At 57.1% G+C, this 60,978-nt stretch overlaps 2 protein-coding genes and 1 non-coding gene across 3 annotated transcripts; 2 read left to right on the top strand and 1 right to left on the bottom strand.

Moving 5' to 3' along the window:
• The first annotated feature begins 10,570 nt into the window (after positions 1 to 10,570).
• Positions 10,571 to 36,343, top strand: RCC2 (regulator of chromosome condensation 2). Its single transcript, NM_001101911.3, has 13 exons — positions 10,571 to 10,704; positions 11,736 to 12,021; positions 16,831 to 16,924; positions 21,082 to 21,225; positions 24,081 to 24,212; positions 24,579 to 24,667; positions 25,989 to 26,103; positions 27,790 to 27,956; positions 30,254 to 30,434; positions 31,086 to 31,191; positions 32,076 to 32,148; positions 33,529 to 33,606; positions 34,222 to 36,343. Exons 2-13 carry the CDS (start codon positions 11,743 to 11,745, stop codon positions 34,324 to 34,326), a joined length of 1,563 nt encoding a protein of 520 aa, NP_001095381.2. The 5' UTR covers positions 10,571 to 10,704; positions 11,736 to 11,742; the 3' UTR covers positions 34,327 to 36,343.
• Positions 35,204 to 35,267, top strand: MIR2358 (microRNA mir-2358). Its single transcript, NR_030952.1, has one exon. It is a non-coding gene; the product is annotated as a microRNA mir-2358 (primary transcript).
• An 868-nt stretch (positions 36,344 to 37,211) lies between the features above and the next one.
• Positions 37,212 to 57,455, bottom strand: PADI6 (peptidyl arginine deiminase 6). Its single transcript, XM_002685797.6, has 16 exons — positions 57,286 to 57,455; positions 56,352 to 56,535; positions 54,495 to 54,567; positions 51,781 to 51,845; positions 50,237 to 50,345; positions 49,334 to 49,459; positions 46,374 to 46,564; positions 46,066 to 46,169; positions 43,708 to 43,819; positions 42,286 to 42,393; positions 41,932 to 42,086; positions 41,085 to 41,241; positions 40,881 to 41,004; positions 39,802 to 39,872; positions 38,627 to 38,788; positions 37,212 to 37,685 (listed from the first exon to the last, which is right to left on the bottom strand). The coding sequence occupies exons 1-16, from the start codon at positions 57,375 to 57,377 to the stop codon at positions 37,452 to 37,454; spliced, it is 2,067 nt and encodes a 688-aa protein (XP_002685843.1). The 5' UTR covers positions 57,378 to 57,455; the 3' UTR covers positions 37,212 to 37,451.
• Between the last annotated feature and the right edge of the window lie 3,523 nt (positions 57,456 to 60,978).

Genomic DNA, 60,978 nt, shown 5'->3' on the forward strand with positions numbered 1-60,978 from the left:
GGACTAAGTTGCTAGTTAAACACACATGTACAGATTTCTAATATGCACTGAAATAAACGGGCAACAACTGGAATTTTAAAAATGTCCATCAGTGTCCCAGCCAGAACCCCTCTGGGTGCAGAGCCACGGTGCCTTCGTGAGCTGTGCGTTCACAGACCACGTCCGCGGTGTGTGTCTGTGGAGTATGTCCACAGGCTCGTCCACGGAGCCCAGACCCATCCCTCTGTTTTGCAGTGGGGATACCTGGGGTCCAGGAGGGTTGCCCGCAGCCCAGGCCCGACACCACTGAGGCAGTTTCTGAGAAGAGGCCCAGGTCTCAGGGTTGAAGGGCGGTGAGGGGTGGCATCAAGGATGTGGCTTTCAGAATCGCAGAGTCCCAGCCTCCACATCAGGAGTTGTGCGCTGAGCAGCCTGAGCCTGAGCTGCAGTTCGCCTCGTGCCTGTTACAGAGATACCGGCTGCAGCTCCAGGGCGCATCCCACAGGCACCTTGAGAGCACCTGGTCTGCAGTCACCCTCTGCTCCTCCACTTTGCCCAGAGGAGCAGACTGCCCTCCTGCCCCAGGGCCTCTGCACAAGCAGCTCCTACTGCCTGAGCCGCAGAGTGAAGAGAGGAAGCTCAGGCTTGTGGCCCCCGCCTTGGTCCTGGCAGCTGGGGGTCCAGGGAGAGACCTGCTCTAAGGCCATGATAGGGAGGTGACACCGAACTGACCAGGCTGGTGACAGTCCTGGTCTGAGGCGGGAGCAGCACACAGCAGGCCCTCGGCCCACACTGAAGGCGAGCCGCCCGTGCAGTCCACTCCCCAGGAGCAGCACAGCCCGGGGTAGAGGCTGGGCTCCGGCAGCACCCAGCCCGGAGTCACCGCTGGCTGCGTGTAAGAGATTATCTTCCAAGATGCAGCCTCTGCTTGAGATCTGTGTGCTACTGCTGCCCATTCCAAAGACGGCCCTCCTGGTTCCAGCCTCTGAGCGTAAGTGCGGTGTTCCCGGTGGTCCAGTTGTTAGGCCTTGGCGCTTTCACTGCTGAGGCTTCTATCCCTGGTGGGAGCCCAAGTGAGAGCCCTGTAGAGATAGCAAGATAAGAAATTAAGAAGGGGTCATAATTAATAGAAGGGGTCTAAAATTAATAGGAAGAAGATTGGGATCCCCAATGGCTAGTGAGTAAACAATCCGCCTGAAACGCAGGAGACAAAGGAGACATGGGTTCGATTCCCTGGGTTGGGAAGATCCCCTGGAGAAGGAAATGGCAACCCACTCCAGCGTTCTTACCTGGAGAATCCCATGGACAGAGGAGCCTGGGGGGCTACAGTCCATGGGGTCACAAAGAGCCCAACATGACTGAGCGCACAACCTCATTATGCATTAGGAAGAGGAGGTACTTAAGGAAACGAAGGAGGGGGCTTCCCTGGGGGTCTAGTGGTTAAGAATCCACTTGCTAACGCAGGGGACACGGGTTCGATCCCTCGTCTGGGAAGATCCCACCTGCTGCGGAACAGCTAAGCCTGCGACCCACACCACTGAAGCCTGTGCTCCCCAAGAGAAGCCACTGCAGTGAGAGGCCTGGGCCCCAGCTAGAGAGAGCCCAGCACAGCTGAAAATCAAAGAAATAGACAAAGACGGTGCTCGGCTTAAACAAACAAGGTCCTACTGTGCAGTACGGAGACTGTAGTAAATATCCCATCAGTTCAGTTCAGTCGCTCAGTCGTGTCCGACTCTTTGCGACCCCATGAATCGCAGCACGCCAGGCCTCCCTGTCCATCACCAACTCCCGGAGTTCACTCAGACTCACATCCATCGAGTCAGTGACGCCATCCAGCCATCTCATCCTCTGTCGTCCCCGTCTCCTCCTGCCCCCAATCCCTCCCAGCATCAGAGTCTTTTCCAATGAGTCAACTCTTCACATGAGGTGGCCAAAGTACTGGAGTTTCAGCTTTAGCATCATTCCTTCCAAAGAAATCCCAGGGCTGATCTCCTTCAAATGGACTGGTTGGATCTCCTTGCAGTCCAAGGGACTCTCAAGAGTCTTCTCCAACACCACAGTTCAAAAGCATCAATTCTTCGGCACTCAGCCTTCTTCACAGTCCAACTCTCACAGCCATACATGACCACAGGAAAAACCATAGCCTTGACTAGACGGACCTTTGTTGGCAAAGTAATGTCTCTGCTTTTGAATATGCTATCTAGGTTGGTCATAACTTTCCATCCAAGGAGTAAACGTCTTTTAATTTCATGGCTTTAATCACCATCTGCAGTGATCTTGGAGCCCAAAAAAATAAATTCTGACACTGTTTCCACTGTTCCCCCATCTATTTCCCATGAAGTGGTGGGACCGGATGCCATGATATTCGTTTTCTGAATGTTAAGCTTTAAGCCAGCTTTTTCACTCTCCTCTTTCACTTTCATCAAGAGGCTTTTGAGTTCCTCTTCACTTTCTGCCATAAGGGTGGTGTCATCTGCATATCTGAGGTTATTGATATTTCTCCTGGCAATCTTGATTCCAGCTTGTGTTTCTTCCAGTCCAGCGTTTCTCATGATGTACTCTGCATAGAAGTTAAATAAGCAGGGTGACAATATACAGCCTTGACATACTCCTTTTCCTATTTGGAACCAGTCTGTTGTTCCATGTCCAGTTCTAACTGTTGCTTCCTGACCTGCATACAAATTTCTCAAGAGGCAGATCAGGTGGTCTGGTATTCCCATCTCTTTCAGAATTTTCCACAGTTTATTGTGATCCACACAGTCAAAGGCTTTGGCGTAGTCAACAAAGCAGAAATAGATGTTTTTCCGGAACTCTCTTGCTTTTTCCGTGATCCAGCGGATGTTGGCAATTTGATCTCTGGTTCCTCTGCCTTTTCTAAAACCAGCTTGAACATCAGGAAGTTCACGGTTGCAGCAGCCCTCACAAACTCATACAAGGACCTGCAATAGGAGCCAGGCTGCACTAATGTTACAAAGATTAAACAAGCTTTTTTCTGCTTAGAACCATCTCTGGCACATAGGTGTTCAACAAATGCCCGGGCTTGGTTCAGTTTGAGACCTGTTCGCCCTAGAGGCTCAGCGGTAAAGAATCTGCCTGCAATGCGGGAGACATGGGTTCAACCCCAGGGCTGGGGAAATGGCAACCCACTCCAGTGTTCTTGCCTGGGATACCCCACGGACAGAGAAGCCTGACAGGCTGCGGTCCGTGGGGTCACAGAGAGTCGGACACAACTTAGTGACTGAACGGCAGCACCTACACGCTGCCCTCTGGCCGACGGCGTCCACCCAGCGAGGGCGAAAATCGGGCAGTCAGGCAGCTGGCTCATGGGGTCCCCGTCGGCTTGCTTCGGTCATTTTCCAAAGGGTTTTTACAGTTCGGGATGACATGACGTGACCTGAAATGCAGTGGTTCCAGCCGGCAGGGCCACCTGACATTCATCAGGCTGAACACCTTCTGCTGTATCACGAACCTTCCAGGCACATGACCCAGTTCTGCAGCTGATCCCCTGATTTATCTTGGCCATTCAAACTGTCTTTTGAGCTCACCAGAAAGTCACCTGGCTTCTTGGCTCCGTTACTGCAGACGCAGGTGAACATCTGTGAGGCCTGCAAATGTTCATTCTTTTGCCTCTTCCTCTAATCTCAAAGCCGTATATCCATCCTGCCCATGGCCAGGGCAAAATGGAATCTCTGCAGTAGACGCCTTTTATTTGCAAGCTTGGATAAGGGATAGTCTTAAACAATGACTGGAGAGCTATTGATTAGAGACCAGTTCTGCCAACTGGGGTTCTGTCACAGGCTGGGAATGCGCCATGAATTGTAAGCATCGTTGCAGAGGCAGAGAAGAGAGCGACTGGAAGATATAAACAACATACAGACATTGATGCAACTGATTTTGGTCTTGTTTTTCCTGGATCTGAAAAATCAGACTGGACTCCCAAGGTGTACCTGGTTCCATTCAAATTTCTCCTGGAGTCTCTGACATGAAAGCAGGGACAGTGCTCAGGTGAAGGCTAACTTCTTCCTTGAGGTGCTGTAAGATCGTGACCCCCTCAAACCCTCAGGAAGAAAAGCGGGTGTACTGGCTGCAGGTGCTGGACAGAGCAGAGGCCCAGCCAGTACTACCTGAGTGCCCTTCAGTCTTAGTGTTCCTTAGCCAGCATGGAGTCTCGATGACTAGCATTCTATACTCTACTAATAGACTAGAGCATAGGGCATAGCTGGAGAAGGGAATAGCAACCCACTCCAGTGTTCTTGCCTAAAGAATCCCATGGACAGAGGGGCCCGGCGGGCTACAATCCATGGGGTCGCAAAGAGTTGGACACGACTCTGTGACTAAGACCCACGCGCTATGAAAGTGAAAGTGAAGTCGCTCAGTCGTGTGCAACTCTTTGCAACCCTATGGACTGTAGCCTATCAGGCTCCTCCATCCATGGGATTTTCCAGGCAAGAGTGCTGGAGTGGATTGCCATTTCCTTCTCCAGGGGATCTTCCCGACCCAGGAACCGAACCCCGGTCTCCCTCATTGCAGGCAGATGCTTACCGTCTGAGCCACCAGGGAAGCCCCAAGACCCACGCGCTACAGAGCACAGGGATGGCAGCTGGGCTCTCAGCGGACTGCTCTGTTTATTTACGTGTTTGTTTGGCTGCGCCGGGTCTATGCTGTGGCGAGCAGGATCGTCAGCCTTCGTTGTGACAAGCAGGATCTTTGGTTGCTGCATGTGGGATCTGTTTCCCTGACAGGGGATCAAACCCAGGCCCCCTACGTGGGGAGCATGGAGTCTTAGCCTCTGCACCACTAGGGAAGTCCCTGGAAATAGACTGAATAGCTTCTGCAGGGCACAGACAGGGAGGCTTTCCTTGAGGAAGGTGACATGACTTCAGGTAGCACTTTTCATACTTTAAGATGCATACAAATCGCCTGGGGGATCTTAATAGGAATGCAGGTTCAGAGTCGGTAGGGCTGAGGCCTGAGATTCTGTTTCTAACAAACGTCCAAGTGATGCAGCTGCTGCTGGGCCAGGGACCACACCGAGCGTCTACCAAACTGATTCAGGAGGACTGAGTTCTTCCTGACTCTCCTCCCAGCCTGCTGTGTGGTCTCAGGTACTCTCAGTGCCTCTCTCGGCTTTGGTTCTTCATCTGGATATGACATAGGTCAACAAACATACATGGGTGGCTGACTACATGCCAGGCTGCCCTGGGTGGTTGCTGGAGAAACAAAGACGAATGAATCATAAGACTAGTCCAGGAGAGGCTTACAGACTGGGGAGCTTAAAGATTCAACGATAACATTTAAACCCCTTTGGATTCTAAAATTTCATGACTTAATGGTAGAAAAGGCTTAAAAGATCTTCCCTTCCTAAAAAACATCTTTACAAACAGTATGACAGGGACCCACCACCAACCATTGTCCTCAGAATTAGGGAACATTTAATCTAGAAGTAACACCCCATCAGTTTAGCCCAGACCCTTTCTTGCCATTTTACTGATGGGGAAAACTAGAGAATAGAGGCAGAAAGCGCTGGGTCCAGGGCAAATTGCTGGGTTCCAGGCTGTTTCATTTGTCTGTTTTTCCACCACATCGCACGTGGTTGGGGAGCTCAACTCCGGGTCCGGGGTTGGTCCCACTCCCGTGGCAGAAGTCTCCACCGTTGGACTGCCGGGAAAGTCCTCCAGTCACACTTTCAAAGGTAGTGTTCTCTAATCAAAATAAAATAGGAAGAACCACAAAATTTTATAAAGGTCATTTAAACCTTTATAAAGGCCACACTGAAAAGATGAAAAAGAAATACTACATTTACCTAAAGGTCAAAAATGTTATCATTCCGACATGGGATCGATACAATAAAATCAGTGATGATCGATTCCGTACTCCTTTATGCTGCCCTGAGACTTGGAAACCCAGGGTGAGCACACCAACGGTAAACCTCATTTGCACTGGTCACATTTCCAGCATGCTCCCCATGTTGGATGGTGAAGATGCAAGGTGTATTTCCTTCTCCAGAGCATCTTCCCAACCCAGGGATGGAACCCAGGTCTCCCGCATTGCAGGCAGACGCTTTACCATCTGAGCCACCAGGGAAGCCCTATATTATCTTAGCCTAACCCAGAGAAGGCAATGGCACCCCACTCCAGTACTCTTGCCTGGAAAATCCCATGGACGGAGGAGCCTGTTAGGCTGCAGTCCATGGGGTCGCTAGGAGTCGGACACGACTGAGCGACTTCACTTTCACTTTTCACTTTCATGCATTGGAGAAGGAAATGGCAACCCACTCCAGTGTTCTTGCCTGGAGAATCCCAGGGAATGGGGAGCCTAGTGGGCTGCCGTCTCTGGGGTCGCACAGAGTTGGACACGACTGAAGCGACTTAGCAGCAGCAGCAGCAACCCAACTGCACAGAGACCAATTTTTCAGTGGGCAGTAGCATCATTACCTAACCCATATCAGTGATCATTTTTTTTTATAGATACTGGACCAGAAAGTTAATCTTCCAACAGGAGGTGTAGCCTCCTGTGGCCGAGTTGAATAGCATTCCGTCTTTGGGAGGGGCCTTAATCGGAGACTACTCTCACTTGAGTATGACTGTATGAACACTCGGGGAGGCAGCCTTGGGTCCTGGTGATGGCGGGCTGGAAGGCAGAACCCACACATCTGAGGTTCTGTGCTTGCAGTGCCTACAATGCAGTGCCAGCCACCCAGCAAGTGCCTGAGAAACCTTAGCCACCTTCTCTCCTTTCTCCTCTTCCAGTTTTGCACCAAGCTGGTCTGTTCCCGGAGAAGTGGCTCCATTCAAGTGAGATCCAATCAGAGCCCATCTCGGAGGTGGAAGTGTCATTTCCAGCCTGTCTGGTAGGTGCGTCTCCCTGGGTGACATTTGTTACATAAGCCGCAGCACGGCACACCTAAGTGATGAATGTCGGCCGCACACCCATTTGGAAAGCCACACCGGCTTCCCCTGGGAGAACACTGGTGTGGAACTGAGGCATGTAGTTGCAAACATTAATTCTGCCATCTGACAAGTAGGGCCAGTCTCGGGTGTTCTACCCGAAGCGCTTTTCTATGGCAGCACAACCTCAAGAAAAACCAGTTTCAGGGGCACCACACCTAGGATCGTATGATGCAATCTGATATGAGCGTCTCATTGCATCAGTGTTTCTGACGCCGTGTCTTTCAAGCCGGCAAAAAGCTTTATAATGGAGAAATAGAAAAAAGAAAAAGACTCGCTGGCTGACATCTAAAGGTCCTGTCTGTACGGCTCCTAACTGGCCACACAGGGTGTTGGGCGGATAACCACCCACCCACCCACCGCAGCCTGACAAGCATTGGCATGCCATTTCCTGGAGGGGTCTTGATGGCATATTCAGGCAAAATTCTTGTCTGGTTGGCTCTGCTTATGTTTTGTATCAAAATATCAAGGTTTAGTCTCCTAAATCTTTTTAAAGGCACAACTATTAAGAAGAGGCTTTCAAAGGGTGTTTCTACAGCCTGTCTTGACCTTTCTGAAAATCTCTGAAATGCACCAGCTGATTTCTTATTTCCCAAGTTCTTTTACATAAACGGCCTTGGCCCCCTGGACACACAGACTTTCGAGTCTGATCAAATGCTTTAGGTTTAGGCCTCTTGCTTTTTCTGTCTTCCTTTAAGCATTTGTTGCCGCCTGAGTCCTGCTTCTTGTAATAATGGTTAAGAAATGAATCAACTGCAAAGAATCCTGGTAGTCTAGCCATCTTCAGCAAGTTGCCTAAAAGAGAAATTTCCTTGTGCAGAACGCTTAAGGAAAAAGAAATCAGGTAAAAATCGTTGTAGGAGGCTGAGTGATGTTGGAATAAAGATGTGGAAAGGCGGACCAGGAGGAAAGTCAACCTTTCTCCTCCGGTTCCCAGACTGAGGTAACAAGATCTTCCAGCAAAAGGCAACCCTTAACGTGGCAACCAGGCTCTACACGAGCTAGCACTTGTCTGTCTCTTCAGCTCAAACCACACTGTTCTTCTCTACCAACCCTGTAAGTGCTCCTGGTGGCTCAGATGGTAAGGAATCCCCCTGCAATGCAGGAGAGCTGAGTTTGATCCCTGGGTTGGAAAGATCCCCTGGAGAAGGGAATGGCAACCCAGTCCTTGAGGATTTTATGGACAGAGGAGCCTGGCAGGCTACAGTCCATGTGGTCGCAAAGAGCTGGACTCGACAGAGTGAGTGACACACACACCAATCCCATGGGATACCTAGAAAGCAGGTCTCTCAAGGTCCCTAGACTTTTAAAAAACATTTATTTATTGTGGCATGGGGGATCTAGTTCCCTGACCAGGGATCGAACCTGGGCCCTCTGCATTGGGAACGATGAGTCTCAGCTACTATCCCAGGGAAGCCCCAAGGTCCCTAGGCTTTTGTGTGAATTGTTCCCTCCATTAAAGCTCAACATTCAGAAAACGAAGATCATGGCATCCGGTCCCACCACTTCATGGGAAATAGATGGGGAAACAGTGGAAACAGTGTCAGACTTTATTTTTCTGGGCTCCAAAATCACTGCAGATGGTGACTGCAGCCATGAAATTAAAAGACACTTACTCCTTGGAAGGAACGTTATGACCAACCTAGATAGCATATTCAAAAGCAGAGACATTACTTTGCCAACAAAGGTCCGTCTAGTCAAGGCTATGGTTTTTCCTGTGGTCATGTATGGCTGTGAGAGTTGGACTGTGAAGAAGGCTGAGTGCCGAAGAATTGATGCTTTTGAACTGTGGTGTTGGAGAAGACTCTTGAGAGTCCCTTGGACTGCAAGGAGATCCAACCAGTCCATTTGAAGGAGATCAGCCCTGGGATTTCTTTGGAAGGAATGATGCTAAAGCTGAAACTCCAGTACTTTGGCCACCTCATGTGAAGAGTTGACTCATTGGAAAAGACTCTGATGCTGGGAGGGATTGGGGGCAGGAGGAGAAGGGGACGACAGAGGATGAGATGGCTGGATGGCATCGCTGACTCCATGGATGTGAGTCTGAGTGAACTCCGGGAGTTGGTGATGGACAGGGAGGCCTGGCGTGCTGCGATTCATGGGGTCGCAAAGAGTCGGATACGACTGAGCGACTGATCTGATCTGATCTGTTCCCTCCATCCGCCCTGGAAGTCTTCCTACCCCAGTTCATCTGGTGAGTCTTACCCACCTGTCAGTAACTCGGCTCAGATGATCTTTCTACAGGGATGCCCGTCCCTGACCCAGAATAGGATGGATTCCCTTGCCAGGGCAGTCCTACATAAGTATCACTTTGCAATGCTTATAGAAAGAAAGTGAAAGTGAAGTCGCTCAGTCGAGTCCGACTCTTTGCGACCCCATGGACGGTAGCCTGCCAGGCTCCTCTGTCCCTGGGATTGCAATGCTTATGGAGGGAGAAAAAAGCTGTCCTCCACCTGGTCCCTGGCTGGGTTTGAAAATTTTGCTGACAAAGACAGATCAACAGGAAGAAAAGCATTACAGACTTATGTTAACCTAAGTTTTAGGTGACACAGGAGACTTCATAAGGAAGTGAAGTCCCAGAGAAACAGCTGTGTACTTTACTGCGAGGTGTGATGACGAGCGGACAGTCTAGAGGACCGGGAGAGGGGGGACCAGCGTGAGGTTAGGTGTAGCACACTGGAGGCAATTTAGCAAGTCTTGTTTATCAAGATTCTTCCGAGTTTCCCTTCGTCTTCAGAGATAAGGATGTTCCTGTCGTCCTGGAATGTGAAGGGCATCTCTCACCTGAGGGATTTATGATTGGTTTTTGGGAAGAAGGTCAGCATGACCTTCTGATTCCTTCTGTTTTCTCAAAATCTTTTCTTCAGTTTATTGGTGGCATAATTTGGGATAGCGCGTCCTGAACCACATCACACACTTGGAAGAACTCGTTTAATCTTTCCCGTTACACTGTGCATTCCACTAGGGCAGAAGCCTAGTTCTCAACCTTTGCACCTAGCACTGCGCGTCTTGCATGTACGGGGGCCTCAGTAAGTACTGGTCTCTAAGTGAAAATTTTCCATCAGGAATTCCAGTGCCTCCCTGGCCTCCAAATTTATTACTCTTTAATTCGCTAATACAGGAAACATGTATGTATGTAACTCGACCATGTTAACAGCATCTTGCTATAGTGGGGCACGTTCACAGGCAAGTAAAACACACAACTTCTCTCGGCGCTGGAGACAATTATTCAAATCGTATTCATCTTTCATTCCAATCACTCAATTAGGGCACGTCCCTTGTTGGCAGATTCGTAAGAAAAGTAACTGTTTTCCAGCGAGTGTCCTCAGGTGACCTGTCTAGACGTGCCCGGGAAAAACAGTCCAACACTCGCCTAACCCCCAAAGTAATGTCTGATGCGCGGAGCACGTGGCACCGCCCACGAAACGCGCAGAGGGGAGCGGTGCCTGCCGGCGGGGCGCCGGGCGCAGGCTCCGGTGGGCCGCGCTGCCCCGGGACCGCAGCGAGGGCCAGGCCGCTGGGTCCGCCGGCCGGCAGGGGGCGCGCGCGCCCCGGGCCCCGCGCCGCCCGCCCTGCCGCGCTCGCTTGCCGCCCGGCCGCACATGTGTTTCTGTTTTGTGTTGTAGCATTTGTTCTGGAAGCTCGTATTTACATTTTAAGTGTATCTGGTGAGTGGGCTGGAGCCCTCGTCTGGGCCGGGGAGAAAAAAAAGCCCTTCGGTTCGTCTTTTAGCCTCGCCTCTTCCTTTTTCTGTCCGGTTTCTCATTACTCTGAGCAGGTAGGGGCTGAAAATGAAATCGACAGCGATCAGTTTGTGGGGTCTGGGAAAGTTTGTTGGGTTTTTTTTTTTTTTCCTCTTTTTTTTTTTTAAAGAGGAGAAATGGTAAAAAAAAATGGGGAAGGGGGATGGGGGAATTGAATGAATAAAAAGGGGAAGGAAGGCGGATCCACGTGGTTTAATCGGAGACAGACAGAGATCCCATTGTTCAAAATCAATAAAAAAAAAAAAAAAAAGGGCAGACAGGGCTGAGGCGCGGGGACGCTGGGGAAGGTAGCGGCGGAGCCGGCCACTCGGCAGCTGGGATCGGGGGACCGGCCGAGCCGCACGCTCGGGGAGGGGCTGGGAGACAGGAGAACACCATTAAAGTTATTATTTTTCGTGTCTGCGAGCAGGTGTTTGGGGCTGGGGGCCGGCTTTATTCGCGCCGCTCCTCACTTCTCCGCGGGGGACAGCCCCCCCACCCCGAGGGGTTCGGCTCCTTAGGGCCGGAGGTCGGAACCCCCTGGCTGGAGCAGAATTGGGGATTCAGGCGGGCGGTGAAGAGAAGCGCATTTGAGTGGGCTTGGGGAGGGGGTCGCGGAGACAAAAGCAGCAGGTGGGGCCGCCAGAGAGGGGTAAGCTCCTTCATCCCCCAGGTGCCGAAAGGGGACCTCTGAAGTGCCCCGAAGCCTTCTGTAATGAAAACCTGGTGGACCAGAGACTCCCTTTTTCTCTCCCATTACTTTTTTGGGCACCGGGCTGCAATTAGGATGCGATGTGGGCAAAGCTAACTTGAGGATGGGCCTTGGGGGCTTCCCATTTATTTGTTCTTTGCTTGAGCGGATTGCAGTCGGAGACCTGGGCTCCCGTGCGGGATTCCCCGGAGGCGGCGCGATTTCCTCCGGGCTCGCCCCCTCTCCGCCCGCCCCGTGGCCGCCACTTCGGGGCGGGCAGGGGAGGAAGTGGAGGCCGCGGGCTCGGCTGGCTCCCCTCCCCCCGCGCGCTTTATAACCCGTCCATTGTGCGCCGCTGCCCCGTGTCTCCTCCAGCGCGACCATGCCCAGGAAGAAGGCGGCGGCGGCCTGGGAGGAGCCGAGCTCGGGCAACGGCACGGCCCGTGCGGGGCCCAGGAAGCGCGGCGGCCCGGCCGGCAGGAAGCGCGAGCGGCCGGAGCGCTGCAGCAGCAGCAGCGGCGGGGGCAGCAGCGGCGACGAGGACGGCCTGGAGCTCGACGGGGCCCCCGGCGGGGGAAAGCGCGCGGCGCGGCCCGCGGCGACCAAGGCTGGCGGCGCGGCCGCGGTCATCACCGAGCCCGAGCACACCAAGGAGCGCGTCGTGAGTGCGGGGCCGAGCCGGGGGGGCGGCGGGCGGGGGCCGCGGCGCGTCACCGCGCGTCCCGGCCGGGGGCGGCGGGGCCGGCGCAGGCCGCGGGCTGAATCATCGCCGCCGCCGCCGCCGCGCAACAAAAGGGCGCGGGCCGGGGCCTACCCGACCGCGCGGCCGTTGGCCGTTGGGGCGCGCGCCCCGGGCCGGCGGGGGAGGGGCGGCCGGAGCCCGCCCGCGGGGGTCAGGGCCCCGCCCCCGGCGCCGCGCCCGCGGACGCCCTCCGCCTCCCCCGCGCGCCGGGAAGGGGACTTCTGCAAGTTGTCTCCGGCCGGAGGCGCGCGCGGGGCGCGGAGGCGCGCGCCCTCGGCCGTCCCCGGGCCCCCGCGGCCGCCGGGCAGCCCGGGTGCTGCGGGAGGGGTCCCGTCTGCGCTCCCGGGGCGCGGCGATCCTCGCCGGGGCTTTGAGGTTCCCGCCGCCTCGGCTCCGGCGCTCCGGGGGGGCGGGGCCTGACGGCCTCGGCGCATGCCCCGTGCGGCTCCGCGCGGTCTCGCGCGGGCGGGGGTGGCGGGCTCCGGGGCCCGGCGCGAGGGCGCATGCTCTGGAGAGCCCTCCCCCTCCCCGAGGTCGGGAAGAGGTCCCCCCCCGCCCCCCCCAGAGGTGTCTGAGCTTTGTTCGTCGCTTGTGGTCATGGTCAGAGGGCCCGGGCGCTCCGTGTGGGCTCTACACAGGGTTCTCCTCCACCTCCCGTGGCCTGAATGGGCTTTAATTTGCTCGTTAGAGTTGGATCTTCCAATCTTAGTTAAGGTTGTGACCAGTCCATGTGCCTGCAAAACCTTGCAGAGCCATAGATCTTAATCTGGTGTCAGGGGGACATGTGTTTAGGGAGAGGGCCAAAGCTTTCAGCAGATGCTCAGATAACTCCAAATAGTGCGAACTTGCACTATAGAGTCACGGTCTGGAGGAATCCTTTTCTCAGTCCCAACCAGCGTGATTTTCCCCAGGGAAGCTCAGGCAGTATTTAAATGGTTAACAACCGTGCCCTTCTAGGTCCACTTTATAGGTGAGGAAATTGGGGCACAGAGTCTGAGGGCCTGACCCAAGATCACATGGAGCTAGATTTCCACTGGGCTCAGGGTTTTTTTCTCCTGATGTCATCCTTAACACCTCTGCAGATTGTGAAGAGACGCTCTGTAAGTGCCATCTCGTCAGAAGGGTCAGTGTGTTGGATGGTGGAGGAGGGTGATGAAATGTGTCACCTCGGCTTGGGGACCAGCCCAGGCCAATGTGTTGAGAAAAGGAGCGCAGGGACAAGCATGACCCTCTGTGCGGGACTCTGGACATTTTTCCCTCCAGCCCGGAGGGAGCGGAAGCGAAAGGCCAGTGCTTCCAGTGGAAGCAGTTTCAGAGCAGTGAGTTTAGTTATCCCGAAGTAGGGGATTCTTACCCTGCTGCTGAGACTGACCCCAGGAGGCAGTCATGGGGAGAGCATGTGCAGTGAGCTGGCCAGCACCCCGTCCTCGGCTCAGGGCTCGCAAGAGACTGAGGGTCCGATGAGGGATACTCCTCAGTGTTTCATAGCTCAGCCTTTAAGTTCCTTTTAGCATCAGTTGGTCCAAGGTCGAGGCCAGGGCCAGGCTGCCCCCATTGCATTCCCAGTGCCTTGCCATTCGTGGGCACTGCCCCTCTCTTGGGTGTGTTCCTGGACTCCAGGGCAAGCACCCAGGAGGCAGCCCTGGGAATCCTGTCTGCTTCTGCAGGCCAGCGACCGTCCTCAGCTCGTTTCAGAAAGAGGCTTTTTACTGAGATTTTCACAAGCCTCGCTGCCTTCCAGGACTTTTGGAAAGAGGTTTGCGTGAGGGCAGCTGCCAGGAGTTGTCTGAAGCCATGCTGCCTTCAGTTAACAAAGCTGCAGATGTTGGGTTTGTGAAAGATAAACCCCAAATACTAATATGGTTGAGGGACGGAGTCACCTTGAGGAGAAGCTGTGTGTATAAAACATTCTTAGCATTTCAGTCTCGGAAAATGCTCTCTCCGAGGACCTCAGGTTTCTATGTGGTTGTATCAGATGAGCATTCTCCGATCCTCCAGTGTCGGTGCAGCCTGAATTCCCTGTGAACTTCACAACCCTGTAGGTAAAGTGAGCAGCCTTGGGTGACTCCTGGAAGACAGCTGAGTGTCGCCAGCTGTCCAGGTCTTTGTAGTTCGTCCAGCGTTGGGTTGCTCAGGTTTTGTGGACCCTGAGACAACTCTGCCTCATCTGAAAGGACCAGATAGATGCAGCTGAAAACTGAGCTTGGAGCCTGTTTCAGTTGATAGCCCACTAGGGAGCTGCTGCTGGCCTGTCTCTGAATGGTCTTCCCTCTGCCGGGAGCGGCAGCTTTCTAAATGGATGTATGTTCACGGCTGACTCTCAGTCTTGTAAACACGCTTCTTGCACAAGGGCAGTAAACGTCGTGTTGGACCAGAAACCCCACTCTGTTGACTGAAGAAGTTCAGTACGTGTGTCTGCCGTGGCGTTCTTCCGCGGCCCACAAAATTTCACCCATCCTGGTGGGAGACTGTTCGCCCAGCTTTTCTACCATGTGATCTATAGGCACTGGCAGCATGGCTGCTGATGGCAGCTACAAACCAGTTTCGGCCCCACGGTGAAGGCCGGTTACACCTGGGCGGCCCGGGACCCTCTGGGGCTCACAGCCCTGGCAGCCGTCCTTGGGGTGCCCTGCATGGAGCCCTTCCACGTCTGGGGTCCCCCACTAGTGTGCAGGTTCAGCTCTGTGGCAAAGAGGAACCTGGGCTGTGATCTTTAAGGGATGTTAGAGGAGTTCCAGTCCTTACTTGAATCTTTTATTTCATGTCATGTGAAGGGAAGAATGGAATAATAAAGAAATAAGGATAGGCAGCCTACAGCAGAGAGTTAGGTAGATAATACAACATTTCGTGTGAATGTTGTATTAACCCTAACCATGAATGTTGTATTCATGGGCCATGAGGCCCATGGCATTAAAAACCCAGACGGGTACCGCTCACCCTCCTTCCAGGACCACTGACCCTGGAGGAGACACAGCTGACCAGTTCACCAAGGATTCTCACAGAGCACCTTGTGTTCCCCCGAAGGCTTGGGGGTTTGTGTAAATGCTCAGCTGGCTCAGTGGCCACTCATGCAGCTGCTGGCACCTCCAGGGCACGGGAGACACTTCTGCCCAGGGTGATGGCGCTAGTTCTGGAGGACTGCAGGTCCTACAGCGGCTGCCAGCGCCGTGGCCTGTTAGTGTGTCGAGCGGACCGTGGTATGGAGCGGTTTACCGGTCTCTGCCCGCCTAGGGGGTCATGGGCAATTCCGGTCTCTTCTGTCCACTGTTCTGGCCTGATAGCTCATTCCATGGTGCTTAGGTTCATCCCGAGTCTCTGCTGCCCCTCCACGCGGACCTGAGAAACAGTGGAGAGCAAGTTGGTAATGAAGGCAGAGACCCGGGGCTGCTGCATCCACGGGGGCTTGATGGTCTCCTGATGCTGTTGGTCTCCTGCAGTAGACCTGCAATGTTCCAGCCAGGGCTGCCGGTTAAACAAAGAAGGAGAGATAACTGGGGGAAACTCGGCTCCCGTTCAAGTAATCGGAGTCTGGCTGCTGTGGGGTGGACTACCCCAGCTAAGGTCATTCTCTGAATAATTGAAATGTGGCAGAGTCGCTCTGCAGCCCTGGCTGCTTCGTGGCCCTTTGCACGCAGACGGCAGATGGACTGCCTGCCTCCAGCCCCTGCACGTGGCCAGGCCAGCGAGCACGATGGGATTGGGGCGGGGGGTGCCTGTGACGTCAGGTTAGGTCACAGAGTTCCCCAAGAAGTGGAATCCGGCCCCCCGCCCCCACCACACACACGCTGGGCTGCCAGGACGCCTTGCCAGGGCGGTCAGCGCATAGGGTTAGATGACTGGAGTTGCAGCTGTTTGGTTTGTTTCTTCTCAAAGCCTTCCAAGAACTTCTCTAAAGTGAAGGAAAACCCCTTCTTTGCCTTTAACGCCCTGGGACGATGATGGCGTGGAGGATGAGAGCAGAACAGGAAGTAACTGCTCCCCTGGCCTGCGTGGAGCCGAGTGGAGACTCAGAAGTGATTCTGACAAACGGTTGGCCTTAATGAGTGTACCGGGCCGATCTCAGAGTGAATCCAAGGCGGGACTGGACAGTAGCCTCTTGAAGCGGCACGTGCTCCCCCGACGGTGGGCGCCTGGCCCTCAGGACAGAGGTGTGCTGGCCCACAGCCCCTGGCTCTGGGCCAGGAGCGAGGACAGGCCCGCCCAGCCCGCCCGCCCTTCCTCCCTGCTGTGGAGCCCTGGACCCAGGGCACTGCTGTGGCCAGGAGCGCCCAGGGAGGGTGGGGAGGCGCCGGGCCCCAGGGTACAGGTGCACGTGTGGCTCGCCGCGCTCATGTTGGGAAGGTGCCGCCTTGGCCCCGAGGACAGTGGCTTTAACGCGCTCCCTGCGTACCGTGGCAGGCCTCTTGCAGACACCTGTGTGGCAATCTGCAGAGCCGAGAGGGCGAATGTCATTTGGCTGCTTTTGCAGTATTTAGCCAAAGAGATCTTAAAGAGAAATCAAAGGATAACGCCGAGCCTGGGCTCGACTGGTGAGTTGCTGGACGCTCACCAGTTTCCACTGGGAAAGCGATGGCTGTGCCAGGCCCCTCTGTCTGCTGTGCAGCCCTCTGGGGGCAAGCATTCATGTTGCATTATTACTGTTATCTTGGTTGCTGCTGTCGTTGGACAGGTGTGGGAAGTTAGAAGCAGCACTGCAAGCTAATTTCCCCCCCCTCTCTCTCTCTCTAGAAACTTGAAGGGTCTAAGTGCAAAGGGCAGCTTCTGATTTTTGGGGCGACCAACTGGGACTTGATTGGTCGAAAAGAAGTGCCTAAACAACAAGGTGAGAACCGCGTCTAGAGCCGGAGGCGCTCACCACCCCGGTGCTCCCCGCGTGCGTCACCGCCCGGGTGCTCCCCGCGTGCGTGTCCAGTGTGGTTCTGCCCGAGTGCTCCCCGCGTGCATGTCCAGCGTGGTTCCGCCCGAGTGCTCCCCGTGTGCGTGTGTCCAGCGTGGTTCCGCCTGAGTGCTCCCTGCGAGCGTGTGTCCAGCGTGGTTCTGGTGTGCCTAAACAACAAGGTGAGAACCGTGTCTAGAGCTGGAGGCGCTCACCACCCGAGTGCTCCCCGCGTGCGTCACCTCCCGGGTGCTCCCCGCGTGCGTGTCCAGCGTGGTTCTGCCCGAGTGCTCCCCGCGTGCGTGTCCAGCGTGGTTCTGCCCGAGTGCTCCCCGTGTGCGTGTGTCCAGCGTGGTTCCGCCTGAGTGCTCCCCGCGAGCGTGTGTCCAGCGTGGTTCTGGTGTGCCTAAACAACAAGGTGAGAACCGTGTCTAGAGCTGGAGGCGCTCACCGCCCGAGTGCTCCCCGCGTGCATCACCGCCCGAGTGCTCCCCGCGTGCGTCACCGCCCGAGTGCTCCCCGCGTGCGTGTCCAGTGTGGTTCCGCCCGAGTGCTCCCCGTGTGCGTGTGTCCAGTGTGGTTCCGCCCGAGTGCTCCCCGTGTGCGTGTGTCCAGCGTGGTTCCGCCCGAGTGCTCCCCGCGTGCGTGTCCAGTGTGGTTCCGCCCGAGTTCTCCCCGTGTGCGTGTGTCCAGCGTGGTTCTGGTGTGCCTAAACAACAAGGTATGAACCGTGTCTGGAACTGGAAGGCACTGTCACCTCCCGGGTGCTCCCCGCGTGCGTCACCGCCCGAGTGCTCCCCGCGTGCATCACCGCCCGAGTGCTCCCCGCGTGCGTGTCCAGTGTGGTTCCGCCCGAGTGCTCCCCATGTGCGTGTGTCCAGTGTGGTGCCGCCCGAGTGCTCCCCGCGTGCGTGTCCAGTGTGGTTCCGCCCGAGTGCTCCCCGTGTGCGTGTGTCCAGCGTGGTTCTGCCCGAGTGCTCCCCGCGTGCGTGTCCAGTGTGGTTCCGCCCGAGTTCTCCCCGTGTGCGTGTGTCCAGCGTGGTTCTGGTGTGCCTAAACAACAAGGTATGAACCGTGTCTGGAACTGGAAGGCACTGTCACTGACCGAGTGCTCCCCGCGTGCGTGTGTCCAGTGTGGTTCTGATGGCCGCCGCCAGGTAGGTGCTGTTTACAGAGGCGCTCAGAGAGGCCACATGATTGGCCCAGGCCACACAGCCACTCTGTGATGGGACTGGGTTTGAACCCAGGTCTTCAGCAGGACTCTCACTTGGGCACAACTCTGGTTTTGATAATTCTGTTGAGATAAAAATATAAATATTAGCCTCAGATAAGCATTGATACTTTTTTCCCGTTTTTCTTTCCATGTCACTTGGCTTCATTAAAACGGAGAGGCTGGTGCTGTGGAATGTCAAAGTGTCCTCAACATGGGTCGCATGTCAAATGTCAGACTTGATAGACATTTCAGAAGAGCTCATGTTTCTTTGCAGACTGCCAAATGGTTGCAGAAACGGGTTTGACAGAATAAGGAACAATCTGGAGTTGGCAGTGGAAAGGTCCCAAGAAGTATCTTGGTCCCCAAATGGTTTTTGAAAGGTGGTGTCTTTCCTTGGGATGAATACCAGCCCGTCCAAGAGGAGTGAGGCTGGCGCTTTGCCATGTCTTATGGCTTCTTGATTTCACTTGGAAAGATTCCCAAAGTACTTTCCAGCATTGCCCAGTGAACAAATATTTGCACGCTGACACTCCCTGGGGCCTCAGGGCAGGCATTGGAGATCATCTTAGTCCATGAAAACAGCAGGCGGGGGCTTTGGTGACTCAGGGTCCAGCTGAGTTAGAAATGGGTTTGAGCCACTTCCCTGTTGGGGCCAGCGCCCAGCCTTCAGGACCCAGCTGTCTGGGCCCGAGCTGCCTGGTGGCTGGTGGCACCTGGCGCCTCTCCCGGGGCGTGACAGCATCAGTCCCCCTGCCAGCTCCTGTGCAGGTGCTGCATTTTCTCGAAGCTGCTCTGTAAATGAGAGGCCTGTGTTTGCGACTAGAGACGCTTGGGGCCCTGAGTAGGAAGTAGATTCCAGAGGGGAGCCCTTGGCAGAGCAGGGCAGCGTCTGGTTTGGGAATAGCGCCCTGCTCGGCCTCGCTCTAAGAGTGCCTTTTTGTCTTCTCCCAGGCCTACCTTTGCTTCCCAAATGTTTCTCCCTCTGAATGAAACAAAGAAAATTTTTAAGTGTTTGCGTGTCTTTCGGCTGCCATGAACTTTCCAGTGGACATGAAGGGAAGGGAGGGGGAAATAGGTTTCCCACCTGTGCCAAACCTCAAGGGAAGGAGGGTCTCACCGCCTGCCCCAGCCTCCCCCCAGCAAAGCGGCCTCCCGTCCAGAGCCCATCTGCCCTCGGGTACGCATCGCTGGGCCTCAGACAGGCAGCTGCTTCCTCCCTTTTCAAAATGGCACAGGGATGGCGTGCTCCCCGACTCGGCCCGGGCCCGGGCATTAGTGAGCTCCAGCCTGGACCGCTGCATTGCCTTTCATTGGGAGGCCCTGAGAACTCCTGCCTCTCACGAACTGATGACATCTTGGCCTCTACATTTGTGGAGCTCAGCCAGAGAAGACGCTCTGGCAAATCAGACCTTCCACCAACCGTGAAGGTCCGTTTAGGGCCATTGGGTCGGCCGTGGTGCCCCGGCCCTGTGTGTTGTCCACAGACATGGTGCCCAGCACTCACGCCACCGTGATGAGCCGCCCTCAGCACAGGCGTGAAGGCTGCTGTTTCCAATGTGCTTTTCCCAGGAAGTTGCTGGGTCTCCTCTCACCTTCTAGTAGTAGAGCAGTGTTTGCAGGTGGAGAAGCCCAGGGGGTCCTGAGTCGTGCTGGAGAACTTCCCACTGTTGTGGGACCCTACCCGTGTGACTCCCCTGGAGAAGGAAACGGCAACCCACTGCAGTGTTTCTTTTCTGGAAAATCCCATGGATAGGAGCCTGGCGGGCTGTAGCCCGCAGGGTCACAGTCAGACTGAGCACACACACGCCACATGCTGTGGAAGTGAAAGCTGGTTGCAGTCATGTCCAACTCCCTGCAGCTCCACGGACTGCAGCCTGCCCCTGCCCCTCTGTCCACGGATTCCCCAGGCACGAGTACCGGGTGGGTTGCCCCGCGCCCGAGGCCCCGTGTGAGTGCATGAGAGGCTGGCCTGGCGCCCTCTGCTGGCGGGGCGCTCGGCGCGGGGACTGACTGGGCCCGCGAACAGACTCCCCCTGGAGCCAGGTGCACGACGGCCAAGTCGACCTTTCAGTCAGTTCCTGCCTCCAGGTCAGTCTGACACGGTTGGTTTGGCAGCAGCTAGAAGAAGATGGCAACCCACTCGAGTGTTCTTGCCTGGAGAATCCCAGGGACGGCGGAGCCTGGTGGGCTGCCGTCCATGGGGTCGCTAAGAGTCGGATACGACTGAGCGACTTCACTGTCACTTTTAACTTTCATGCATTGGAGAAGGAAATGGCAACCCACTCCAGTGTTCTTGCCTGGAGAATCCCAGGGACGGGGGAGCCGGGTGGGCTGCCGTCCATGGGGTCGCACAGAGTCGGACACGACTGAAGCGATGCAGCAGCAGCAGCAGTATTTCATGAAAGTCACCACAGGCCTAGAAACGAGCTCGCTTTTCTGTCTGAGCGCCTCCAGTTGAGAGAATTAGGCCAGAAGTTGGCCACACCCTGTCCACTAGGAAGGCGAAGTGGGGCTGTGAAGGGGGCCTTGTGCCTGGAGCAGCACGTGGGGCGCGCTCAGGGCAGGAAGCAGGGAGGTGAAGGAGGCTCAGTCCGCGCTGGCGCGGAAGGGCCGAGCTGGAAGGGGCCTGTGGGCAGGGAGGGCCTCCCAGCGCAGGCTGCGGGGTGGGCGGGGCCTTCGGGGCCTCCCGGGACGGGAGGGAGACGCGGGTCTGCAAGCCCCGGGCTGCGGGAGGAGGTCGGCAGCAGCGTCCCGGGCGAGGCAGGGCCAGAGACGCCGCCCTGGAGCCCCCGAGGGGGTATTGGAGGGGGAGGGGGTGGTGACCCAAGGGCGGCTCTCCCATCAGTTGAGCTCTGGGGGTGTTTGACGCGCGGTCCTTTGCTCCCCGCAGCTGCTTACCGCAACCTGGGTCAGAACCTGTGGGGGCCCCACAGGTATGGGTGCCTGTCGGGGGTCCGGGTGCGGACGGTGGTTTCGGGGTCGTGCGCCGCGCACAGCCTCCTCATCACCACGGAAGGGAAGCTGTGGAGCTGGGGTAAGTACCTGGGGTCGCGGTAACTCACGGAGGGGGTCGCCGGGGGGCTCGCGTCCTCCGTCCCCTGGGTGAAGACCCTCAGCTGCCCCTGCTCCTGTGTGTCCTCTTCCCGACGCCCAGCCAGCCTGCCCCCAGAGCAGGCCACTGGTCTCTGCCCTCCTGCCCCCGCTTTCTCGGAATCCTCTTCTTTAAGCAGCCCTCTCCCGAACGTTCTGCCTGAACCTGCAGCTTTCTGAGATCGAGGGGCCTAGAACTGAATCCTGTTTTATTTTAGGCTTGCGGTCCCCCCCAGCACCCAGCACAGTATGACGTAGACCTCTGTTCCTGCCACTTTAAATGCCACCAGCTTTTACATCCGCCACGCGGTGACACAGCCCGAGTCTCTGCTGGGCTGTTCCGCAGTTTCTTATTCCGTTTGCCCAGAGAGTTGAGTTAACTCTCTTGAAGTCATCTGCTATCACTGCTACTGGCCTCCCTGGCCTGGGTGCGGGGGGAGCTGTCCCTGGGTCTTCACCTCCCTCATTTCAGGGTCCCCTGCAGGGGGCTTCCGTGCCAAGTGCCGGATCCCTCTTGTAGATCCTTCGTGCAGGCTCTGGCTGAGGCTCTGTCTCCTCCACGCCCTCTGCTGGCTCTGGGACTCTTCTTTCCGCGGGGGGTGTTGGCATTGATCCTCACCCTTTGTTTCTGGCCCTTTGGCTAGCTTTGAGTCCATATGACTGCATTTTTATTTTGGGCTGTTTGAACCATTTTTTGCAATTTCATGAGCGGCTGTACCAAAGTCCAAATACATTAACATCTGTTGTCTTCCCTGCACTCTGCTAATTTTGTGATTCTGTTGGAAAAAAGCTAAGCAGCGTGTCTGGCCCAAATTTAAACTTTGTAGTTTCTTGGTGACACAGTGGCACTGCACGATTGCCATTCTCTCCAGGGGGTACCGAGGTCTCTCCCCCAGCGCCCTCCTCCAGGGGGGCACCGAGGTCTCTCCCCCAGCGCCCTCCTCCCGGGGGGCACCGAGGTCTCTCCCCCAGCGCCCTCCTCCTGCTCACTGTCCCCAGCTCTGGGTGCAGCCTTAAGTGTCGGGGTCCCCAACGTCAGGTGTCTTTATTTCTCATCTTTCTGCTGAATTTCACTCGTGGTGTTTCTGAAAATGTGCCCTCTCTTGACCCTGTGGGCAGAGAAGGACTGTAAAAGCTGTGCATCTGACCTGGCCCCAGAGCCCAGCCGTGTCCCGTGAGCACGCTTGTCACTGTGGGGCGGGGCAGGGCCGGGGGGACAAGCTACAGGGGGTGTCCCGAGGCCTGGGAAGGTCCCGGGCCCAGTCCAGCGCCCGGGAGCATTGGTGCAGGGCCCCGGAACTCACGAGGTCTGCACGTGCCGGCCACCCGGGCCCCTCGTGTTTGTAGAGGAATTGCGCCCCGGCGTGTTCCCGCCTTTCAGTGAACTTGGGCAGTTTCCACTTGACCTGGTGTCCCTCTGCCCTCCTGGAGCCTGTGATCAGAGCCCGAGGATGGTTTTCCTCTCGTAGTGGCAGCCAGTCACCCCTTCTTGAGCCCCGTCCAGGCCAGTTGGGGCTCGCCTTTGTGGCTTTCCTCGCCCTCTTTCATGACTGCAAGGTCAGAGTTCATTGTTGGGAAAGGATATGGAAACCTCCCACGGTTTCCAAATTGCCTGGCTTTCTGGCCCCATAAAATCTCCCAAAATGTTTATTTACAAGTGTGGTTCTTAGAGAGACCTGGGAGAGGCCCACCAAGCTGTTTAGATTTGGAACTACTGTGACCTGAGTTGAAAACTTAGGGAAGGTGAAGGGCAGGCCAGCCTTCTGGTCCACCCAGCCCTCCCTGTTCCCTTGGAGCTGAAAGGCTCTGTTAGGGGCTGGATGTGGGTGTTGTGCTCAGTCATGGGAGACTTTATGACCCCAGGGACTGTAGCCCGCCAGGTTCTTCTGTCCATGGGATTTTAAAGGCAAGAATACTGGAGTGGGTTGCTATGCCCTCCTCCAGGGAATCTTCTCAACCCAGGGATCGATCCTGCGTCTCCTGAATTAGCAGGCGGATTCTTCACCACTGTGCCACCTGGGAAGCCCTGGGGGCTGTGCAGTGCAGGGGGCGGGGGCTGTGCAGTGCAGGGGGCCGGGCAGGGCCCAGCCTCCTGGAGCCTTCCTGCCCCGAGTCCATGCCAGCACAGCCAGCCAGAGGCGGAGGTGGACCCGTGTCCAGGAGAGCCTGTGTTCAGAGCTCTGTGTTCTGACCTTGGGCCCTTGCTGGGGTTCACATGGCTCAGGGTCCTGTGAAGGCTGACCAGCAGGAGGTGGGGTTGGAGAGGAGAGAAGTGCGGGGTCTATGGTAGATGCCCGGAGCACTGCGGGAGTCAGACTCCTGTGAGGCAGGTGTTACTGTCTTAAAATACCTTGGAGTGGAGCGGAAGAAGGGATTGGCGTCTGGCAGGAACGGGGAGAAGCGAGAGCTGTGAGTTTCCATGAGCTTGTCTGCTCGTGTGTGACGTCCTGGCTGAACCTGCTTTATATCATTTCCCTGGAGGACAGAGCTGACGAAAATGCCAGGATGGGTCCTAGCCCTGCCCCAGAAAAGAGGGTCAGAGCAGGTGAGGTGGTGGCTGGCGGCTGCCCGCAGAGGTGACTCTAGGGACAGCTCTGCACATCTTACCTGGTCACCCAACCCAACCTCACCCGGCAGCCTTGAAAGGCTGGCATCGCCTGCAGAGCTGGGCTTGCTGTCACCCGGCTCTCAGCTGTAGGTTTGGAGGGCGCCTTTTGGGAGACCCCGACTCGCCCTGCAGCTGCTCTGGCTGCCCTGTCTCCTCCTCCCCACTGTATCTGTCCTGCTCCTGACCCACAGGGCGAAATGAGAAGGGGCAGCTGGGCCATGGCGATACCAAGAGAGTTGAAGCCCCCAGACTCGTTGAGGGGCTCAGCCACGAGGTGATCGTGTCTGCGGCGTGTGGGAGGAACCACACCTTGGCCTTGACAGGTAAGGAAGGGCCACTTCCCTCCAAATGGGGTCAGAGGCCAAATAGTCCAGCTGGGTTGGGGGTGGCGCTGCCCCTTTGACTCACTGTCACGGTCATAAGGATGCCCAGGGAGCCTGGTGGGCAGCTTCTCAAGGCATCATGAGCCACACCCACGGGTGTCAGTGGCCAAAGCTATGGGAGGGTCTGTGCCGGGCAGTGGTTCTGCTCTGAGGTGTCTATCCCACCCCCTTGTGGGAAATTGTCTCACTTGCGTTCTTCCTGGCAAAGGAGCTGTTTTTCTGATTTTAGAGTCTTTGATTCTCAGTCTTGTTCAGGGTCCTCAGCATTGTTTTCCCTTTGCTAACGATGTCGTTCTCTCCTTCCAGAAACGGGCTCCGTGTTTGCCTTTGGAGAGAACAAGATGGGGCAGCTGGGCCTCGGCAACCAGACCGACGCCGTCCCCAGCCCCGCGCAGGTGCTGCCCGCGCCCCGCCTTCAGGGCCTTTGCTTCTCTTTGTTTCGGGCGTGGGTTTTCGAGGGGAAGATCAGGCATCTCTCCCCCTTGTTTGAGTTGCTGGCTCCTTTCTAAAAGCAAGGTCTCGATGCTTTTGAGTGGATCGGGTTTAATAGACAGCCACAGTTGAAGAACGCCCTAGAAACAGTTTTTTATTCTGACTGGAAATAATTTGTTCCAGGGGCCTGTTTGAAGCCTGTTCTGCTTTGCAGTGAGAATTATTCCATGGATGTGATTTGTCTTTGTCTGAAAATACTTTTGAGTTTTGACCTCATAACAAGTGACTTGCCAGGTGCTCAGCACACAAATAGGTTAGGCCATCTCTTGTTCCTGAAAAACTCTGGAGTCAGCTGGGGGCTGGGATTTATACCTAAATATTGAACTTCTGCCATAAGGCAGCAGGAGGCTTGTTAGTATCTTTGAGGGGAGGGACTTTGACGTCTTAGTCTTAAAAAGAGACCTTGGACAAACAGACCTGTCGTTCGGAGGATTTTTGAAATGTTTTGTCAGCCATTTGCTCTGCAGTGGGATGAGATGGTTTCAGAGTGAGCCGGGCAGGGTCAGAGCCCGAGGCTCAGCGCCCCCTCCCAGTCTCATCGCCTTTCCCCACGATTTCCTGCAGTGCTGACACTCCTCGCCCCCTGGTTCCTCCAGTCTGGCTTCCCCAGGCTGATTAGTTTGCAATAGAGAGTCTTAAGCGCTTTGTCAGATTTGTGTCCAAACCCCATGTTAAATTAGTCAGGGCCTTTGCTGTCTTCTACTTCCTAATTTCAAACCGTTACATTTCCTATTCACACTTTCAATTAAGGCTAATTAGCAAGCAGCTTTTACGGTAGTAAAAAAGAGTGTAAACCAGTTCATTTTACTGGTTAGTAGTAATGCTTATGAAAGCTTTTCTTTTAGTCGCCTAACATCCGAGGTGGTGAGTGGAGGGAAATCTGTGGACTAAATGTGATTATAGCTTCTGTTTTCTTGTACCCTCTTGCCCACACCCCCAGTCAGTTGAATTCAGCGTTCACTGGGCACTAGAAGGTGTGAGGCACGATGTTAGACATTTTGAGGGTTAGAGAGGCCCAGCGGCATGGTTTGCCCATCTGCGAACGGATTCTGTACTGCGTGTGTTTTTTTACATATGTGCAAAGCCTTGCCTTCAGCGTTGTGGCATTGTGGAGTCCATTAGAAATCCTTAGTAGCCTAGTAATTGTTTCACACCAACCTGTGGAGACTTTATCAGTCTTTAAAAAAAAAATATGTCTGCAAGTCTGCTGTCTTTTCTTTTCAGATAATGTACAACGGCCAGCCAATTACCAAGATGGCCTGTGGGGCTGAATTCAGTATGATAATGGACTGCAAAGGAAACCTCTATTCCTTTGGGTGCCCTGAATATGGTCAGCTGGGTATGCAAGTACATTTTTAAAAAGCTCTGTAATATAACTGTATGTTTAGAACCAGCAGTCAGCGCGGGGCTGCACACACATGGTAGAGATGTGGGTAATTGATCGCAGATAATGGCCTTGATCCATTACGTGGATGTCCCGTTTGTGGAGCAGCTGTCGTAACTCAGGGGCTGCGGAGTCTGACGGGGACTTGCCTTAATGAAAGTCAGGGCGTGAGTCTGTCCAAGGATTTTTTTCTCATTTGGGAATTCATTTTTGTATAAAAGGATTTCAAGTTTTGCTTTTCTTTTCCTTATCAATTTTTAATCAAACCTCTGTTCATTCATTTTCATGTTTAAAGATTTGCCTTTATCAAAAGTGAGGAACTTATACAAGAGTAAGGTTGTTTGGAGCGCCCTGGCCTGGGCCACTGTTTCAGGTATACGGAAGAGCCAAAGTCATTTCAAAGTAGGATTCCCTTCCGGATTTTCACCCCTAAACAGAAGGGATGAAGCTGACTCGCATTTCACCGAGTAGAAAAGTCAAACGCAGAAGGAGCCGGCAGTGAGTGGCGGGCCTCCGTGCTCGCTCCCCGGCGCCTCCCAGCCCCGCGCGCGCGGGCGGCGCGGGCGCCCCCTGCTGGCCGCGCGGCCCGCGCGCAGGCTCCGCGCCCGGCCGGCCGGGGCTGCCGGGCTCCGCGTCCCCGGGCGCGCGGATGCGAGGCGGCATAAATAGACTCGGAACAGCGCCTTTGTGAAACTAAATATACCTTAGTCAGAAGTGAGAGAGCAGGAACAGCCCCGTGCACACGCCTCTTGGTTGCCAGGGAGTTGCCAGAGCCTGCCGGAGAAACCTTCTCCGTGGCCGTGGGTGCCGGTGCTGGCCGGCGAGGCGCCGGAAGTGAGCCTCCGGCCTGCCTCCGGGACCGCCGCCTGGCTCCGCTGGGCAGCCCGCTCTTCGGGCGGCCGGCGGGCAGCTGCTCCCTCGGGGACGCGAGGCGCCCTTGGCGACGGCGATGGCGGCTGCCGCTGAAACGTCAGCGAGTCCCGGGCGCCCGCCCCCGCTGCGGCGCGGATGCCTAGACGCCCGGGCTTGGTACCCTCGCCGGAGGGGCCCTGCGGGACTGGCCTCGTGTGTGTCTGGAGCCCGTTAGTCCTAACTGCCCAGCTTGCTGGAGAACAAGCCCTCAGGCCCGTTGTCTGAACCCACGGTGGTCTCGGGGAGTTAGAGCTTGAGTTGCGCGCTGTGCACGCGCCCCCGCGACAGACTTCCTGGGTCAGCGCAGCAGAGACGACAGCGTGCCTGGTTCTGACAGCCACTCTAGTATGTGGGGTCGCTGGGGACGGGTTGGCCTTTCTGGCCCGTGGAGGCCCCCGGAGGCCCCAGCGTGGGCATGGAGCAGACCAGCCTGTGGGTATGAGAGCCTCCCGCGTGTCTGGCCCCAGCCCAGCCTTAGCCACGCAGACAGGGGTTTTCACAAATCTCCCTGTTAGGGACCGTGCCCTTGGGTGTTTCTTATTCTGATTTCTGTTCATTTTTTAAAGTAACTGCTTTCAACCCACAATATCAATTCCATGCCCTGGACATGCCTCAGATAGGAGGATGCTACCTTGGCTGACCAAAGTCCCCGTGAGGCCCGGCTAGACTGGACAGGTGCCCTGCACTCTGGTCCCTGCTGACTGATAGCTACCTCTGTGGTCACTGCAGGACACAACTCGGACGGCAAGTTCATTGCCCGGGCGCAGCGGATAGAGTATGACTGTGAGCTAGTGCCCCGGCGTGTGGCCATCTTCATCGAGAAGACAAAAGACGGCCAGATCTTGCCCGTCCCGAATGTGGTGGTGCGGGATGTGGCCTGCGGCGCTAACCACACGGTAAGGCTTCAGTGCTTCTCACCTCAGTGGAGACCCTGGGCTTTGCAAAGCAAATAACAGCCCCTGGCCGCCTGGAGGGCGCACACCCTCGGATGTCTGGGGGCATCATTTTCACCTGCCAGCTTCTGCATGGCGTCCACAGACGGGGCTGAGTGGACTGACTGTAGCTTGGGGTCAAACCCTTCAAACAGAAGGGTTTTCTGTTTCTATCTTTTGTCTTCTGTCTTTCCAGGTTGATGGTATCTCAGGGTGTTGAATGGGTTCAGGCACTGAGGGTGTTTACTTACAGGTCAATTCGGATCAAGGCGATGAAACGTGTGTGTGTGCATCTTTTTATCTCAGTTGCCTGCAAATGGCTGAGCGTCGGACTTGGGGCTCGTCTTCCTTGTCCTGCTGAGCGTTGAGGAACGGGTCAGTCTCTGTATGTGGGCAGCTGGCTGCGTGACCTCAGGACTGGGCGGTCTCAGTCCCTTCACGTCCAGTGCTGCTTCTCGCACAGCGTGTCAGAAGAAGCAGATCGTACTTACGCCTCACCTCAAATCATGTTTATGGGCTCTACATTTACACGATCCAAACGCCAGACGTCAAGGAGACGGGAGAGAGGAAGATGGATTTTTAATTGCAGTGTGGCTGGGTGATCGCGTTGTGCTTGTTCATGCTTTCCAGCAGAGGGGTCGTACGCGTTCCGTGTTCTTTTCCGTATTCCTCCCCATGAGGGTTTGCTACAGGACACCGGATGTAGTTCCCTGTGCTGCAGCAGGACCTTTCTGGCTGTCTCCTTGGTGTGTGTCTGCTAACCCAGACTGGGAATTTACTCCCCTGCCCCCCACTTCCCCTGTGGTCGCCGTGAGTTTGCTCTCTTGGTCTGTCAGCCTGCTTCTGTTTCATAAATGAGCTGCTTTTCGTTGTGTTCTGGACCACTGATGCCCTGTGGCTTTCCCTTCCTGACTTGGTCTCACTTCCTGTGATGGCCTCCAGGCCCCTCCGGCCACTGCAGACGACAGTCCTGCTTTGATGCTGAGTCGTAGTCCGTAGCGTTTGTATCTTTTTTTCCAGAAGAGGAATTGGTGTTTTAATTTTAAAATTTTTTTAACTTATTTAATCTTACACTGGAGTGTAGCCGGTTAACAGTGTTCTGTTCATCTCAGGGGCATTCTCCCCTAAACTCCCCTCCCGTCCAGGCTGCCACGCAAACACCTCGTTTACCCATTCATCTTCCGTGTAGTCCATTCAGCTTCTGTGTTGTCCATTCGTCTTCCGTGTTGTCCATCCAGCTTCCGTGTTGTCCATTCAGCTTCCGTGTTGTCCATCCAGCTTCCGCGTCTTGCCTGTTGTAAGGAATGCTATGGTGAACGTTGGGGTGTACGTGAAGATGGGTTAAATTGTGACTTGTCACCACGCGCACTGCGCCTTGGCCAGGTGGACATCAGCTGTGTGATGTGAACCCGCCTGAAGAAGGATGCAAGGTGGGCAGGGCTCTTCCTCGGGGGCTCTGTCTGCAGTTGAGTCAGGGCTGAAAGAGGAAGTGGAGTGCGGCGGCCTGCTCTTAGAGACATCACTGAAATGGGGAAAGGGGAAGGCTTACACCTTGAATAGCCGTGTCTTAGGGACATCACTGAAATGGGGAAGGGGAAGGCTCACACCTTGAATAGCCGTGTCTTAGGGACATCACTGAAATGGGAAGGGGGGAGGCTTACACCTTGAATAGCCGTGTCTTAGGGACATCACTGAAATGGGGAGGGGGAAGCCTTACACCTTGAATAGCCATGTCTTAGGGACATCACTGAAATGGGGAAGGGGAAGGCTTACACCTTGAATAGCCGTGTCTTAGGGACATCACTGAAATGGGGAAGGGGAAGGCTTACACCTTGAATAGCCGTGTCTTAGGGACATCACTGAAATGGGGAAGGGGAAGGCTTACACCTTGAATAGCCGTGTCTTAGGGACATCACTGAAATGGGAAGGGGGGAGGCTTACACCTTGAATAGCCGTGTCTTAGGAACATCACTGAAATGGGGAAGGGGAAGGCTCACACCTTGAATAGCCGTGTCTTAGGAACATCACTGAAATGGGGAAGGGGAAGGCTCACACCTTAAATAGCCATGTCTTAGGAACGGCCGAGGAAGCAGTAGGCGTCCTGGCTGTGCCCCCTGCTGCTGGCGGGCCCCTCCCCTGTCCGAGGCAGGCAGGGGTCGCCTCGCTGTGTCTGCCCTGGGCCCTCGGCCACGGCCGCAGACTCGCAGAGCAGCAGCCCCCTGTGCGTCCCATCCCAGCGCTGTGCTTTGTCCCTCCTGCAGCTGGTCCTGGACTCCCAGAAGCGGGTCTTCTCCTGGGGCTTCGGAGGCTACGGCCGGCTGGGCCATGCCGAGCAGAAGGACGAGATGGTCCCTCGACTGGTGAAGCTGTTCGACTTCCCGGGGCGTGGGGCGTCCCAGATCTACGCTGGCTACACCTGCTCCTTCGCCGTCAGTGAAGTAGGTCAGTGATTCCTTGTCTGGGCCTTGGGAGGATGGCGTCCAGAGTCCCGGTTTCCCTGCCTGGCTGCGTGCTCTACTGGGGAGACCAGTGGCCATGGCCTCTGCCGTGTTTGAGACCAGGGACCTGATTTCGTCAACCGCCCAGGCTCTTTGGCCAAAGCTCTCTGTGGTCCCTCGTGCCTCGCGGGTCCCCTTCCTCTCCTTCTCTCGTCGATGCTGCTGAGATGAGGAGGCGCTCAGCTCCTGAGATGACGCGGGTCATCTCAGCGGACCTCGCAGGTCCCCTTCCTCTCCTTCTCTCGTCGATGCTGCTGAGATGAGGAGGCGCTCAGCTCCTGGGATGATGCGAGTCATCTCAGCGGACCTCGCGGGTCCCCTTCCTCTCCTTCTCTCGTCGATGCTGCTGAGATGAGGAGGCGCTCAGCTCCTGAGATGACGCAGGTCATCTCAGCGGACCTCACGGGTCCCCTTCCTCTCCTCCTCTCCTCTGATGCTGCTGAGATGAGGAGGCGCTCAGCTCCTGAGATGACGTGGGTCATCTCAGCGGACCTCGCGGGTCCCCTTCCTCTCCTCCTCTCATCGATGCTGCTGAGATGAGGAGGCGCTCAGCTCCTGGGATGACGGTGACAGTGGGCGTGTTTCTCTTTCCCAGGTGGTCTGTTTTTCTGGGGGGCCACCAACACGTCCCGGGAGTCCACCATGTACCCGAAGGCCGTGCAGGACCTCTGTGGCTGGAGAATCCGGAGCCTAGCTTGTGGGTACGTGACCGTATCTCCCGTAAGCGGGACGTCTGCCCCTGCCTTGGGCATGTTGGACACACACAGGAGGTGCCCTGTTCCTAGAGGGCTCCACTCTTCCACTGGGGTGTCAGGTGCCCCGAATTCCAGAGTCTGGACGGGAGGGACTCTGCTCAGAGCAAGGGGCGTTGGGAGGTCCTTGGACAGGTGACTCCCTTTCCTGCCGCTGCAGAAAGTCACTGAGGGTTTCACTTTTCAAAGTTGATGTGCTCTATCCATGGTGCAGGTTCAAAATCCTGTTTAGTTAGGACATTTTAAGTTACTGTGATACAGTGGGACTGAGAAAGTGATTTTAAGTCGGTGGTTTTCTGTTTATTTTGAGGGTACTTGTTGAGCTATGTAGCACTTCTCGGGGAGGAGTTTGGTGATGTCCGTCACCTGCCAGGTTTGGGGGAGGTGGCTCTGTGGTGGTTGGGTCGGTGTGGCTATAATCTGAAACCTGTGGCCCCACCCAGGTTCCTGTCCAGCAGGTTCCACCCCTCTGGAATGAGCTCTTCATCCTGGTTTGGGGTGTCTTCCTTTTCCCAGTGTGTTTGTTGCTCTGAAAGTGACCTCCTGCCCTAAGGGCCCAAGGACTAAGAGTGGGCATGGGGGGGAGATGGGGGCCCGTGTTTCCAGGCGCTGAGGGCTTCTCCTGTTTGGGTCTGCTCCAGATAGCGGGCTTCAGGAGGCGCTCCCTGGCCCCATGCTGTGCTGGCGCAGATGGAGGCTTGGTGGGGCCAGCTGGGTTTATGCTGATAGTTTCGCGCCCTTCAGGGAGCCCACGAAAGCGCCTGGGGCCGCTGGGTGGTGGGGTGCAGGGCTGGGCTGCTGGACGCCGGGCTGACGGCTGCACCCGTTTGCAGGAAGAGCAGCATCATCGTGGCTGCGGACGAGAGCACGATCAGCTGGGGCCCCTCGCCGACCTTCGGGGAGCTGGTAAGCTGGCCCCTGCCTGGGGGGCAGAGCCCCGCTTGGGCTCCTGAGCCGCCTCCTGAAAATGCGCAGAAAGGAGGTGTGTGCGTGTGTGGGTCTGTGTCCTTGTAGCATGCAGGTCTGAGGTCGCTTCAGCTTTCAAAGATCAGGTGCTTTTTTGAAAGTCCTTTTTGGCCACATTGTTAGTGGAAACTGGGAAGTTCCAGGTCCTATTTCCCCTCACATTGTGTAAACGGTACTTGTGGGATGACGCGATAGGAGAGAGGCTGGTTGCTCTTCGCTCTCCCCAAGAGGGTTTCAAGCTACAGGATCAGCGTGTCCTCCTAAACCGTGGGCCCAGCGGTGACCATGTATCCAGTCTTCCTGGTTTCCAGCCTCTGAGGTCATTTGGGGACATTGTTCCCTCATTTTTCCCAATAAGTTTGTCTGTGTTCCTGCTTTTAACCTCAGTTACTGGACTGATTAACCTTCCCCACACGCTTGGTCTTCTCACCCAGAGCTTCTGGGCGTGATGAGTTCCGAACTTTCAACGTCTTCATCAAGAACAGCTGGGCCGGGGCTCACCCTGACGCCTGCCTGTCCTCGTGGTTTGATCATCAGCCTGGCTCTTGTGTTTCCTGCTGGAAACGAGGCCTGTTTCCTGTCCCCCTGCCATGGGTGTGGGGCAATGGGGTGCTTCTCAACCCCTGTGCCATCTCCAGGGCCGGTGGCCTTGAACATGCTGGAACCTTGAAAGCGATGAGAACCTGGCCAGTCTTTACGGGCCGTTCTCAGAGATGTCCCTAGCATCTGTCAGAAATAGACTCTGAGTATCGATTTGGAGACTTGGAGGGAACAAGGTGGACTTTGGGGGCAGCCTCTCAGAGCTGAGGAGCCCGTGTGGCCCTTGGCTGGTGGCGGAGGAAGCTGGCCCTCCTTGGGGGCCCTTGTTGGAGCTGGGCTGGAAGGCCTTCACACCGTAGCACGTATTCTGTGCCCCCCCTGCTCCTCCATCCCCAGGCCCGGGCTGCCCCTCCGTCCCATGTCCTGGAGTCCCTGCTGATCGTGGACACAGGTGGGGAAGGGGACAGCCAGCACGTGCGGCCTAGGAGCCCTGGGGGCTGAGGCCGCCTTTCCCCTGGGCTCACCGTGCTGCCGTCTGGGGACTCTCCCCAGAAGGCAGCAGAAACCCTACAGCTCACGTGTTTAGCACCTCGGTCCTGGGGTTAGGACAGGGCACCTGCTGGCGCCTGGGGGTGCCCGTTGCTGCCCAGGCCTGGCCTCGGGTCTGAGACGGCGGGGCTTAGCCACAGAGGCCCTGGGTCCATGGGAGGCCCAGGCAGGCTGCCTTGGTGCCCACTTTCCGGCTGGTGTGCACGAGCATCCCTCTCTTTGCCTCACCAGGGCTACGGGGACCACAAGCCAAAGTCTTCCACAGCAGCTCAGGAGGTGAAGACGCTTGACGGCATCTTCACAGAGCAAGTGAGTGGGGAGCCCTGGGGAGCAGGGAGAGAAGGTGGCCCAGGCCGTGCTCGTCTGCCTTTGCCCTCCGCACGCTGCCTGGTCTCGCCTGCCGTGTCCCTGTGCACCACTCTGGGGCTTTCTGGTGGGCGACCAGGCTGGCACAGAGGCGAGCCGCACTCACCCTGAGGGCCACCGGCCATGCCCAGCACAGCCAGTTCGCTCCAGTGTGGGCGCCTGCTCCTGTCTGCATCTTGCCTTCCCCCGAGGCTGTGGGGCAGGTGGCGGGGTGAGGCCCCTGCGGGCGCCAGCCCTTGTCACTGAGACGCGAGGGGCTTGTCCTTCCCACGAGGCAGGGCTGTGGTTCAGAGGGGCAGAGGGAGCCGCTGGCCTCTGCTGGCCGTCGGTGTCCAGGCCTGCTGGGGGGGCCCAGACGGTTGGAGGCGGTCTCGCCGACACTGGGGGTCCTCAGTCGGGGCCTTTTTGAGCTTTCCAAGGTGCTTCCGCTTTGACCTCTGTGCTGACCCCTGGCCAGCCTAGCTTCCCAGTGTCCCACGGTCAGCCTTGAGCTTGTCAACCCCAAACTCAGTGCGTGGCTGACGCGCCCTTGCCCACCCGGTGCCCGTGTCCCCCCAGGTGGCCATGGGCTACTCACACTCCTTGGTGATTGCAAGAGACGAAAGTGAGGCGGAGAAGGAGAAGATCAGGAAACTGCCAGAGTACAACCCCCGGACCCTCTGACGCCCCGGAGCCCCCACTCCACACCTCTCGCGGCAGCTGGCATGTCCACTTGCACTGGGACGGGAAGTCAAGCGAGGAATTTCAGAAGCAAAAGTTGACCGAAGGTGCATTTCTGTTAGACTCCCTGAGGCTCCGTTTTATAAGTGATTCAACGCCAACTACCTTTTCTGTATGCTTTCCAAAGTGGGTTTTTTTTCCCCCTCCTCAATGTTTAATTAAAATATTTGCTCATAGTTGACTTACCATTCCTACGAAAGAGGCAGAAACTTTGAGCAATCTAGGCTTTTTTTTTTAGGCCCCCCCCCTCCCCCACCCTGTACACTTCTCAAAAACACCCCTTTCCATTGTGGTGAGCATTGTGAGCCCAGCGGGTGCCGCCTGGCACAGGTCTCCACGTGCTCAGAAAACACATCAGCCGTGGGGGGCAGCCCGGTTCCCGCGGTCCCCGCCGCCTTCCTGCTTCTCCTTCTAGACTGGCCGCGTGCGCTCTGCTCTTCCCCCGGCCACCTGTAAGCCCGTTGCCTTTTGGCTGTGACATTAATAGAACCTGCCGTTTCCCCCCCGGTGGGGGCTCGTGGGTCTGTGTTTAGCCATTTATATCTACTTTAGGTGTCAGAGAAGTCCAAGTGAAAACCAGGTGATCATGGAACCAGTGGGGACTTGGGGGTGGACAGACGTGGTTCCAGAGCCGGGGTCGCCTCGCCAGTGCCTGCCGTCGGCAGCTGACCAGCAGGACAGTGCGTTCTGGAGTCCCCGCGGAGGAGGCTCATCCTCTGTGTCCCGGCCTTTATCGCCTTCGTGTTTCTGTGTTTATCCCGAGCCCCTGGCTGGATCCTGCTGGAACAGCCCAGTCTGTTTACGAGGCCCGGGTTCCTGCTCCATGAACCCAACTCTCTAGTCACATTTGCTTGGCTGTGCTACCAAATAGTTGGGATCGTGGAAGAAGTCCCCTTCCCCGAGTCAGCGCAGAGGCTGCGACCAGCTCCCCACAAGTGCCCTGCGCACCAGCATGTCCCTGGCGCTGCCTGAGTTACGAGGTGCCTTTCCCGGAACCCTCCTCTTGCTCGGACCCGAGAGAGGCGGCGGCTGTGGCCAGGTTCTTGGTTTCGAGAGGGTCTGGACTGGTTTGGGTGCTTTAAAATAGCCGTTTAGGTCAGTGGTGCTTGTGGGGAGACGGGAGAGAGGTGCAGTGTGAGATTGGGTGGAAGGGAAAGTTCAATATTGGTCTTTTTTATTGTTTTTTTTCTTTGCTTTGCTCTTGTTACCATTTTTGTCTCGATGTTAAAATGCCAAAAATGACTAGTCGTTGCTTTTCCTCTTCTCTTCCCTCCCGCCCCATCGCTCCTGACGGTGGCTCCCTCCTCCACGGGGATGTGGTCGCTCCTGTCCTGGCCAGTCCTGAGGCCTCGTGGCAGGAGGCCGGCCTGCACCTTTGCTAAGGTTTAGTCTGACTTCACGCTCGTCTCTGCTGTCTGTGTTTATAGTCCAGGGGAGAAGCTTCTGCAACTCCAGAGCTTCTGCTAAACTAACCTGATTGGTCCAAATCACCCTCTAACCACCATCTCTGACTCAAGCCTCCCCGCGTAGAGCCCCTCAGTTTCCCCCGACAGAGCTCTTCCTGAAGCGGGCCTGGCGCCCGCGCTCCTGGACAGTGTGCGGCTCCCTGGGGCTGTGCGCCCACCCGGGTCCTGGCCCCTTGCCGGGGCTGGAGCAGGAAAGGGACGTCCCCTCCACATGAGGCTGCCCCGTTCTCTCCCAGTCACTGCTTGGAGCTCAGAATTGTAAAATGAACTTCCTAACTGGGAAAACCCTTTAGAACAGGGAACTGGGAGACAACTTGGCCCAGGGAGCGGGTGCGGCTCAGGAAGGAGACGTCGCGGAGCCTGGGCGTGAGGGGGAGCCCAGGAGGAGGAGGTGGTCCGGCTGAGGTGCCTGGTTTAGTGCTGTAACTGTCTTTTTTATATATATATTTCTCGGAGTAAACATTTTAAATAAACGGCATCGTTGTTTGCTCTGTTTCGGCTTCTGCATTTTTTTTTCAGTGGAACAAGGAAGAGCACAGAAGTGCTTCCCAATGTGCCCCGCCGCCCCCTCCACCGCAGTCCCTGGAGGCTCCCTGTGACCCTCAGGGAGGCTTCAGGCCCCATTGGCCCAACTCAGCTGGCTAAGGGTGAGGCGGGGGGAAGCTTCCTCGCCCCGCCTGCCTCCCCCGCCCTTCATAGGGAGCCCTGCAGATCCCCACCTGGCAGTGTGGCGAGCTGCCCACCAGGGGGCACCCTGTGGACTCTGTTCTGCCTGAGTTGACAGCTTCTCCAAGCCACCCGCCTTCCAACACCTTCCCTGAGATGCCAGCTGCTTTCTGTACTCAGATCAGCCCCTCCTGTCGGCCCCACCCCACTCCCAGTGTCTGGACTGCTTGGAGCTTCCAGGGGGCAGGGCAGGAGCAGCTGTGGTTAAACCTCAGCATCTTCGTGCTGTGGACACAGGAGTGGGCCCTTCTCTCCTGGACATTTCAGGCTTCCTAGGGACTGAGGCACAGCTTGCCCTTTAGAGGCTATACCTGCCCACCCAGGTGACTGGAGCCTGTCCTTGCTGAAGCCCCCTGTCCACAAGGCCCAGGGTCAGTTCCTTAGGACTGGCCCCCAGCAGCTCCCACTTGGCCAAAGGGGAGCCCTCTCCCTTCTCCCAGCCTAGAGTCTCACGTGCGGTTCAAGCATCAAGATCCACTGGGGAAGATGACCGTGACCCGAGCCGAGCCACTTCCTGCTCCAGGCAGCTCCGAGGCAGCCTGACCCCGGGTGTCCCAGCTGTTTCACTTTCCGTCCTGAGCGGTTAGTCCCTGTCCCCACCACCCCCCGCCCCAAACAAGGAGGTCACGGCCAAGGTGCAGTCAGAACAGCTAGGACTTTACTGGGCCTTCAGTAACTTCTCCACTGAAGGCCGTTTCCAAGCTTTCCCCAGGGGCTCAGGCTGCCAGCGCTGCCACCACTGAGCAACGGGGAGCTGGAGACGCATAGGGAGAGGAAGGGGGCCCCTGAGCAGAGCACGAATCACGCTGTCGGGGGGGCGACAGCAGGCCTTGCATGCTGCGCAGGGCGGGGCGGGGCTGGCGGCGCTCACGTGGTCTACGGGACCATGCCCCACCACTTGAAGGCAAAGGGCACCCGGCGGATGTTGGCACAGGAGCAGAAGTCTCCGATTTCGGTCAGGTAGCAGTCGAAGTCATCGATGAAGGTGCACTGGAAGCCCAGCGGCTCCAGCAGCTGGCAGATCCGCTCCTCCAGGCAGCAGGTGCCGTTGATCCGGGGCCCGAAGGGCTTGGGGATGCCCAGGTTCAAGCCCATCACGACCATCTCCAGCTGTCGGGGGGCGGTTAGGTGGGTCAGGCCTGGACAGGGGTCAGAGCCGTGGAGGAAAAGCCCCCCAGTTCTCTAGGCTTCAAGGAAGACCACGGGGTTCAGTGCAGGGAAAACGCAGCTGCGTCTGCGGTTGGGCTAGGAAAGACGAGCACAGCGCACCCTTCCCCGAGCCTGTGCTCAGGCAGGCGTTGCTCATCCCTCTGAGCAAACCTCCCCACTCCGCTGAACCCTCCAGTGACTCCTGCATTTCTCAGTAGCAAGACCAGATCCTGCCCGGCCGGGGCCCAGCTTCGCAGCTTCCCCGGCCCCCTGTACTGCATTTCTCCTGCCTGGACGTTCAGTCGCGTTTGTGTCCCCTCGCCTGCCTCTGCTGGGATGCTCTCTACCCCTGGTTTCGTCACTGGACTTCTGTCCACTTCACACTCCAGCGTCTCTTCCTCAAACACAGCTTCTCCCACCATTACCCACACCTCCCTTCTCCCCGGGCCAGGAAAGGCTCCTATATTCCACGCCCAGAGGGCCTCCCTGGTTTTGTAAAAAGAACCATTAGTGATTGAATGCAGGTCCTGCGTCCCCAGGGCTTAGAGTTTAAGAAATTGACAGGTGTCTCAGGTCGTTTTAGGCGCCTCCATCAGGAGTCACAGTGGTAAGAGAAAGGTCAGGTGTAGACCACGGTTGGAAGAGGCTTGGCCTAGCAGAGGTCTCTCATAATACCCACACTGCCAAATGCCCCATTCCTGTTCTAAATCGGAGGGTGCTGCAGATGCACGAAGACCCCACGAGAGAAACTGTCTGGTCTTGTGGCCAGCAGATGGGCCCCGCTCACCTGCTCCCTGCAGGGGTCTCCCTAACGGGGGGGCCGCCCCTTCCTCTCAGGCACCGCTGTCTGCGGGGCCCCTCCTCTAGTCTAGCCCTGAGGCCAGCCAGCCCACAGCCCTCACCAGGTCGGGGAAGTAGGGCCGGGCATAGAGCTTCTTGGTCTGCTCGCTGGGGGGGGCGTTGGCGATGTGCTCCAGGCAGAAGAGCTGTGGGACGGGGATGATGTCCTCCTCCTGCAGGCCCAGCTCCCTCTTGAGGATGCCGCGGTTCAGATGGATACACTTCTGCGGGGGATGGGGGCAGGAAGGGAGGGCGCTCAGGCGCAGCCCCGAGGAGCTGGCCTCCTTGGCAGTGACTGCGGGCAGGGGCCCGGCCCTCTGCAGCGGGGCTCAGCGCAGACACCTGGTCTCTCAGGCCAGGATCTGCCAGCTCGTCAGCACTGGGCCGGCTCCTAGTCCCAATTCCATGGTAACGTGGGGGCCCCCTGGGCTTTGATCCTGGCTAGAGTGAGGGACCTGGGCGAGGGCAAAAGCGGTCCTCAGGTCGTTGTCAGGGAGACGGACACCAGCAGTGGACTGCCGGGCACGTCCCTCCCCAGACCAGCTAATACCCAACGCCTGAGCCACCTCCCAGGTTTATGACAAAGGGCTCACGACCCTACGCCCAGGGTGCGTGTCACAAGGACTCAGGGGCGCTGTTTGGACCCCCACCTGGCTGCTGCCCACCCTGCAGTGCCCAGAAGCTTCCCCTGCTTCCAAGGTCACAGCGCAGTGCATGCCTTGGCTGGGAGCCCTGAGGACTCAGTGGGGCAAGCAGCATTGTGCTAATGGGTGACCTTGGGCCTGTCCTTGCCCTTCAGGCCCCAGCTTCCCCATAGGAGGTTGTTTTACTTTCTGGGACATCCGCTTCTCACAGCTCGTGATTCGCGTTTTCAAAGATTTGAGGTGCCGGGCAGTTTCATCCAGGAAGAGTCGAGAAGGCCCCGGGGTGCTCTGGAGCTCAGAGCTTCCTGTAGAAGCTGGGGGTGCTGAGAGAGCCCCGACTTTGGTCCAACACTAGCTGACTTGGGCCACCCTGGGGTTCAGACCAGTCTCCCAGCTCACTGGCATCAGCTCTGAGCCTCGCCATCGCGTGGACAAGGCAAGGTCACTTCATAGGGTCCCTGTGAGGACTAGAGTCGGGTGTTGTGCGTGATGCTCGGTCAGTTATCACTGTGCAGTTGGGGACCCGTTGCTGAGGTGGTCCTTGCCTTCCCCCGCCTTTTGGAGCAGGTCCCCCCACCATCCTTGGTCCGTACCTCTGCATAGTCATTCTGCTTCCTCATCTTCTCGTCAGCCAGAAGCTGGTTGATGGTAATGGCCTCCCTCCCTGTAGGAAGGAGGAGAGGGCAGGCAGGCTGAGCGTCAGGGGTGGGCACCGTGGTCCAGGGCTGGGCAGACTCCTGTCCTGGGGACAGCTCACTAGTCAGGCTGCCATGCCAGCCAGGGGCTGTGGCGGGTGGCCTGACTCGTCTCCAGGGGCCCACTCTAGGTCAAATGTCACAGCTGGAGACCCAGTGGGGTCCGTCAAAGGCCAAGGAGGACGCCCACCGCCACAACCGGCCCCTCCGTCCCTGGCTGGAGTGGGGGAGCCTGCCACAGGCTGTGAGGCAGGCAGTCTGGGCCAGGTTAGTGGCGCCATCAGCCCGCGCCCGCCTGGGCGCCCCCTGCCTCCCGACCTGGCTGCCTGCCGCCTGTGGTCTTGACCGCGTTATTCAACGTTGTTCTTCAGTTGCCCAGTTCTGCCATCAACTGAGACGACAGGGTCACTGGTGTGTGACAGGCAGTTCGTGCTCAAGGTCGCCTGCGCAAGTCCTCAGACAGTGAGATCCTGAGCCCCACCCCAAAGACTGGTCTGAAGTTCTGCGTTTCTAGCAGACTCCCAGTTGGAGCGCTAAAGCTGCCGTCCTCAGGCCACACTGAACGACAGCAGCACCGCCACCCCCCTTCCAGGTCCCCAAAAGGCAGAGGCCCCAGTCCGCCCACTTCGTCCTCCTGAAGGGCAACCAGAGACCCGAAGTCCCCACGCCCAGATACTTAATCCGGCATTCCCAGGGAGGTCCAGACGCTGGTGTTGGTAGCATCTGGTTTGTCCCCCTGGAGCACGCGCCGCCCGTGTGTTAAGCTCCCCGCTGTATATATCCTAGCAGCCTCTCAGCTGCCCCAGGGTTTCTGGCTGATCTGCCCTAACACCACCAGAATTACCCTGAAAGGGAACACGACGTTCCAAGATGGCGTGTTTTATGCTCCCATGCTTCTTGAGGACCCCTTCCATCAGGAGGGACAAAGCGGAGGTGGCCGTCTGGAAAGGACACAGGGGCCCGAGGGGCTCCCTTACCGTTAGAAAGGAGCTGGTCCTTCCTAAGCCCTTCAAAGAGCATCGCATCTCCATAGCCCTCCTTCTGCCTCTCCTTGAACAGTTTGTAGCAGGAGCTGGGGCTGGCCAGGAGCAGCCGGAAGTCCTGGGGAACAGAGGAGGAGGAAGCTTGCAGGAGTCTTCGGAAGAGGGTGGGAGACATCCCCGCCTGCCCCCGACACAGACCTTTTTGCCCTCCACCTTGTACTGTGCGGGGATGAAGCGCATGAACTCGCAGGCATGGCCGGTCATCAGCCAGTCGGAGAAGAGCTCCACCGGGGCCTGGACTTGCTGGGCACGGAGGAAGTCCTGGAGGCTCCGACTCACGTTCCGGGAGTCCTTGCTAAAGGGAAGGTGGAAAGAATAGCCCCGGGGGTGGTGTGGCCCAGGTTGGCGGCCAACTGCTCCCTGAGAGCCAGGCAACCTTCAGGTAATACGGTGCGCTAACCATTGGCCAGGCCGTGGCGGGGGACGGTGGTTATTAAGAATCCCTTACTACTGCACAGCGCAGGGCACGACATTGGACATCCTGCGATAAGCCGTAATGGAGAAGAATATGAACACGTGTATGTATAACTGAGTCGCTTTGTACAGCAGAAATTAAGACATTGTGAGTCAACTACACCTCCATAAAAATTGAAATTCTTTACTCTGGCTCCACTCAGGACTGAGCCAAGGGATTCTAGATAAAGACTGAGCCCCAGGACGCAAGTATTTCCTGGCTCTATAACAGATGAACAGCCACCAAGAAATCTAGCCACACCGTCTGTGGCAGTACATCCCGTTGGGTCAACAGGCCGACCAAATGTGATGTGCTTCCTTTGAAACCCTGGAAATCGCCACTCGGAATGAGCGGTTCGTCTGCCTTTCTCCCGCCAGTCTCCTACATGAGGACTCAGGGGGCCTGACTTGATGGGTTAAGGCCCAGAGCAGATGACCCGTTGAGTCCCCTGGGAATCAGGTGGATCCAGGCGAACTCTGAGGGTCCCTCCCCTTGGTTTTAAGGCAGCCACCACCTGGCCTCCTGCCTCACCTGGGGTAAAAGCTGCTGCCAATGAGGACCCTGCCCAGAGGGTACTCTCTTCCTTGGGCCTTCACAGGGGGGGACACCATCAGTTTCCCAACGACATCTATGCTGGCCACCGTGTGGTCCTGGGTGTGCAGAGTCAGGTAGCCAACCCCAGGGCTCTGGAAGGAGACCCGGCCGGGGTGGCCGTCAGGAGACAGGGGCTTCAGGCCTCCGTCTTACCCATTCCAGACTCCTGGTAGAGTCCCAACGCCTCCCCCAGGCACCACCAGGGCCCTCTCCCCGGCACCCATCGCTTCCCGGCAGGCACCAGACCCGAGAAGGCGGACCAAGTTCAGATCAGTCAAATCGAGCCCCCACCAGTGAGTATTTCATGGGGAAATCGTCAAGCTTGGCGACCCGAGGGGTGTCCAGGACCAAGGAGACAGTCTTGTGGGGAGCCTGGGTATAGCAGAAAGCCATTTCATCCTGGAGGAGACAGGGAGATGGGGGGTGAGTTTCTCTCGCTCCATCAGCTCCTTTCCCAATGCTCCCTCTACCCGGGCCCCCTCTGGGTCCAGAGAGACTCCCCCTGGCTTCCTGCAAACTCCTGCTCCACCCTCAAAACCCTGCTCAGGCATTCCCCTGCCTTGGGGGCTTTCCCTGACCAGTCGCCCTGATGAGTCATCCAAGATTCTTCCTCCTCTCGTCTCCCTAGTCCATGAACAGACCTCGCTGGCTTTATTTCCAAAATCTGTTCCCAGCGGACTCCTCTCTGGGACTGTTCAGGTGAAGCCACCTGGGGTTGACGGCCTCTTGCCTGTATGACTGCAAGACCCTCCAATCAGCGTCTCTTCTGTTCTTGTCCCTTCCTAAGGTTGGCTCTATTTCTCAACCAGAGGGTCTCTTCAAAACCTAAGTCAAGGACTTCCCTGCTGGCCCAGTGGTTAAAAGACTCCACGCTTCCCCTGCAGGGGCACGATCAGGGAACTAAGACCCCACGTGCTGTGCAGCACAGCCAAAAAGAAAGTTTTAAAACCCTAAGTCAGAGTATTCAACTCCCCTGATTCATATCTTTCCGTGTCACCTTGCTTGGGATTGGTTTCTCCCCTTCCTTAACTTGGCTTAATATTTCCCCAATAAATAAAACTCGGCTCTTAGCTCTGACGACTGTTGGGTCTGGTCTGGCCACACCAGCTCTTCTGTTCCACACGGGGTGGATGTCAGCTGTTTCTGTGCCCGAGGGCCTCCTACTTCCAGCCCACCCCCACCGCAACCTTTGCACAGCCAGCCCCTGCCTCCTCAGCTTGAGGATCGTCGTGAGCACCCACAGCCCCGAGGCTGATCTAGGAACTCATCCGATCGTCTCGCTTTCCCGCTCTCACAGCACTTAGAGTTCTGCTGAGGTGAGATCGGGGCAGAGGTCGGTATTCTTTCATCTCTGCCACATAGAGCGGGGCTCGTTTGTGAGCAGAGAACCGGGCCTCAAAAGGCTGGGCTCGACACTTCGTGCTCAGCCAGGGCTGAGCTGGACCCTGTAGCTGGAGATGTCAGGTCCTCGGAAACCTGGGGCTTAGGGCTGTGTGTCCTCTGGTCCCGAACATGAACATTCCGGAAGGGGAGGAGGCTGGACCCTAAGCTTTACCCTTAGTGGCTAGGGCTTGGGCAGGTCGTTTCATCTCGGCCCCCGCTGAGCACAGGGCCGTCCCTGGCTTAGCTCCGCCAGGGGGCTGAGTGAAGCTGGCGGGGCCTGCTGTGTGTCGCTCCTGGGCCCGCCCCCGCCCCTCGCCACAGGGCTGTTACCTGGAGCCACCGGCCCAGGCGGTTGGGGTCCTCGTAGACGGACGCCACCTGGCTGTTGCTCCTCTCGCTCAGCTCCGTCACCGTGCTCACGAAGCCCTGGACCTGCAGCTCTCTGCCACGGGAGACGCGCCGGTCTGGGGAGGCCGCCAAACTCTCCCACCTGCCGTGACCTCTCAGTTCCAGAGGAAAGGGGTGCCCCTGCCCTCGAGGGGGGCAGAGTGCTGTCCCCCCGCTCATGGAGCCCCGGCTAGCACGCCCAGGGTGTGCCCGCCCCAGCCTCACTCTGCCCAGCCCACGGCGAAGTCAGATCAAGAGTTACTACCGTCAGTCTCTGCTCTGGGGTCCTAGGACCGGCTCGTCCCTGCCCTGCAGTCCCTTCCGCCCGCTGCCCAGCAGTCTGGGAACTGCCTCAGTCTACCCAGGGGTGGTCTCTTCTCTCCCCACAGAGGCTGCGTTTTTTCCCTCGAGAAGCCGAGTTCCCCCTTGGGATGGCCCTGCGGCTGTCATATTCACAAGGGGGTCGGGTCTGGGTGCTGAGCCCCGAGGCCTTATCTGCCCCTGGGGCTTTGCCCCAGGCTGACAGGCCCACAGCGCGCCCCCGTTCAGTGCTGGAGAGAAATGAAGATGTTTGAGGCGGACACTGAGACCACCCCATTCTACAAACAGGTCCTCATGAACTGAAGGCCAGCACGGTCACCCTTGGGAAGTGTAAACAATTTGGAGTCTACTCCAGATCCAAAACTTGAATTGCTCTTCCATGCTCGTGTTCCAAATGAACCTATTTCTCAGCTCTACACAGACAAGACTACAGGGAACGGAGCAGCTTGATAAGGTCTGGGACGTCTGAGGTGCGTGCTGGGGGGGAGATGCAGCCCCAGGCTCGCACACCATCTGTGGCAAGGCTGGGTCAAGCCATGCCTGAATACCTCCCCCACGGGCGAGTCTTCAGATCAGAGTTTCAGCAGATGCCTCCTGTGAGTGAACTTCTGTCTTCAGATACAGAAGGCAAAGACACACCCGGAACCTGGATATCAGTTGTCAGAATACCTCAAGCTCTGCCCTCCTCCCTTCTCATTCTGAAGCCTGGCTTTCCTCAGCAGACCCTACTCCCCTATCAGCCCCTTCCACGGCAGAGCTGTTTCTATCCTATCCCTCCACTGGGTTTGGAGGAGGGACGGAGGTCCTTGCCATAAGATGCTACATCCAGGCCACCGGACCTCTTCCGATCCTGGACTTGACAAGGTCTTATCTCTGCCCTCCCATCCTGGTGGTCTCCCCAGCTCCAAGACCAGCCGTCCCGCTCCACCACCTCCATCTTCCCCTCACTCGGTCTGCTCCCTGGGTCCGCAGCTCGACCTCACCGGGATGCCTGGCTCTCAACCGCTTTTATCCCATCGGCCCATGTCTTCGCCTTTCTCCATATCCTGCGTCGAGTCTGTGATGCCCCATAACAATCACATGCTCGTCCTTCTCCTTGGGCTTATCTGCCTGGAAAAACCCCCACCCTGGTTGGATTTAGTTCTGTATTTATTCTTCTCTAGAACTCTTTACTGAAAACAGTTGGGGAAACCCCACACTGGCAAGTCTCTAAGGTGGCAACTTCACCAGGTCCTTGGCGCCAGGCAGCCTCTCACCTCTGACACTTCCTCCCATCAGTGCGTCCCGCTTTCCCTCCTAGAAAGTGGGTGGGCTGGCAATTTAAGGCCATGTGACTTGTCTGCTCTTTGCCCCATTAAGTTTTCCTTTCTCCGCTGGATCTTATCCATTACCATTATTTTTTGCTTCCCTTAAAAAAAAAAAAAAAAAAAAGACAGCCTTCCTGGGACTTCCCTGGTGGTCTTGTGGCTAAGACTCCATGGTCCCAATGCAGGGGCCCTGAATTCAATCCCTGGTCAGGAACTAGATCCCACATGCCATAACTAGAACCCGGCACAACCAAATTAAAAAAAAAACCCAGTGTTTGAGGGTCTGTTGCAGCCTCAGAGGCTACAACCTAAGCACGCCCAGCCCTGTCCACCTCGCCTGTCGTCCTCCCCGCCCCCTCTCCCCACTGTCTCCTGGTAGCTCATGCCTCCTTGCTGGAACAGTCCCAGCCTTACCCTCTGTCCCTTTATTAATACCTGGCTTTATAGCCCTCGATCCTATGGGGAACTCTGCTGTTTGCCTCTTAGTAAGAGCAGGCGGGGACCGTCGTGGTCACTGCTGCAGCCCTTCTTTAAGTATCCAAACAAGCCCTGGATGACCGTCTCGGGGGGGAGGAGTTCACCTTCCTGGTGGGAGGTCTAGTCGCCCTTTCCCGCCCTGCCGCAGACATAGCAGTTACGGAAGCGGCCCGGCCCGGCCGCCGGGGTCTCCTACCTGCACAGGTACACCTCTAACGGCATCTGGGTGCTGGGGACAAAGATGCAGGGGGCCACCCGGAACAGCACTGTGTCCTTGCACAGCACGGCCTCTGGGACCAGCTGCAGTGCGAGACGAGGTCCCGCTTACACCGCGCTGCGATGGAAGACCTGGCTCCCGCCCACCCTCCCCCGAGGCCTCTAGCTGTTCAGCTCAGCACACCCACCCCGGCCCCACCGTGCCCCCATCTTCTGCCCGGCTGTGTGAGGTCTCCTTCCTCCACAGTCCCTGCCCCGAGGGCTGCTTGGCTACTAGCGGGGTCGTACCGGGTCTTGAGACTCTTCCACCAGCGAGGCCGAGAAGGAGATCAAGCCCGAGAAGCTGGCGGATGGAAACTCTAAGGCTTCAACGTAGAAGGTTTCCCTCAAGGTGCCCTTCACTTCATCCCACTGGGGCGCCAAGGTGTAGGCGTGCTGCTCAGGCCCCAGAATCAACTCGAAGGTCATAGAACCATCATCTAGAAGGAAAGGAGGGCAGACCACACCCGATGTCACGTTCCTCGGGTCAGAAGCCAGGCTGGGAGCCCCGGGCTGGCTGTGCCCCTAGGTTCCTGGCGTTTGGGGCTTAATGAATAGTTAGATGTTTGTTCATCAGTGAGGGCCAATTGCTCTTTAAAGAGCTGCCGGGGGCTGGGACTCAGAAAAACACCTGCCTTCAGGAAGTGAAGGCTCATGGTGGTTCTATGCTTTGACCCACTTGGGAAGAGTGTTATAAGTCTTCAAGGTGAAAGACTGTTCAGAGACAGGCTTGGGAGCCTCATCCAGTACAAGCCAGGGCCCAGGCCCGGGCCACCAGCCTCTTGCTCTGGGTTGTAACAGCGATCACCGAGCAGGGCTGTGGCTCCCAGGCAGACGGGCTCCAGGCGGCTCAGAAGAGCCTCGTCACAGGCACTAGGGGTGCCGGTGCAGGCTTGGCCAGGGTGTGCGGCGGCCCAGCCGGCCACCCCAGCGCTGGGGACGCATGCTCACGGCCCCTGCTCCCTTCTGCCTGCGGGGCTCCTCGCTGGCCCGGGCCCGGCCGTGATGGAATGAGACTGCCCCATGTCCCCTGCTCCCGTCTGCCTGCGGGGCTCCTCGCTGGCCCGGCCTGGCCGTGAAGGGGTGAGGCTCCCCCACATCCCCTGCTCCCGTCTGCCTGCAGGGCTGGGGTGTGGCCACCCGCCCCTGGGTCTTTCCCCTCTGCTGGGGCCTTCTCTCACATCTAGAAGCATAGCCGATTTCCCCGTGGGCTTCCCTATAAACTGGCCACTAAGTGGGGGGTTGGGCTCACTGGCATCCTCGCCCCTTTGGGGGCAGGTGCTTAACGACCATCCGCGTCACACAGAAAAAGCAGCCGGGGACTTCCCTGGCGTCCAGGTGGTTAAGCATCCACCTTGCAAGGTAGGGGATGCCGGCCCAATCCTCAGTCAAGTGATTAAGACCCCACATGCTGCGGAGCAGCTAAGTCCACATGCCACAACTCCTGAGCACTTGTGCCCCAGCCCCCACGCACCACAGCAAGAGCGCCTGCGAGATCAGCAAAGACCCAAGAAGGCCAAATTAAAACAAAAATAAGGCGGCAGCAGGACCAGCCACAGCGGTTACCTTCGCCTGGAGGCCCTTCCTGCTCTCGTCCGCCCGGGCCTGGCCCTGCTCAGCCTGCCTGGAGGCCCTTCCTGCTCTCGTCCGCCCGGGCCTGGCCCTGCTCAGCCTGGCTCCCCCGTGCCCTCCCCACCTCCATCCCAAGCCCCTGCTCGGTCCTGCTCTCGTCCGCCCGGGCCTGGCCCTGCTCAGCCTGGCTTCCCCTGTGCCCTCCCCACCTCCATCCCAAGCCCCTGCTCGGTGCTTGGCTTTCTGTCCATCGCCCTGGGCTTTGGGAGCAGGCGACACGCTTATCCTTCTAGAGCTGGTGCCCCAGGGCACCGAATAGGCACTTGCTTGAACCGTGCGGCTTTCTCCTACCTTCCGTGGACCACTGGCCTGGAGGTGGGGCAGATGCCCTCTGATCTTCGATGGCACTTCTAGACCACCTCTTCATTCCTCAGGACTCCCACTCCTCTGACGGGCATGCTCTCAGATAATGCCACCTGCCGCCTTCCCCCCTGTACCCGACTACCCCTCACCATCCTCCGTGGGCTGTTCCAGCAACGGCTGTCTCTACCCCTAGCGTGGTGGGAACCATCTCCACCAGAGACCAGACCCTCCAGTCCACTTCTGCCACCTTATTTCAATGAACTCGAGGTCTGCACCGCCTTGGACGCCGGCGTCAAGGCTCACAGCTCAGACGCCCCCTGCAAAACAGAGCTGGCACCTTCTTCAGTCTTCTCGGCTCCCCACACTCTCATCCCAGCCTCAGACCTTTCTACGGGCCCATTTCCAGCCCCCGCCTTCACTGCCCTTGGTGTTCCCCTTGTCTTCCAAGACCCGTTACCCCCACGCCCCCGCACACACTGCCAGCTGCCCACCGAGACCTCAGACCCTGGCATTCAAGCCACTGGAGAAACCGCCACCCTGCAACCTCTGAGGCCGTGATCAGTCAGAGCTGCCTCACAGCACGTGTAAACACTGTTCTGTGTCCACTAACTCGTGCACTTCCTGTATTCAGAGTACTGATTACTCATTCCTGTAACTTCTCCTAAATCCACGTCCCACCTCCATTGGGGGGTCCCGTCTGCACACGGATGTGCTGTGTTCCGCCACGTTTAGATCCAGCCCCCACCCCGCTGCCCGGCTGTGCCAGCCCTCAGCCAGTTACTGCCGCCATACACGTCCCTCTACGGTAGGTCCCTTCCGTGGCCTGTGTCCACTCGGCTTGCCTGTTTCACTGGCTTTTTGGCCACGCTGCATGACTCGCGGGTTCTTAGTTCCCCAAGCAGGGACTGAACCCGGGCCACTGCAGTGAAAGCTCCAAGTCCTAACGACTGGGCCACCAGGAAACTCTACTCGGACTGTGTCTCCACTGTTCTTCTCAAGGGCGTAATGACCGGCTCCGAGGACCGAGACTTTCCTGTTGACTTGGCATCATCGTCTCCCAACCACATCGGCTATCGTCAGTGGCGGCTTTCACAGCAGTGGCTCTGTTTCTAGAACCACGTGGGGTTGGGGGGCGGCAGCCAGAGGGCCTCAGGGACACACGTCCGGCTGCAACAGACCCTGAGCTGCTGCCCTAGGTCCCTAGCAACCTGACAGGAACCCTGCCCTGGGCGGCGATGGCCACAACCTGCCCTGACATGCTCACACTCACTCACTCTGTGGCCGGTAGACTCTTGCCTTCTCCGACTCTTCCTTGGAGGTGTGGAGAACCACCCGGTAATTCTTTGTAATGCAGCTGGGCCCCTGAACTTTCAGCACCATCTGGGACAAACTCTTTACTTCTGAACAAGAGAGAAGGTAAAGGTTTAGGGGCTTCTGGAGGCCAGAGCCCCAGGGGTGGAGGGGGCAGTAGGGCTGGGGGTCGGGGGCTTGTGTTAACACTGGAGCTCCAAAGACCCCTGACCTCCTGCCCTGGCCCAGGCCCGCGTCACTGTCTCTGCCACTCGCCTCCCACATGGCCACAGGCAGCTTGCCGTCCTGGGGGCCTACTCCAGTGAGGCTGGCAGTTACCCTTTCCGTTGTAAGGGGCAGATGGGTCCCCACAAACTCCTAGATCAGGGCCTGGCACATCAGCCCAGCCGGGGTTCCCCTCCAGCTTTGGTGTGAACCAGGACACCCCATCCTACAGCTGAGACTTGGGATCTACATCCTGATCACAGATCAGGACCAGATCTAAGAGGGCTTTTGTCAGGACACTCAGGGTCCTGCCCCCAGGCTACAAGTGGGTTTTCAGGAAGTGTCTGGCCTACGCCTTGTAGGTCCTTGTTTAGTCCTCAAGCCCCCACGATGTCCTTTGTATGACCCCCGTTTTACAGGGTGGGGAGACAAAACCAGGAAAGTTCACATACTCAGGTTCATGGCCAGGAAGTAACAGCAGTTTGTTTTCTGACATCGGAGCCTGTGTTCCTGCCTCGGGCCCCTTCCTGCCCAGATACCGGCTCGATCCATTGACAAGAGGCCCAGAGCAGGGAGTCAGCTTGGAGTCTGGTTTGCTGCAGGGTGGGGCGGAGCCCAGGGAGGGCAGGGGTGATGGGCCTCGGTCAGAGGCCCGTTCTCACCTTCAGAGGAGAACACCTTGCTCTTGTCCACGGGCTGGCCTGAGACAGAAGGGCTGCAGTTCACAAGCAGGATGGCACCCCAGCCACCAGGGCCCCAGACCCAGGTTTTCTGTAAAGAAGACAGGAACACTTGTTCAGGCCAAAGCCAGGTGCGTCCTCACCTTTATAGATACTGCTCCACCTCAGGGCAGAGTCAAGCCTTCCTCCAGGGTGAACTCTTCATCAGAGTCAACTCAAAGAGCCTACAAAATGGGACAGTAGCATCAGGTAAGAGCGCTGGGAGGAGGGCGAAGATTTAGGTAGGTTACTAGTTTCCAACCTTGGCTCAGGGTCCCAGGAGGTAGGGTTTGAGGAAAGTGTAACTCACTCAGTTGTGTCCGACTCTTTGCAACCCCATGCACTGTAGCCCAGCAGGCTCCTCTGTTCATGGGATTTCCTGGCAGAAATACTGGAGTGGATTGCCATTTCCTCCTCCAGAGGATCTTCCTGACCCAGGGATCAAACCTGTGTTTCCTGGGTCTCCTGTAGTGTAGGTGGGTTCCTTACTGGCTGAGTCATAGGGGAAGCCCCTGTGGGTTTGAGGAGACATGTTCCATCTGAGGAGAGAGCTGACCCTCTGGCCTACCTGGCTACATGACCAGGCTAGGATGGGAGCCTAGTGACACCTAATTACTGACATTTTAATTTTTTGAAAGTGTTAGAAATTGATGCCACCCGTTCTGATTTGTATTGATGCTTTTGAACTGTGGTGTTGGAGAAGACTCTTGAGAGTCCCTGGGACTGCAAGGAGATCCAACCAGTCCATCCTAAAGGAAATCCGTCCTGGATATTCATTGGAAGGACTGATACTGAAGTTGAAACTCCAAAACTTTGGCCACCTGAAGAGCTGACTCATTTGAAAAGACTCTGATGCTGGAAAAGATTGAGGGCAGGAGGAAAAGGGGACGACAGAGGATGAGATGGTTGGATGGCATCAGAGACTCAAGGGACATGAGTGAGTAAACTCAGAGTTGGTGATGGACAGGGAGGCCTGGCGTGCTGCAGTCCATGGTGTCGCAGAGAGTCGGACACGACTGAGCGACTGAACTGAATTTGACTTAAGAGACACTAAGACCTCCCTAGCATTGCAGTGGCTAAGTCTCCATGCTCCCAAAGCAGGGGGCCTGGGTTTAATCCCTGGTTCGGGAACTAGATCCCACATGTTGCAGCTAAGACCTGGCCCAGCCAAATATATATGTGTGTGTGTGTATATATATATTTTATAGAGACACTGTGGACACAGGACTTCCCGGCAGTCCAACAGTTGGGACTTCACCTTTCCCTGCAGGAGTGTGGGTTCAGTCCCTGACTGGAGAGCCAAGATCCTGTATGCCGTCACAGCAAAAGAAACCAAAGCATTAAAAACCGAGAAGTAATATGACAAATTCAATAAAGACTTTAAAAATGGTCATTAAAAAATAAATCTTAAAAAAAAAAGAACTACAGAGGCCACAATGGGCCTGTGGGCCAGGCCTGGCCGAGTCTGCGCTTGCTTCCAGCCTCACCTTAGCCTGTTTGTCGGCCGCCTCAAAGCGCCCGCTGCGGTAGATGTCCACGTCCAGGGAGAGCTCTGCAACAGAGGGGACGCGGTCTCAGCCACTGAGGCCTGCGGACGCAGCCTCTGAGCTGAGGGCAAGGACCCTCCGGGTGGCCTCCGGCTGGTGGTAGGGTCCTCCAGCCTTTGGGGCAGGCTGCTGGCTTAGAAGACCGTTCTTCAGAGACAGACGGCGTCTCGTGAGCCAGCCTGGAGGGTCCCAGGCATCCGTGGGTCTCTCCCAACCTCCCGGGGGCCCACAGAACAGGGGCACTGTGGTCACGATGCCGTTTGTGCCTCTTGGCTGCTTCCCCGGTGATGCCTACTTGGAAGGCCCACCTCCCTAGACATCAGGAACACTCTTGGCGCTGAGTCACAGCCAGGGCTCAGTATGTGGGAATTCCAAGCCCCTTTAGGGCTGAGGATCTAGCCTGCTGCCAAGTATCACCATAGAGGCTCCTCCTGGGTCTTTATTTCCCACCTCCCGCATCCTCCTCCAACCCTACTGATTACCATGTGGCTTTACCCCAGCTCATAGCTCTTGACATCTAGGGTGCTCTCTCTCAGCTGGAATGTCAGGGCCAAGGGAACAGCCCTCCTCTGCTGCCGCCCACTCAGTGAGGCCTGTTGCCAACCAAGTACCGTTCTAGGTTCTCGGGATCCGGCAGCACGCAGACAGGCCCTGTCTGCTTTGATCTTAGGGATGCGTGCGTGTGCCCAGGCACACACCACAGTGGCAAGGGGTGAAGAAACAAAAGGCACGTCATGTCCGATGGTGACACGCTGCAGGAACAAGGGGACAGCGGGGTGTCTCAGAGTCAGATCAGAGAAGCCTCCTAAGTGTGAGCAGAGGCCTGCAGGAGACAAGTGACCTGTGTTAGATCAGAGAAGCCTCCTCAGTGTGAGCAGAGGCCTGCAGGAGACAAGTGACCCGTCTTAGAATCTGGGGTAAAAGCTGTTAGGATAAGCAGCGCACGGGGGCAAGTTCCAAGATCAGAGGCCAGAGTACCTAGAACAGGATGAGCAAAGTAAGAGAAAGAGGGGTCAGAGGGAGCCTGGAGCCAGGCTGGGTAGGTTGCGTGGGCAGTGATGATGCCAGCTTTAACCTGAGCATGGGCAAGCAGGAGCAGGCTCTGATTGGAAGAAATGTTAGACAGCCTTCTAAAGAGGGGGCCTCTCTAGGGGCCGAACTGAGACTGGACCTGCAGAAGATCAAGGACGGAGCGGGGAACCCCCTTGAGGACCTCGCCGAGGGCTGATCAGTGACCTGGGCAGAGGTGACCGGGCTTAGGCCAGGCTCAGAGCTTCAGAAGCGGCGGGTGGCTGGACCTGAGCTAGACTTGAGGTAACCTGGCAAGATTCACAATCAACTCGGGGAAGAGAATTCAGGGTGAACCCAAGGGCTTGGCCCTGACCAGCTGCAAGGACGGAGCTACCATCGAGCCGCACGCCAGGACTATTAGGAAAGAGACGTCTGGGGTAGGGGGAGTCAGCCCAGTGTCATTCGGTGTGAGACTTTGCTCAGACACTCAAGGGGCTACGCTGGCCGGTAGGCCTCCGAGTTTATGGGAGACGCTGGGCTAGGGGGTTTTGAGTCACCCACGGGCTGCCCGAGCCTGCAGCACTCCGCCAGGCGGGTTGGGGGCGTGGGTGTGGCCAACGAAGGATCTGGAACCGGAATCTGGGGAGGAAAGGGCAGCCGTGGAGGAGGAGATCTGGGCACAGGGGCTCTGTAGTGTTCCAGGTGAGACGGCTCCCGAGAGGACCACCAGGGTCACGAATGCTGCAGAAAGGCCCAGAGGGAGGAGAGTGGGCCACCGAGGCGAGGACAGGAGAGGCTGTTCTGGTACCTGGGGCAGTGGGCATCTGGTCTGAGCAGGCTCAAGGGAAGGTGAGGAAGGTGAGGAAGAGCTAAGGATGCAGAGAGGCAGGGGGCAGAGTTTGAAGACACCATGGAATTAGGTCTAAAAGCAGACATTATAGCTAGTTCCTTAAGAGAACAGGCATCACAACTTGTTTCTATTAAGGGAATAGTTTGCTCTGGAACAATCTAAAAAAGGGCAGGGACTTCCCTGGCAGTCCAGTGATACAGAACTCTTCTGCCAGTGCAGGGGACACAGGTTCGATCCTCGGTCCCAGAGGATCCACATGCCGCGGGACCACTGAGCTCCGTGGGCCACAGCTACCGAGCCTGAGCTCCAGAGCCGGTGCTCAGCAACAGGAGACGCGCTGCCGTGAGACGCCCGAGCCCCGCAGCTGGGGAGCGGCCTCTGCTCCCGCAGCCATAGAAAGCCCCGGCACAGCAACGAAGATCCGCAGCAGCCCAAAATACAAACAAAAGTTTTTTTGAAAGAATACAGTGGAGGGCAGGAGGGGAGGTGGCTTGCTCCAACAGTAAGAGCTGCTGAAGGAATACTCTTGAATGAGGGAGAGTTTGTCATCGCTAAGATCAGCTTGGGACCAGACATCACCGACTATTAAGAGAAGCGGCCGTAGGGCCCTGACACAGGTGGCTGGGGGACGTGAACACGAGGGGTCCTGACGGCCTGTGTTCTGCTTAGAGAGCGAGTGAGGCTGGCAGAGCAGCGGCTGAGCTTTGAGGGAAGTGGGCACTGAATGAGCCCACAGGGGCGTCTCGTTACAGGGAGAGCCCCTGCCATTCCCCCTGGGCCGGGGGACACTCACCAATGCCTGTGAGGTGGAGCACAGCTGTGGCCATGGGGGCATCCTCGTCGGGCTGGTGGTAGAAGATCATGACCTGTGGAGACCCCCCAGGACCCCCGGAGCATTAGTGGACGGGCCGGGGACAGGGCCCCGTACCCGGCTCCGGCCGTTTGCCTTCAGTCTCACGTCACAGCTTCTGAGCTTCCAGTGTCTCCCGGGAGCCAGCACAGGGTGACTGGGCTGTTAAAACCCCCGGTGTAATGCGCCACGACCCTCCACCAAGCCCTTCCACACCAAGGCCTCACCACTGCCCGTCCAGGCGGGCTCTAACCACAGGACAGAGAAATCAGGACTAAACTATTAGCCAGTAAAAGGGGTGGAACCGGATTTATGATCTGGGCTGTGCAGCTCTAGAGGTCAAGCTTTAAGTTGCCCTCCATGTCCTGCCCGCTACACCACCCCTCCTAGGACTCCATAAGATGGGCCGTGAGGATGTGGGGCCTCTGACGGGCCAAGCTGCCCAGAAAGAGGCTGCTGGGGGTAGGGGGTGCCTGTCCTGGGTCTCACAGCGACCTCTGCTTGCAGAGGAGTCTTCATACTTTCGAGAAAGCTCTGGCCTTGACCACAGGCCTTCATCACGAAGCACAGAACCAGCTGTTAGCTGGAGTCCAGGGTAAGCATCTCAGTCCTGGTGCTGCTGAGGCGGAGCCCTGAGCAGAGGCGCTTCTCAGGCACCCTGGGCTCAGCTGGGCCACATCACAGCCTCAGTCCTTATCTGAGACGCTCGATAAGTGTCCTACCTGTCTCTTGGGCTTCCCTGTGGCTCAGCTGGTAAAGAATCTGCCTGCAGTGTGGGAGACCTGGCTTCAATTCCTGGGTTGGGAAGATGTCCTGGAGAAGGGAAAGGCTACCCACTCCAGTATTCTGGCCTGGAGAATCCCATGGACTGTATTGTCCATGGGGCTGCAAAGAGTCAGACATGACTGAGCCACTTTTTCACCTGCCTCTTGGGGAGTCACCTGCCCTGGGCACGGGTGTAGAGGGTGCTGTGTACTCCCTCTCAGTCATCCCAGCTTAGCCCCCTGCTGACTATCCTCTGGAACGTTCTGGCAACAAGAGCCCCTGGGTCCTAAACGTGCTTCCCTCAGCTGTGCTGGCTCAGCCTCACACGGGAGTCACCTGGGAGCTATGAGGCCCAGGGGATGGTTTGGTTGGCAGGGGCCGAGGCCTGGGCATCGGGTGATTTTAATTACTCAGCCACCACTAACCGCTCAGATTTAGCTGAGCCCATCGTTCGAGCTGAGAGTCCACCTCTCTGCCACGGGCCCCATCAGGGCGGCATCCTGCCCAGAGGATGGGCTCGGGCTCGGATCCTGGGTCTGCCCCCTTAGGCTGGGGCTCCGTTTCCTCACACATGAACAGAGGGAACGCCGACCTCGGGAAACGTGACCTGGTAATCGGACCTGTGGTAGCTCTTAAGTTTCATCAAGAGGCTCCATGTCTGCGAGACCAGCCTGAGCCAAAAAGCCTGAGTCCTACTGCTGAAACCTTTTAGGCCAGACTTTAAAAAAGCTAATTTGGAAGCTAGTGCGGTGGTCAGAAGCACGAATGCAGGAGACAGACACACTTGAGCTTGAATCCCTGCTCGGCCAGCTACTGGCTTGGGCAGGGTGCTTCCCTGACTCTGTGCCTCAGTTTCTTCGTCTGTAAAATGGGGTCAAAGGTTGATTGCAAGCACTGAAGGTGATCAAAGCATTTGGCTCTGAATTTTTCAGACTCGGAGCTCAGGAAACCCCAGCTGTCAGGAGGGAGCCCCCAGGGCTTTTGTTAGCGCCTCCTGGGAGAGCTGCCCTCACCTCCCCCCACCCCAAGGCCTACCTTGCCCTCGTCTTCGGCGAAGTTGGGGGACGTCATCGCCACCAGCACGTCCGTGGGGCGCGACAGGGGCCAACGGGGCGCGGCCGACTTCTCCCTGCTCTCCACCGGGTCTGCGCCGCAGACGCGAACCACGACCCCCAGAGACGCGTCCACGGAGAAGGACTCGCACGCCCGCGGGGCACACCTGGGGGCGGGCGAGCAGACAGAGCTTGGCGCACAGGAGCCCCGCCTTCTCGTCCCGGAGCCCAGCTGAGGGGGTGCCCCCCGCCTCTCCGCTGCTGAGGCCCTCCAACTCACAGTCAAGGCACTTTTGGGTCCTAACATGTCAGCCTTCCCCTCACCACGCCCTGCTCCCAGGACCCCTGTGCAGGCCTGAGACAAGCTGCAGCCCAGACCCCACCTCCCGCGGATGCTCTGGAAGTTCCCAAGCTACATCTTATTCATGAACGCCCACCTTCCAAGGAGGGGAGGGCCCCCTGTCTGAGCCACGAGGGCTCCCTACGGGGGAGAAGCAAGGCCCGGCAGGTCTGTGCCATGACCAGGGGGAGGCAGGGGCCTTGAGAGTCACCTCCCATGGCAGCTCCAGCTCACAGGAGCCTCCTTCATCAGTCCGCACAGCCTCCTCAGGGGTCACCCTCACCCCATTTCATGGGGAAGGGGACCGAGAGAGGGCAGGGCACGTGCCTCCAAGGCCCCACAGCCTAGGAGCAGTAGAAACAGGACTGGGAGGCCCTAACAACCCAAACTCGGCTCCTTGAGATGGAGCAGGACAGCGGGGTAGGTTACAGAGCGTGCAGTTAACCCCCGACTCCCGTGTAAGCCAAGGGAAGCCCAGGCAAGGAGCAGTTAACCCCCGACTCCCGCATAAGCCAAGGGCGCCCCAGGCAAAGAGCCTCGCCAGCCTCCCCGCCCGGACCCGCTCCCAGCTCCTCACCCACTGATGTCTAAGAAGATCTCCATGCCCAGCACACACACAGCGTGGGTTGGGCTGTCCAGGGACAGAGGGACGATGTTCCGGAAGGCCATGGCACAGCCCTCTGGGCTGACTACCCCCACCCGGCACGGTAACCTCTGACAACCCAGGGGTTGCTCCCACCGCCCGCCCCTCTTATGGGCCAGGGCCCTCCCCCTTGCTAAGGAGGCTGTAGCAGCTGCTGGAGGTTTGCTGGGAGGAGAAGTGCTGCTGAGGAGCAGCTGGGGTCAGAGCCCGGGCAGCACCAATTCATTAAGCAGCTAATGCCTGCAGACGTGCAGGGGCTGGGGCTGGCTGCCTGGAGCTCTGGCCTCCAGCTGGAAAGCTGGTGCCTGGGATTGGTCAACCTGGCCTTGGCGCTGGAGGCTTAACTAAGCTGGGAGCTGTCAGGAGCAAGGATCTGTAGGGGGTGCATGGGGCCCTGGTCAGGAGAGGGGCACGGGGCATCCCCTCTAGACTTTGGGGCCTCCATCCTACGGTGTGGGCTTCCTGGAAAGTGGTAATTGATGGACCAGTGGTTCCCAGGGCTCTGATGGCTGCAAAACTGACTAGGGGGTGGCTCCTGTTAAAGCTGCAAACTCCTGGGGTGTGGTCCAGGCAGCTGCGCCCCTCCCCAGGTGATTAGGGGGCTCCTTGAGCACAGCTGTGTCAACAGCTCCCAGCAGGGGGCAGGCAGGGATTGGTGGAAAGAGCGGACGAAGGACCCCAGCTGCACAAGGTCGCCAGCAGCTCCGCATCTCTGCTGAGTTCACTGAGCCAAGAAATGAGAACACCTGCTCTAGCCCACGGGGCTCACCAGCGAAGTTTAAGACTGTTTTAAGGGTGGGTTAATCCAGTACTTTGGCCACCTCATGCGAAGAGTTGACTCATTGGAAAAGACCCTGATGCTGGGAGGGATTGGGGGCAGGAGGAGAAGGGGACGACAGAGGATGAGATGGCTGGACAGCATCACCGACTCGATGGACGTGAGTCTGAGTGAACTCCGGGAGTTGGCGATAGACAGGGAGGCCTGGCGTGCTGCGATTCATGGGGTCGCAAAGAGTCGGACGCGACTGAGCGACTGAACTGAACTGATGGTTATTCTTGAATACATATGACAGTCATATGGGTCCAAGTTCAAAAGGGGGCTTGCAACAGTTCCCCTCCTCCTGTCTCTCCCATTAGTTCCCTAATGTGGATGCAGCCAGTGGCATCGGGTTCTAAATCTTTCCAAACAGATGTTACAGGTCACGAAGCCAACAGAGCCTATGTCCGCCCCTCCCTTCACTTTTATACTGCTCAGTGTTCCATACCTTGCTACATTCACTTCACAGTATAACTCAGAAGTTCTTCACATCATGTACGTATGAGGTGTGTGAAAAAGCACCCCCGATCCTTTTTCAGGGCTGTGTGGTATTCCGAGTAAGTCTCATCATTAACAGACATTTGTTTTCAATCTTTTGCCCTGGCACGTGATGCTGTGATGATTAAGCCACATATAACAGCCTGGGGGGACATAAATTGGGTACCGTGTGAAGGTCACTCAGTGAGCCAGGCTTGGTGAATTTGAGATTAAAAGAAAAACCTTTGCTGGAGGTTTCAAGTTTGCAGTGTAACTGTCAGGGGTGGCTTTGTTCTGGGGGCTCTTGCAGGCAGAGGGTGGCCAGGAAAACTCTAAAATTTTAGCCCCTCAGATAGGAGGCACCGGCCATGTGTAAGCTCACACCCCAAGTGACTCACTCACACCCAGCCATCTGCTCATACACGTCAGCCAGAGGCTGGCTGGTGGGTGGGGCGGCCTGACTAGGGAGGGCTCGAGAGGGCTGGGCTCAGGGCTCAGGGCTCTGGAGCAGAACAGCTCGGGAGCTCGGTCCCTCCCACCCGGGGGCAGCCCTGCCTTGTGTGGGGCTCCGAGTATGGTTGTGGGGGGGCCCTCGGCCTGGTGCACAGAGACATCTCAGGCGCAAGAGGGGCTTGGCTGTGTCTAGCGCAGGTCCTACTCCCCCTCTAGGGGATGCTTATTCGCCACTGACTCCCCAGCACCCACAAAAGGGAGGGGCCTGGACACAGTAGGTGCTCAATACACTCTTGTGGCCTCAAATGACTAAATGACCCCCACTCCCCTCCCCATGCCGGGCCGAAATAACCCAGTGGGCTTCCCCAGGTCTCCCAATGAAGCGAGGTGTTTGTGACCTTAAAACAGCTCTGCATGGATCTCTACACTTCCATGCATGCTCATCCCATGTAGGAAGTCCTGCCTCAGCCCCGCAGTGACATTTCCGCATCACTCTGAGGTGGTCAAGTCCCAGTGTCCCTGGCGGACACCGTGGTATTTGGGGCGGAGGCACTAACTCCCCACCTGCTGCAGGCAACGGCTTCTGGCTGCTCGAAGCAAGTCCCCTCCTAAAATCGTCTGCTGCCAGTTCCTGAGGTCATCATCACCCCGCCTTGGGGGCAGCTACACCCACCGTGGGGAGACAACGGGCAGGCTGCTTGTCTCAATTCAGGACAACTCTGAGGACCCAGCCCCAGAGCGTCCCGGGGGGGTTTCCCAAACCTTCAGTGGCCGCTGCTTCCCAGCTCATTATCTCCTGCTGCCCCGCCCTCATACCCTCCCAGGTGTGGTTCCTAAGAGCACCCCCACAGCCCCCCAAAAACCTCCTGCGAGGAAGCCTTCATCTCAGAATCTGTTTCCAGGAACCAGACACAAAACAGTCACCAATCTCAATTCAGATGTTTGAAAGTTGCTGTGCTGTGCTCAGTCGTGACTGTCTAGTCAAAGCTGTGGTTTTTCCAGTAATTTGATGTGAGAGTTAGACCATAAAGAAGGCTGCTGCTGCTGCTAAGTCACGTCAGTTGTGTCCGACTCTGTGCGACCCCATAGACAGCAGCCCACCAGGCTCCCCCATCCCTGAGATTCTCAAGGTGAGAACACTGGAGTGGGTTGCCATTGCCTTCTCCAATGCGTGAAAGTGAAAAGTGAAAGTGAAGATGCTCAGTTGTGTCTGACTCTTAGCGACCCCATGGACTGCAGCCTACCAGGCTCCTCTGTCCATGGGATTTCCCAGGCAAGAGTACTGGAGTGGGGTGCCATTGCCTTCTCCAAAAGAAGGCTGAGCTCTGAAGAATTGATGTTTTCCAACTATGGTACTGGAAAAGACTCTTGAGAGTCCCTTGGACTGCAAGGAGATCAAACCAGTTAATCCTACAGGAAATCAACCTTGACTATTCATTGGAAGGACTGATGCTAAAGCTGAAGCTCCAATACTCTGGCCACTTGATTCGAAGAGCGGACTCATTGGAAAACATGCTGATGCTGGGAAAGACTGAAGACAGGAGGAGAAGGGGACAACAGAGGATGAGATGGTTGGGTGGCATCACCGACTCGAGGGACATGAGTTTGAGTAAGCTCCAGGAGATGGTGAAGGACAGGGAAATCTGGTGTGGTGCAGTCCGTGGGGTCGCAAAGAGTCAGACACGACTGAACGAATGAACAACAACAACCCACTCCAGTATTCTTGCCTTCTTGCCTAGAGAATCCCATGGACAGAGGAGCCTGGCGGGCTAGAGTCCATGGGGTCACAAAGAGTCAGACACAACTGAGCGACTAACAGAAGGGCTGCTCTGGCTTCTCAGGTGACTCAGTGGTAAAGAATCCACCTGACAACTCAGGAG

This window comes from Bos taurus, chromosome 2, assembly GCF_002263795.3.
Source record: "Bos taurus isolate L1 Dominette 01449 registration number 42190680 breed Hereford chromosome 2, ARS-UCD2.0, whole genome shotgun sequence".
NCBI classification, from domain to species: domain Eukaryota; kingdom Metazoa; phylum Chordata; class Mammalia; order Artiodactyla; family Bovidae; genus Bos; species Bos taurus.

What these genes read in the sequence shown, in the direction of transcription:
- RCC2 (NM_001101911.3), top strand. Translation starts at nt 11,743, where the DNA reads ATGCCCAGGAAGAAGGCGGCGGCGGCCTGGGAGGAGCCGAGCTCGGGC. An exon ending in ATCCGGAGCCTAGCTTGTGG is followed by an intron (nt 31,192 to 32,075) that starts GTACGTGACCGT and finishes ACCCGTTTGCAG; the next exon opens with GAAGAGCAGCATCATCGTGG. An exon ending in ACGGCATCTTCACAGAGCAA is followed by an intron (nt 33,607 to 34,221) that starts GTGAGTGGGGAG and finishes GTGTCCCCCCAG; the next exon opens with GTGGCCATGGGCTACTCACA.
- PADI6 (XM_002685797.6), bottom strand. Translation starts at nt 57,377, where the DNA reads ATGGCCTTCCGGAACATCGTCCCTCTGTCCCTGGACAGCCCAACCCAC. An exon ending in CGGCCGACAAACAGGCTAAG is followed by an intron (nt 50,346 to 51,780) that starts GTGAGGCTGGAA and finishes TCTTCTTTACAG; the next exon opens with AAAACCTGGGTCTGGGGCCC. An exon ending in AGCAGAATGACTATGCAGAG is followed by an intron (nt 38,789 to 39,801) that starts GTACGGACCAAG and finishes CATCCCCCGCAG; the next exon opens with AAGTGTATCCATCTGAACCG.